This window comes from Neolamprologus multifasciatus, chromosome 10 (assembly GCF_963576455.1).
Source record: "Neolamprologus multifasciatus chromosome 10, fNeoMul1.2, whole genome shotgun sequence".
Lineage (NCBI taxonomy): Eukaryota > Metazoa > Chordata > Actinopteri > Cichliformes > Cichlidae > Neolamprologus > Neolamprologus multifasciatus.
This window is the reverse complement of record NC_140448.1, coordinates 3,550,849-3,622,937: the sequence shown is the minus strand read 5'-3', so window position 1 is coordinate 3,622,937 and position 72,089 is coordinate 3,550,849. Positions and strand designations below refer to the sequence as shown.

The 72,089-nt window shown below is 41.8% G+C and overlaps 2 long non-coding RNA genes across 4 annotated transcripts; both read left to right on the top strand.

Moving 5' to 3' along the window:
• Positions 1–6,790: 6,790 nt before the first annotated feature.
• On the top strand, positions 6,791–9,399 carry LOC146509374 (uncharacterized). Its single transcript, XR_014876630.1, has 2 exons — positions 6,791–8,790; positions 9,335–9,399. It is a non-coding gene; the product is annotated as an uncharacterized LOC146509374 (long non-coding RNA).
• Positions 9,400–16,529: 7,130 nt separating this feature from the next.
• On the top strand, positions 16,530–66,640 carry LOC146509373 (uncharacterized). Of its 3 annotated transcripts, none has more exons than XR_014876628.1 (3): positions 16,530–17,138; positions 49,927–49,999; positions 62,171–66,640. It is a non-coding gene; the product is annotated as an uncharacterized LOC146509373 (long non-coding RNA). The 3 variants fall into 3 exon arrangements; XR_014876629.1 differs by lacking the exon at positions 16,530–17,138 and adding an exon at positions 17,440–30,240; XR_014876627.1 differs by lacking the exon at positions 16,530–17,138 and adding an exon at positions 17,440–36,544.
• Positions 66,641–72,089: the final 5,449 nt, after the last annotated feature.

The following is a 72,089-nucleotide window of genomic DNA, read 5'->3' as shown; positions in this document are numbered from 1 at the left end:
TAACGGTAATCTAATTACCGTTTTTGTAATAGTAATCCCTTACTTTACTCGTTACTTGAAAAAAGTAATTGGATTACAGTAACGCGTTACTGCCCATCTCTGGTTATGAAGTTCACTTCTTCAACACCACCATCACCAATTTCTCCAGTACGGGTCAGAGCATCCCTACATCTGCACAAGCTCTGCTCTCAACTTTGTTTGCCAACTTGTTTTTGCGTGGGAAGCAGCAGGTGCGTCTCCTTTGTGTGCGCGCAGAGCGTATATCTTCATTTAGTCATTTCGTACAAGCCTCATTTGCCCATTAGAGTTTCAGCGTCGGTTTATCCTCACCTTTGATGTTACCTACTTTTGTCGTTGTTCAGCGTGTTGTTAAATGTATGCAGGTTAGACTAAACGAGCTGCAACCAACAGTTTTTGCTTCCCACGCTAAACATGCAGGAACTCACACACTCCCACCCCGTCGTGCTTCTGCAGTGACAGTGAGTGAACCCCTGGAAGCTGATAGACAGTTTAGGGTTTAAACAGCGCGTATATGTTACGCGAGCTTCCCTCACCAACTGTGAGACTCGTCTCCCAGCTGAGTCGGCATTGTCAAAGAGTTTTAACTGTAAAAATGTGCAAAAATAAATAAATAAATAAGTAAATGTGGAGCACAGGGGCTCAGCCTTCTGCTGCTGTAGGGCTGATTCAGGAAAAGCTGTTCCAAGATCACACTGCAGGCAATTTGCAGCCGTCACATGAATAGAAAGCATCAGAGAGCATTCTTCACATCGCCATTCTGAGCACATATTTAACAGCTTTGTCCACGTAGGTCTTTAATCCCCCAAACTGAATATCAATTAACAGCCGCCTTCTTTATAGTCAGGTTTGAGAATAGCTTATGGTAAAGAAAGGGAGGTTGAAAAAAAGGGAGAAGAAGAAGAAGAGGGGGGATTTTAAATTGCTCTCTGTTCACTTAGCATTTAATGGTGCTTTTCTGAGGGTTCTGCCCTCGTTGGGTCGTGCTTTATGGTCAGATAAAAGTCGTGCAGGGAGAAAAATGCCATCTGGGCTCTGTGCCAAGGGGCTGGTGTTTCACAGCAGCTCCAGCCTCTCACCAGGATGTGATGAGAAACTTGGTGGGAGGGTGAGGGATGAGGTGGGGCGGGGAGCAGCCCCTCAAGGTGCCACTTCCATGGAGACGCAGCTGGGCCAAACAAGACTTCCATCAGTCGACAAATAGGAGGTGAGGCGGCTGTCTGGCTCCCTCATTACTGAGAGCCCAGCAGCCTCTGTCAGTCTGCTGAGATGTGCTTCTTTGGGCTGTCAGTGTGGGCAACGCTTATCAACATCTCGTGGTAATGAGTGATGTTGAGCGTAAATCTTTTCTTGTGGGACTGGTTATGTTGTTGCTCTGGGCTCTGTTGCCTAGGAAATAAGCATCTCACTGTAAAGGTGGCGGTCTGCGGTCTGTTTGCCCTTTTCCTCAAATTTTTTATTCGATCGGATTGAACTTTCACCTCAAAAGTGGACACGCTCTCCATCATTTTTCACCTCTGTTTTGTTTAATATTCTACCTTGACTTTCACGTGTCCAGCCATCTCACCTCTCCTGACTCTTCACGTGTTCTCTAACTACACATTGGCACGAAGAATTGAAGGCTACTTGTGTTCATGCTGGTTTAGCGCTGAAGAAGCCACAAAAGATGTATTTAAAATCAGGGTCAGGGTTCACAGGAGAGAGGACCCAAGTGTAGGATAACAGAGGCAGGTTAAATAAACACAAAGTGAGCCTTTAATGGCTGATCCAATAACCAGTTAAACACAAAGTCCAACCTGCAACTACAAGGAAACAGGAGTCCAAGAAGAGGCTCATGAAACGCAGACAACGAAAGAGCAAACAGGCGACACATAGGTGAAAACGAACACAACGAAGCTCCACTGGAGACGCACAGCTTTTCAAAATAAGACAAGAAGTAACTGAAAAGGCAAAGGAACCAGAAAACCAACAGAAGACAGAGAGGGTAACGACACAATAGATCTCCAGAAACGACTTGACCAACAGCTGTGTCACAGACATTTGTATGGGCTGCTGCAAAGCTGCAAATCATTATGCGAATCACAACGAGTGCAAACACAACATTACAAAAACAACAAGCGTGAATATTCTGAAAAACAACAACAAAACTTATAAAAACACCCTGCAAATAAATACAAAAATTGCAATAGTTTTTTTTTATTCAGTTCAATTCAATTCAGTTTTATTTACACAGCGCCAAATCACAACAGTATATTGCACAGTAGATTGTACAATAATACATACAAAGAAAAACCCAACAATCATATGACCCCCTATGAGCAGCACTTTGGCGACAGTGGGAAGGAAAAACTCCCTTTTAACAGGAAGAAACCTCCGGCAGAACCAGGCTCAGGGAGGGGCGGCCATCTGCTGTGACTGGTTGGGGTGAGAGAAGGAAGACAGGATAAAAGACATGCTGTGGAAGAGAGACAGAGATTAATAACAGGTATGATTCAATGCAGAGAGGTCTAGTAACACATAGTGAGTGAGAAAGGTGACTGGAAAGGAAAAACTCAATGCATCATGGGAATCCCCGGCAGCCTACGTCTATTGCAGCATAACTAAGGGAGGATTCAGGGTCACCTGGTCCAGCCCTAACTATATGCTTTAGCAAAAAGGAAAGTTTGAAGCCTAATCTTAAAAGTAGAGATAGTGTCTGTCTCCTGAATCCAAACTGGAAGCTGGTTCCACAGAAGAGGGGCCTGAAAACTGAAGGCTCTGCCTCCCATTCTACTTTTAAATACTCTAGGAACAACAAGTAGGCCTGCAGAGCGAGAGTGAAGTGCTCTAATAGGGTGATATGGTACTACAAGGTCATTAAGATAAGATGGGTCCTGATTATTTAAGACCTTGTATGTGAGGAGCAGGATTTTGAATTCAATTCTGGATTTAACAGGAAGCCAATGAAGGGAAGCCAAAACAGGAGAAATATGCTCTCTCCTTCTAGTCCCTGTCAGGAATCTTGCTGCAGCATTTTGGATTAACTGAAGGCTTTTCAGCGAGTTTTTTGGACATCCTGATAATAATGAATTGCAGTAGTCCAGCCTGGAAGTAATAAATGCATGAACTAGTTTTTCAGCGTCACTCTGAGACAGGATATTTCTAACTTTAGAGATGTTGCGCAAATGGAGAAAGCAGTCTTACATATTTGTTTAATATAATGATAATGGCTTGGATTTATAAAGCGCTTTACAATGCCACTATTCATTCACTCTCACATTCACACACTGGTGGAGGCAAGCTACGTTTGTAGCCACAGCTGCCCTGGGGCAGACTGACAGAAGCGAGGCTGCCATATCGCGCCATCGGCCCCTCTGGCCATCACCAGTAGGTGGGTAGGTGAAGTGTCTTGCCCAAGGACACAACGACCAGGACAGAGAGCCCGGGATTGAACCAGCAACCTTCCGGTTACAGATGTGCTTCCCAACCCCCTGAGCCACGGTCGCGTTGAAGGACATGTCCTGGTCAAAAATGACTCCAAGGTTCCTCACAGTGTTACTGGAGGCCAAGGTAATGCCATCCAGAGTAAGAATCTGGTTAGATACCATATTTCTACGATTTTCAGGGCCGAGTACAATGACCTCAGTTTGATCTGAATTAAGAAGCGGAAAGTTAGCGGCCATCCAGGTCTTTATGTCTTTAAGACATTCCTGCAGTTTAACGGATTGGTGTGTGTTATCTGGCTTCATGGACAGATAGAGCTGGGTGTCATCTGCATAGCAGTGAAAATTTATGCTATGTCTTCTAATGATGCTGCCTAGGGGAAGCATGTATAATGTAAACAGAATTGGTCCTAGCACTGAACCCTGTGGAACTCCATAATTGACCTCAGTGTGTGAAGAGGACTCTCCATTTACATGCACAAATTGGAGTCTGTTAGCTGTTTGACAACTACTCTTTTAAGGATTTTTGATATGAAAGGAAGGTTGGAGTTTGGCCTATAATTAGCTAAGACTGCTGGGTCTAGAGATGGCTTTTTAAGTAAAGGTTTAACTACAGCCAGCTTGAAGGCCTGTGGTACATAGCTGATTATTAGAGATAGGTTGATCATATTTAAGATTGAAGAATTAATTAATGGCAGGACTTCTTTGAGCAGTTTTGTAGGAAAGGGGTGTAAAAGACACGTTGATGGTTTGGAGGAAGTAATTATTGAAGTTAACTCAGAAAGATCAACTGGAGAAAAAGAGTCTAAATGAATATCAGTGGTACTGAAAGTAGCTGTAGATAATATTACATCTGTGGGATGATTATTGGAAATTTTTTCTCTAATGATTAAAATTTTATTTGTGAAGAAGTTCATGAAGTCATTACTAGTTAACGTTAAAGGGATGGTTGGCTCAAAAGAGCTCTGACTTTTTGTCAGCCTGGCTACAGAGCTGAAGAGAAACTATTTCTCGAGGCTAAATGATGATCCTCTAAATTTGTGACATCCATTTCCTCGCCAACTTACGAGTCATCTGCTTTAGGCTACGTGTTTGAGAATTATACCACTTCTGATTTGAGGCCTTAGTTTTCACAGGAGCTACAGAGTCGTACGTAGTGAGGAGGTAAAATTATTAGCAAGATATAATATCTTGCTAATATATATCGTCTTTTTGGTAGCGTTGTTCTTTTGTTAAATGTTGCGTGTGTGTTTTATTTAATGTGGTATTTCCTGAGATGTTTTTGTGTTTTTCTTTTTGTTGTTGCTTAATTTTGAGTCGTTGTACATAAAATGACACCGTAGTTTTGACACATTGCTAACCAACAGTAAGGTAAAACAGGCCTGGTATGAATAAAATGTGCTCAAGAATAATGTGTACAAACTATGACTGTAGTTACTTAAATAAATGCACATCAGCGTTCAATAGTGGCAGCTGTTACATGTTTTTTCACGACTGTAATTTGCCACTTCTTAGTCACTGCGGTAAAGCACATTAGTTTTTCCGGTTAATCTCCTGCACTAAGTTTTTAATTGGTCTCTGTGAGGTAAGGCTAAAGTGGCAGTGAATCCTTTTCCTTTTTAGAAGCAGCCGCTAAGAAATGAAGTCACAAATGCACAGTGAAGAGGCCGCAGTGAGTACTCCAGATGTTTAACATTCAGCTTCCCATTTAGTCACAATCAGCAAAAAGAGCGTCTTGGCTTCCAGTCGATTAAAAGGGGGAAAAATGAAGATGCTATTTATACGTGACGAAACATTTGCTGGATCCCGGGACCATAAATCATTAAGCCCTTTCGGTCCACGGTGTTCTTCTTTAATTTGTCCCCCTCCCCCCACCAGCTCATGGCCCAGATCACCGAGGAGCTCACTAAGAGCATTGTCTTCCTGCCAGCTCACTTAGCATATCTAGTTTTATTTTGAGCCCTCTGGCTGTTTGGCAGGAGGAGAGAATAAGCAATGTTAAAGGTATTTATGAGGCTGTCCTTAAAGAACCTTTCTTTATATCAACAGTTTGACTAATGCATGTGACAGGGAACTTGATATTGGCAGCAGCTATGAAAAACTTGTCTGCATGACTGATGGTGGGCACGATAGCTGCCAAGCCAACATGTATTAATTATAGTAGCTTTTAAACACACTGATTTTCACTACGTTTGGAAACTACCTAAATGACCGGGCCATTAATAATTACAAGTCTGCAACAAGCTTATAATTAAGACAAAATTGATATTTTTTTATGATGGCTTATGTGTATAAGCAGAAAACAGATTGTTGGACCATTCTGAAAAGTGAAGGGAGTTTGAGTGTTTGAGTGCAGGCACTTTTTTATGGAAGCTTTTTAGGCTATTCTGGATATATACAAATACCTAATCCTGCTCTGAAGGAGTCTGGATATACTACCCGGGGCACTCTGTAGGTATGAAGGGTGGAGGCAGAAATAAAAGGTTTTTAAACAGCTCAACAGTCTGTTCTTTTTTATTCCTCTTTTTCTTCACACCGGTGAATTATCAGGCCAAGCTGAAGAAAACCTGAAGTTATGAAAAAGAATTCAGCTAGTGAAAAAGAATAACCGGGACTCTCTAACTTCACTTCGAATTTGGTGATCCAAAATCAGATCCAGTAACAGGGGAAGATGTTTTGCACCTGGCTATATTATACCCCCATTTCAGCAGGACCCATGGCTGCACAGCTACTGTGGCTTGACACAAGTGCAGTCTGAAGAACATTACTAACAGACTAACATTTGTAATCAGACTACCTTTGGCATTGTGTATCAGGACATGCAAAAACCTTATATTTATATAGTGCCAAATCATAGCAACACTTGCCTCAAGGCACTTTATATTGTAAAGTAAAGACCCTACAATAATACAGCGAAACCTCAACAATCATATGACCCTTTTTGAGCAAGCACTTAGGCAACAGTGGGAAGAAAAAACTCCCTTTTAACAGCAGAACCAGTTTCAGGGAGGGGCAGCCATCTGCTGTCAACTGTTGGGGTGAGGGGGAGGATTTTTTTGACCATCTCGGTGTGGCTGCTATGGTTTCTGATCAAAACATGTCTACAGAAAGATGATCCGAAGCCTGGGTTACAGTTAAGGAATATGACAATGAGCTCAAGGCGTTGACCTGGCCTCCAAGACACACTCACACCTCGCCAAACATGTCCAATCCTGGGAAGAGCCTGCAACTCTCAGCACGTCAAATTATCCCCACCACTAATCTGACATTACGTGCATATGTGTTGAAATGAAAAAAAGTTTCTGTTTGCTTCACTAAGGTCCGACAAAAAGGACCTTAGACAAAAAAAAAGAAAAAAAGAATGTTGCAGTTATATGCTAAATGTAAATATTAGACCATGTGATTTTAAAATCTGTGTTTTTCTCAACACATGACGAAATAGTGAACTTAGAAAATATACACAAATTGTGAAATTGCACCTCTATCAAATGCAGCTCAATTAAACTTAGCTCCAAGAATAATTCTTGAAGTCAGCTATCTCTGAGAAGGACCACCTACTGTTCTTTATGCAACTTCAACTGTCGGAGAAAGTTGGAAGTTGTTCCATCTCTGTCTGTGATTCTCTTCTTGCATGTTTTGCATATTGCATTTCGGTTTTTTGTTGACTACTTCATAGACTACTTGCAGCATTTAAAAAAAAAAAAAATCTGGTTAATTTGATTGGCTGTGCTACAGCTCACGCACACATACGTACGGAGTGTGGTTTGAATAAATGAATTGAATTAATGGTGCACACTTTCTATATAATATGCGTGTTAAATTCTATATTTGGGGTGAAATATCAAGTCTTTTCAAGTAAACCGGTTCAAGTCCAATTCAAGTCCCAGGTCATTGGTGTAAAAGTCCAAGTCAAGTCACAAGTCTTAGAACATTTTTTCAAGTCAAGTCTAAAGTCATAAAATTAATGACTCGAGTCTGACTCGAGTCCAAGTCATGTGACTCGAGTCCACACCTCTGATTAATAGTATTCCACACATTATCGGAACTGCTAACAGTTACTGTCATAACACATTTAAATGTGTACTGCGCACACTACTGTATCATAGGTTATATATGAAGACTGTAAAAATTTTATTTTTTATTGATTTGAACATTTTTATAGTGTCTAATATTATTATCCTTTTTTTAAAATCAGGTACTAGCAAGTGGTTATTTTCCAGGTTGATGTAAAACCACAGAGGTCACTAAAGTAAAAGAAATTACTGCATAGCCTGTGTAATTGTAGATAATGTAACAAAAATTGCCCTAAATTATCAAGAACCTATACACGCTCTGCCAAATTTATCCTCAGCACTTTCTCAAATTAAAACTCTACTTCTGCAAAAGCCCCAAAGCATCTTCTACCAATCTCCCTCAGTCAGACCCCACAGAACACCTCCAGAGGTCCCACGCCTCACGGGCATAAGTCCAGCCAGAGCCACTGAATGGAATTTGACTTAGTCAAGGACTCCGAGTCCGACTTAAACCCTTTGTGTTACATCTGAAGTTTGAATTTAAAAAGACTGGCAAATATTTTCACATGGACAGTGTACATGTGATTTCTTGCACTAATGGAAAATTATAGCCAAGCACAAATGTAGTGACTCACACATGTCTGAACCACAGAAAAGAACAAGAGAGAGAGAGGAAATATAGCACATTTATTTGTGAAAAAATAACTTGGTAGACAGGAGGGATGACTCAGAATGATAAAACTGCAGAATAAGAACCTCCAGGTTTACAGGATACATATTTATTTTGATTCTTAGTAGTTATCATAGATAGTGCAGTTATCCATCAAACTGTCTATCCCATTACCCGGGCTCTCTCACAGTCACATACAGCACCTTTGCACCAGGCCCTCTGCTCTGCCTGCTGTGACTGTCAGGTTGATGTATGTACCTGTTAGCCGCAGCTAACCATCTGCACTTTTCACGTCTTTTTTCAGTGTTTCCCTGCATCTCTGAAAGACTCTTAACATCTTATTATGTATCTTATTTGTTCTTTGGATGCTATTTAAAGTGTAAATTTACATCAAAATTACAATTTTAATAATTGTTGCGTTAATTAGCTTAGCTTAAAACTTAGCTAGTTTACCGGATGCATTAGCTATGGTTTGCTTAGCGATAAACTTTTATTTTATAGGTAGAATTAATTTGAAAGGTTGATATTGGTGTGTAGAGCAAAGGCCATACATTTCTACAATGAAAAGCAGCATTAAAGCTGCCAGGAAAAATGCTGCATCAGCCAAGAAAGCCTTGGATCCTTCCTCTCCCCTCATTTGGAGGAAAACAACAGAGGAAACTACAGGGTGAGTTCAGCCAGCTGCTGTTAGCAGTAAAATATAACTTTTCTTTCCTTCTATTTGCTGCTATTTTCGAGTTGAATTTGTCAAAGATACATTCTGGTCTAATCAAACAAAGGAAATTTGTCTTGACTTTCTGTTTTGTTCTAATCATCTTTGTTAATTTACTGAGAGACAGAATTGAGAAGTTCCGGAAAAAATATTTCAAAATATTTTTCATTTTTTGATATCTTTTCTTCCAGTGTTTTTACTTATTCAGGCACACATTCCCTTAAATGTTTGGGATTTCAGTGAATGATTTGAAATATGAATTCCCTGACACCATACTTTCTTTTAGACACCAAACATCATTGTGTATAACTCAGGTGTCCTCAGCCACAAAAATAGAAAGAATAATATATAAATGGTTGTAGCCCACGGCTTTCCACTGTTTGAATGTGTGAGATACTTTAAAAGCTGAATACTGAATAAAGTGAATTGAGGCACTGTACTAAGATACCACTCATGACATCCTCTAATCTGCCCTCACTAAATGTCGTTGTTTTCACAGCATGGAGAGCACAGTGATGCATCTCTGCTATATCACAGTGCTGAGCTCATCGTTCATGTAAACAAGTAAGTTTTTCATTTTTATTGGCATTTGGATATTTCCCCCTTTCAACCCTGGATTGGCTCAGTAAAAGGACGGAGAAACTTTAAGATATTGCTAATGTGTGTTTGTGAGAAACAAAGGGACAGACTGTGTAGACTGCTCCACACATTCCTTTGACTGTTTATGGATCAGGACTCGCTCTGCGTGTAGTATTTAAACACTCAGTTTTCCCATGGATGATCTGATATCCTCGTGTTGGTGTTGTTCCCAGATCATCATGAAAATGTTGTTCCAGGTTCAACATTGCAAGTGACCAATCACATTATTGTGACGTTATTCTTTTGCGCACCAACCCATTCGTGCATTTATGAAATTCCAATGTTGCAAGGACAATATCAATTCTGCTTAGCGTTTATTAAAGGGTTAGGGTCAGGGTCCGTTGATCGGCGGACAAAGGCGGTTTCTCGCAGCTTAAGTACAGTTTTTTGTTTTACGCCGGTTTTTCCCGAAGTCGCAAAAGTATGACATCACAACATTCTGATTGGTCACTTGCAATGTTGATCCTGGAACAACCTTTAGTATGATGATCTGGGAACAACACCAACACGAGGATATCAGATCGTGCGTTTTCCCATACAGCAGAGGAGCGCTGTGAGAGGTTTGAACACCTCCAAGCTGCCGTGAAATCTTAACAGTGATTGCGTCACACGTTAAGGATCAAACAAACAGATGCTGTCAGATGTTTCCTGCCCATGTTAGTGGAGGAAACTCAGCATGCTCTACATAAAATGATAATGAGAGAATAAAAATGTTAAGCACACAGTTTAGCTTCACTGTGTCCCAGTAAGGTTGGATCTGAATTATAATAGCATATCTTATATTTTTGTAAATATCTATCCAGCCCACGTGCTTTATGAGCTGTATGAATTTAAATTCCTCCAGAAGCACATGCATGTGAACAGTATTGGGACTATTTATTGCTTTTTCTCATGCAGTTGAAACACTGACTGAATTGTGTGGCTGTTCGTTACCTGTGGAGGGCAGCAGCAGGCTAGAGATATATCTGAGCTACCTCCAGAGTGAAAAGAAGAATAAGAACGGAGAAGGAGAACAAAAATCCCAATGCAGCTCAATACAACTTCAAACTTGGCCCAGCGTTTTTACTATTATTCTAAAACACTACTATATTATTATTATTTTTTTTTTTTTTGCGTCAGAGCTGAAGCTAATCCAGTTTAGGCAGACTCGCCATAGGACAATAAGGTTTAACTGTAGGCTATGTATTAATGTCCTGCTCTACATGCTGTTGAAAAGGACTAGCAGAGAGAAGAGCGACCAGCACTTAGTAAGAGGCTGAAAATTCAAAAACAGCAGAGAATTATTTTAATTTTATTTTTAACTCCAATATGAAGAAACGGACCCCAGTGACTGCTGGAATAGGCTCTGATCCCCGTGCAACTGTGAATTGGATAAGCAGAAGAAAATGGATGGATGAAGAAACTGGACATTGGTAACATCATACAAGTGCTTTCACACGTTCAGTATCTTGCATAAGGATACTTTAGCATGCAGATTGGAGCAGCTAGGGATCAAACCATCAACCTTCCAATTAGTAGATGATCTACTCTACCTCCTGCGCCATGGTCACCTATTTAAACCAACGTCCAATCATATTATTTACTGGCAAGTATATTAAATATCCTTTTATTTGGCACATATAGGAATTTTAGTACTTTCATCCTTATGTCAAACACGACTTACCTTAAGTTTGTGTTCAAATTATCCTCATTCTTTCTTTATTGTGGTTAGCATTTAGAGCTGTTTTTTCTGGAATTTCCATTAAGAAAAATTGTGGGGCAACAAATAATTTTCAAAGAAGTTTACATCTGTAGGTAACATGACACAATCCAAAGCCTTTTACTGTGTAAAGGATGGCTAGCTTTGCTCTGTTTGATATAAGGAAGTATTCATTCAGTGTTTGTGACTCATGGCTGTCAGTTTGGTTTCTAGGTGAATAATGATTCTGTCAGCAGAACAATGCTACTGATGTTGTGAATGAAATTATGCAGAGAAAGCAGTGAAAGTCAAGGCAGGATGAGGTCCAAGAGACAACCCAAAGTGGCTCCACCAAATTGGACAAAAGACCAGAATCTTCCAGACAGTCATCACTGGTCAAAAACACATGAAAAGGCGTTAAACAGAAATGATTTTATATCATTTTTCATAATAGTTCAGTAACCTGTAACAATGTATTTTAGATTTTACTCAGAAGATGGTGATAAATAACACATTTTTATTGTTCTGCCTTGTGCTCACAGTTTTAAAAATGACTGTGGTCTAACACTGATGATAGGAGTTAATTAGCTTGGTCATCATATAGTGCCAAATCACAACAACATCACCCTCAAGGTGCTTCATATTGTAGGGTAAAGATCCAGAAATAATTATCATGAATAAAGTGGTCAATATTTATTAGGATGATTAAAAATAAATTTAAAATTTACAAAGTTTCACAGGAAAATATCCTTGGTCTACTAAACCTGTATTAGGTCCTTCACTTGTCAGCCATATTGGAAGGCTTCCAGCCAGTGTGTATTTGGAATATTGCCTAAATGTACTTTGATTTCAGTGGTAACCAAGACATTAAAACTGCATGCACATAGAGACAGTTTATGAAAACGATTTTTTTCTCTAAATAAGAAAAATTTAGAATTTAAAAATGTTTTTTTAAGGGCTGCGTCTCCCTCTCACAAAGTCTCAGTTGTGAACCATTTACTAATAAGCAGCTTTCTTTGCTTTAACAGAAATCTTTTAAAATCCTTCTTCTGCTTTCATTGTTGCCCCGAAAGGGCTAAAATGGACTCAAATATACTGTTCATTTTCACAATCTCTAAATATTTATCATCACACAGGCTAACAGGATTTTTTCTGCCTCTTTGTGAAGCGACTGCACATTAGCACAACTGGCCTGCACTTAGTGAAGGCAGTGAATTTTTACAGGGTGACAGGGTGACATGTGTCTTCCCGTTCCACCTGCGGATTTAATAGACAAAAATATATTCTGTGTAAATTGATGGACGCTGTTGTTATCATAATCCTGGTGATTTTTCTGTTAGCAGCAAAGCTAAACTCTTTTTAGGGTTATATATGTCTATCTATCTATCTATCTATCTATCTATCTGTCTATCTCTATCTATCTATCTGTCTATCTATCTCTATATCTATCTATCTATCTATCTGTCTATCTGTCTATCTCTATATCTCTATATCTGTCTATCTCTATATCTCTATATCTCTATATCTCTATATCTATCTATCTATCTATCTATCTATCTATCTATCTATCTGTCTATCTCTATATCTATCTATCTATATCTATCTATCTATCTATCTATCTATCTATCTATCTATCTATCTATCTATCTGTCTGTCTGTCTGTCTGTCTGTCTGTCTGTCTGTCTGTCTGTCTGTCTGTCTGTCTGTCTGTCTGTCTGTCTGTCTGTCTATCTATCTATCTATCTATCTATCTATCTATCTGTCTATCTCTATCTATCTATCTATCTATCTGTCTATCTATCTCTATATCTATCTATCTATCTATCTGTCTATCTGTCTATCTCTATATCTCTATATCTGTCTATCTCTATATCTCTATATCTATCTATCTATCTATCTATCTATCTATCTATCTATCTATCTATCTATCTATCTGTCTATCTGTCTATCTCTATATCTATCTATCTATATCTATCTATCTATCTATCTATCTATCTATCTATCTGTCTGTCTGTCTGTCTGTCTGTCTGTCTGTCTATCTATCTATCTATCTATCTATCTATCTGTCTATCTCTATATCTCTCTATCTATCTATCTATCTATCTGTCTATCTGTCTATCTATCTGTCTATCTATCTCTATATCTCTCTATCTATCTATCTATCTATCTGTCTATCTGTCTATCTATCTGTCTATCTATCTCTATATCTGTCTATCTGTCTATCTATCTATCTATCTATCTGTCTATCTATCTCTATATCTATCTATCTATCTATCTGTCTATCTGTCTATCTCTATATCTCTATATCTGTCTATCTCTATATCTCTATATCTCTATATCTATCTATCTATCTATCTATCTATCTATCTGTCTATCTGTCTATCTCTATATCTATCTATCTATATCTATCTATCTATCTATCTATCTATCTATCTATCTATCTATCTATCTGTCTGTCTGTCTGTCTGTCTGTCTATCTATCTATCTATCTATCTATCTGTCTATCTCTATATCTCTCTGTCTATCTATCTATCTATCTGTCTATCTGTCTATCTATCTGTCTATCTATCTCTATATCTGTCTATCTATCTATCTATCTATCTATCTATCTGTCTGTCTGTCTGTCTGTCTGTCTGTCTGTCTGTCTGTCTGTCTGTCTGTCTGTCTGTCTGTCTGTCTGTCTGTCTATCTATCTCTATATCTGTCTATCTATCTCTATATCTGTCTATCTATCTATCTATCTATCTATCTATCTATCTATCTATCTCTATATCTGTCTATCTGTCTATCTCTATATCTATCTATCTATCTATCTATCTATCTGTCTATCTCTATCTATCTATCTATCTATCTATCTATCTATCTATCTATCTATCTGTCTATCTCTATCTATCTATCTGTCTATCTGTCTATCTGTCTATCTCTATATCTCTATATCTGTCTATCTCTATATCTCTATATCTATCCATCTCTATATCTATCTATCTATCTATCTATCTATCTATCTATCTATCTATCTATCTATCTATCTATCTATCTATCTATCTATCTATCTATCTGTCTATCTATCTGTCTATCTATCTCTATATCTGTCTATCTGTCTATCTCTATATCTATCTGTCTATCTATCTATCTATCTATCTATCTATCTGTCTATCTATCTCTATATCTGTCTATCTGTCTATCTAGCTATCTATCTATCTATCTATCTATCTCTCTATATCTATCTATCTATCTATCTATCTATCTATCTATCTATCTATCTGTCTATCTCTACATCTATCTGTCTATCTATCTATCTATCTATCTATCTATCTATCTCTATATCTATCTATCTATCTATCTATCTATCTATCTATCTATCTATCTCTATATCTGTCTATCTATCTATCTATCTATCTATCTATCTATCTATCTATCTATCTATCTATCTCTATATCTGTCTATCTATCTCTATATCTGTCTATCTCTATATCTATCTATCTATCTATCTATCTATCTATCTGTCTATCTCTACATCTATCTGTCTATCTATCTATCTCTATATCTGTCTATCTATCTCTATATCTGTATATATATATATATATATATATATATATATATATATATATATTTGTCAAGGTGCAGTGACTCTTTATATATATATATATATATATATATATATATATATATATATATATATATATATATATATATATATATATATATATATATATATATATAGTACCAAATCATTTTGCATCTGAAAACACGTATCATGGTTATACAAGCTTCTTCAGAAATGCAAATATATGGTTCCTGGGTTTTATGTAAGCATTCAAGTGTCCAATTGAGCAAGCCGTCTCCTTTTATGTGGGGTCCTGTAACCTCATTAAACCTTACTTTGTGATATGAGCACAGATGGGTCTTATAAGTGGATGCATAAAGTAAAGTATGCCTTTCATCACCCAGTCAGTGCTATTCTGCTGATGGAGACTGATGCACAAATATGAAATGTCGACTGGTAAGTGATACGATCCTTTTTTTTTTATAGTGTTTTGCTGTTCCGTCACTGATGTGTTTGAGTGTATGTGAGAGGCTTTTCACAACTTTTCCTTGTTAACTATCCATTATAACAGCTGTATTGCAAACAGCTCATGGAGACTTTTAGTACTTTTTATTGATAAAAGGTATCCATACGGAGATGGAAGTCTTCAAAACAAAAGTAAATCTATAATATTTGCATTAATGATTTAAACAAACAATGGTAAACTGTCTGTATGGCCCGATGCAGTGTTTTTTGTTCATAAGCTATGGGAACTGTGTTCGTTTGAGGGATTGGCAAATAGACTGGGAGGGGGCAGGATGGACCCGTATTAATAGGAACACTTGAATGAATTAGAAGAATAGGTTTTAAACATGCAGGACAGCCACAATACTGGGCACCGACTGGAGGACTGTACCAGCTTGTCTCATTCAAATGATGCAAACCTGCCTGATTGGCGGGATTTAAACGCTTGTTTCAGCACACTATCCAAGCAAAACCACGTCCACTCCAGAGTGTGTGTGTGTGTCTGTTTAACTGCCAGTAATCTGAAAGTAAAAAAACTAAAACTAACTTCAGCTCTGGCCGTGTCTCATGTCATCTTTGAAATGCTAAAAAAAAAAGAGGGATCCCATTAATGTTTTTTTTTTAAATTTTGTGTGTTGTTTGTGATATTTGCCATTTGGAGTGGACTTTAAACGATGAAATTATGACATACGCGTGTAAATAAATTCCCAAATTGACACTCCTTTGTAAACCTGTGTGATTGAATGTGCTTCACTCCAACACTGTGGGCTGTCCAGAAACAGCAGCTTCTTCAGATTAATTCAGCAGAGCACCACGAGTGGATGTTTTCATTTGAGTTATTTGGTCATTTGGAACGGTCCAGAACAATTTAATACAATTATATTGATATTATATAATCTTGTTGAGTGAAGGCAGTCATTGTTGCCGTGTAGCAGCAGTAAGTGTTACCCTGATTGCGGCAGTGGTGTAAGTGTCCACCAGTATTATCTCTGTCAAGTGGCTGTCCAGGTATGGTTATATGATCTGGTGAGGTAAAGCTGCCCCACAGACACAACTAAAAGCTCCACACCCCTATATATATATATATATATATATATATATATATATATATATATATATATATATATATATACGCCCTGCGTCTGACCTGCGGGTCAAGGTGCAGTGACTCTGAGGTTGTCTAACTGGGCCTCTTGAAACTCTTGCTTTGCATTCCTGCACCAGTGGAGGGGGGTTGCCACAGACAGGGTTATTACTGGACTGAGAGACTGAAAGAAAGACTGATAGAGAGGGAGAGAAAAGCGACGGAGGGAGGGAGAGAGGGAGGGAGGGAGGGAGAAGGGGGGGTTGAAGGAAGCTGGAAGGTATTATGCACTATTTCCTTGCCTTCCTAGAAGCTCTCACTTGTTCCCTCCCACTCGGCCGGCATTCTGTGGCAAAGTAAAAGAAAACGCTGAAAACTTGAACCTGCTTATAGTCGAGCTTCCTCGGCCTTCAAACGAGCTCACTTGTTTTCTTTGCCTACCCTTCCCCGCGTATGTTTCTCGCACTCTTTCTTGCTCCTCGCCTTCTCTCTGTCCGTCCCTCTCTCTCTCTGGGCTGTGTAAGAGGATCACTTTGTTTCCGTTGCCTTTTTCCGCGGTGCTGCAGACACACATGGAGCAGAGGACTGGATTTGAGGAGATACTGACGAAGTGCACAGCTGCAATGGTCCCCTCCATCTCCACACCAGGACTAAGCCCCCCCACGACCCACCCCAGTGTGTGTGTGTGTGTGTGTGTGTTTGACTCTCTCCCTCTCTCTGTCGCACTCTCTGCTATCCGGCTCTCCGTGGGGTGGGGGTTGCAATATAGTAACTCAGAAAAATGGAAGTGGATTGGAGATAGACAAGATAGGAAGCTTTCGTTCTCGGGCTCGGACGTCAGGATCTGTGTGGTAAGTGCTTTCCTCTTTGCACTTTTTACAAGTTCTGTCCCTGAGAAGAATCCATCTGCCTGAAATCTCAGGAGCACTCGTCACGGCTCTATTGATTCATTTGTTGCCTGCTTTAACTTCTTTAGTCGGACTTTAAACTCCGTTCCCAAGTATTAACAAAAAAAGCCCGATTTTCCTCATACTTCTTGTCAGTCTTAAATTAATTTGGTGACAGGAGAGGCTAGATCTTTGAATTTGTGTACAGATGATTTTTAATTATTTTTAAAACATTTTTTTTATTTCATTTGGTGGGAGGGGGGGGGGGGAGGTGGAGTGATGGGGTGGGGGCAGTTGACTGGGGGAAGGGATTTTGAAGAGGTCAAAGAGAACGGCTCGGACAGAACAATGGTTGTGAAAACTTTACTAGTCATTTAGTTACGCCTCTGTGAAACATGTGTCCGTTTGTAGCCAGCGACCTGTGCTCGACTCCGAGGAGGCTCGCTGTGGAGGCCATTTATTTTAGCTAATTCGATTTATCAGCTGCTCAGTAGCTTCACTTTTTTTTATCAGTTTGGAATTTTTTAATTTGTTTTTTAAATGAGGTGGAGTGCAGTTATGAGTATTTGAGACAACGTCAGCCTCACCAACCGACAAAACTGTTCATGTCTCGTGTGTTTTAAACCGTCGCTGCTTTTACAGGAATGATGTGATGAACAAGAGAAAAGAAATGAGACAATGAACAAATGTTTTGATACAAAATCACAGAGAGAGAGAAAGAGAAGTTTCCAAGTTTGCAGTGGATATGGTGGGCTAAGCTTCGATCCACATTTCATCGGCCTTTGATGAAGTGCTTGAGGAATTCAGATTTTTTGTTGTAGTGCTGTTGAAGGAATAAATAATGCAGATTACAGTGAAAGTAATACTTTACTGAATAACTCCATTGTTTGAAATGTTAGGGAGACCTCACGTTTCACATATGTGAGAAGCACTGGACCAACATTTATAATAATTAACATTATTTTTATATATTTGAGCTATATTATTGCTCAATAATTAGTTGATAATAATATATGATAGGAATTAAGATTTAGTTTGAATTAAAAATTAAAAAATTGTAATTTAGAAAGAATATTGTTACCTATTTATTTTAAAAGTAATGTTGTAGCTCATTTAAACTCACAAATGTTGGTGCAGTTACGTGAAATATATCACTGGCATCATTTAAAATTCACATTTTATTTTACTTTAATTTTTTTGATGTGCAAATATTCTTTAAGGGTCTGACAAACTGTGTAAAGTGTCAGTTTAATAAAGTAAGCCTTTTCACTCATTTGCACAGAGAAAGCTGTGGTTTGTGAGAGTCTTGTGAAATTAGCTGATTTAAGCAAGAAACTCATTTTTAGGAAGCTCCTGACCTTTAGAGCCGTGATTTATGTCTCACCTTGATGGTTCACTGGCAGTTTGGGGTTTTTGACCTCACTCTTTGAGGAAATCAGAACCCGTTTCTCTGACCGCCTCACTCTGTGCCTCCCTCGCTCCCTTTGTTCATTAGACATCTCAGTAACGTGGGAATTAAGTGTCTCGACTGGCTGTAATGGGCTTATTTCTCCTGTGAAAGGTAGTTTTTAGAGCCACATTTTAAAAGGCTCAGATGTGCCTCTTTTTAATTTATTTATGGCGTTCTCTGAACACAGTTGAATTTATAGTATGCAGGATGAAGCCTAGCTGCTACCGTAGCTCCTTTATGCATGCACACGAGCTGTGCTGCAGGGTCTGGTTCTTTAGTTTGATTATGTGGGTCACAGTGTTGTGAAGGAGCACAGAACTGCACATCTTCTTGGAAAAAACGTCTGTCAGAAAGTTGGATTTCCAGCTTCAGCAGCGTAAAATGAGAGTAAATAGAAAGTTGAAGTGACTGCTCAGCCCTGAGGATGATTCTGTGGATCGGTTTCTTCTTGGTGAATGGCTCTTTACACACTTGCAGCTTTTGCTTTTCTCTCCCAGTGTTAACTTGAACAAATATTAAAATAATGCAAAAATTCCAGGTGAGCTCAGAAATATTTTTTGACCCTTTTTAGGAGGTAATGGCAGAATTTTTGGTTTAAAATGACTTTTTTTCTTTTTTACAAATTATAAAATGCACTTATTAAATAATAAAGTAAAAATCTGATTTGTGAGAAATGACAAAAAACTTTACTTGAGTTTCTCAGCTCCCAGAATTCAATGCTAGTGAAGAAGACTGCAGTTGTCTTCTATGACTATTAATCAGTTGGTACGGTTCATCGTCTAATCTGAAACCCTCTCTACTCCTCTCTGGGATGCATTTGTGTATGTTTTCCAGTAGTACGTCTGCTGACAATCTCCGCTGCTGTTTTTTAAGCCAAGTAACGACATGTCGTCAGATAACCTCCCTGACCTCCCCGGGCCAATTTTAGCCTCTCCTGCAAGCCTGTTCTAGTTATAAATTAGCCTGGTTCTTGTGCGCAGGCAGTGAAAAGGAAAAGCTCGGTTAGGAGCAGTGATTTATTAGCTGTTAGGCTTCCACTGTCATGTGACTGACAGAGGTGTCATTCAGGATGGAAACAGAAACCCAGAACGCAGGCGGGATCCGACTGGTTCAGGAAATAGGAGGTGGTTTCCTTTTCTGCCACTCAACCAGCAGAGAAGTCGCATGATTTACATTTGAGTATTCCTGCCAAGCAGTGTTTGAGTCATTCTCGGAGCCTGTTAGTGCCACACTGTACTATTTACTATGATTTTCAAGGGTTTTAAGGTAATTGTCTGCGACGTTCCTAAGTTGTTTGTTTGTTAAAATCCATAAGATGAGAGACAAACAGGAAATAAAAATGAAATACTAAAATCTTTCTAAAACTTAAGTCTTTCCACCTTGAATTGTCAGAGGGCATTTATCTAAATGAACTTTCATTGCATTCGTTGAATCCTTAGATCAAACACTTACTTATTGGGGTTTAAAAGCTTTAAAAAAGCCCTTCCACCCACGTCTTCCACCCTGTTTGCTGTTGTGCATTTTCCCACTGACTTCATTTCAGCTATGCCACGTCTCCCTTATGTTTCAGATAAATATGTTTGTACCTCATCATAATGCAACCTGTGCAAACCTGTGTGCTGGTGTTTTGTTGCTCACTGCTGCTCACCTGGCTCCTTCTCTTTCCAAACACACCACTTTGCATGTGCTTCACTCTATGGCTCGTGTGGCAGCTGCATGCATACTGTGCTATACGCTCTATACGTGGTCAGGCTCATCTAAAAATCGATTACTTATCCTTTTCTGTAAATTGAGTTTTGCTTACTCCGATTACGGCCTTAATGCAAGTAAGATAATTTTGCTAAGATGTTTGTATGACAGTCCCAATAATGTGAGTATTGTCTTACTCGGGTTATGATCAAATTACTAGAGTGCATGTAAAACCAGTGAGTGGAAGCCCTGTTTGTCTCCGTTCTGTTTACCAAGCAGGCTGCTCCAGTTTTTACCTCTGACACATGAATTGTTGTAACAAAGCCTGGATATCACCAGGCTGAATTCAGGGAGGCTCGTGCTGCTGCAAGTGTGGACAGTAAGAAGTTTTGAGTCGTCGTTGCTTTGTTTGTTTGTTTTTGAGAAAGGCTAACTAGGAGACAGTTTCTAGTTGAATTTTGCTGACTAATGTAGGCACACAGTGTGGCGTACAGTTAATTCATGCTGTTCCAGGAAGAAATATGATCAAAATAACTCCAACAATGCAGCTGTTCATAGAGCAGGAGTTTGTATCCCCAAAGGCCGAGAAGAGAGGAGCTTTACAGCTGCTTCCTAGGCCTGAGCAATGTGACGATCATGTATTGTGAACAATCTTAACTTGGCATATCTACTTTAAAGTCATAAAGTTTAAATGACATTCCCTTCTCTGTGTGATGTAGACGAAAGCATGATTGGTTATGACTCCTTGGATGGTTAATTAGAGTTTATTTTAAACCAGAGACAGTATGGCGGATGAAGAATAGCAGCGAGTAACAAAGGAGTCCCAAAAACAGCACTTCTGATCAGAACCTTCAAAATAAAAGCATCATACAAATTGAATGCAGATCTTAGTGACACTGGCCTTGATTCGACTGCAAAAATAGGCCCAATCCAGCGTTTCTGTTATGATACTGATATCTGGGCTTGGGCAATTTCCTGATGCAAGCATTTAATAGTAGTTTTCTTCATTTTGAGACTCTGAATTATTCTAAATGATTGCTTTTATAACTTTATCATCTGATATGTCACAATTTATATCCAAGAATAAAAACTTACTGAATTTGTATTTGCTAGTAAATTAGTAAATGAAAACAGGAATAATTAAAAAGTAATTACAGCATAAAAATCATTGCATTTATCACATTTCAGCTCAAAGTGAGAGTCTCTTATAGTTATACCATACCATACCACCTTTATTTATAAAGCACTTTAACATAAAACCAGAGTTCACAAAGTGCTGTACATGCTAATAGCATAAGTAAATAAAAATTAAAATGAGATAAGATAAAATAAAATAAATAACTAAAAAACTAAAATAAATTGAAACATGTTAAAACAAATAGAGTCAACCCCTCTAATCAATGCCAAAGGCTTCAGCGAATAAATATGGTTTAAGAAGACTTTTAAATTCAGAAAGAGAAGAGGCCTGCCTAACATGCAAGGGTAGATCATTCCACAACTTTGGAGCAACTACAGCAAAAGCACGATCACCTTTAAATTTATACTTAGTTTTCGGTACCTTAAGAAGCTGCTGATTGGCGGACCTAAGGGAACGGGCAGGTGTATATGGTTGTAGTAGCTCCGAGAGGTAGGGGGGGGCCAGGCCATTAAGAGATTTAAAAGCAAATAAGAGAATTTTAAAAACAATCCTAAAATGTACAGGTAGCCAGTGGAGTGAAATTAAAATTGGGGTAATGTGCTCAGACTTTTTTGTTCCAGTTAAAAGACGTGCTGCAGCATTTTGCACAACCTGCAGGCGCCTAATGGACGCATCACTAACCCCAAAATAAAGTGCGTTACAATAATCCAGCCTAGAAGTAACAAAGGCATGGATTACTGTCTCAAACTGCTGTTTCGATAAGATAGTCTTTATTTTGGCTAATTTCCTCAAATGAAAAAAGCTCGATCTTACAACAGCTCTGACCTGGCTTTCAAATTTAAGATTTGCCTCTATTTTATACTATTTTCCTTTTTTATGTCTCTCACACTCTCTCTCTCTCTCTCTCTCTCTCTCTCTCTCTCTCTCTCTCTCTCTCTCTCTCTCTCTCTCTCTCTCTCTCTCTCTCTCTCTCTCTCTCTCTCTCTCTCTCACACACACACACACACACACACACACACACACACACACACTGGGCGTGGAGCTGACATCCATCCATTCATTTATTTTCTTAACCACTTATCCAGTTCAGGGGCACAGGAGGGTTGGGGCCTATTCCAGCTGTCATTGGCTGAGTGGCGGGGTACACCCTTGACAGGTTGCCATCCATACCATGGTGAAGCGAGCTAATATTAACTGAGTTGACGACAACACTTTCTGTTATTTTAAGTGGAATAAAATCTTCCCTTGCAAGTGTTAAAATGAACCAAAGACCTTCTAGCTTCTGTTCGTAATTGCTGTCTCTCCCTGAAAGTTAATGAGAGAGAGAGAAGCCTGCTCGGTTGTGTCAACTGTCTTGACCAAAGTTTGCAGTTAAATAAAAAACTTTTTCAAACATAGAAAAAAAGGAGCATGAAATGGCTCCAAACTACTGCAGCGCTTCAAAGAGATTTTACTAGAACTGGGCCATATCATACCGTTCACGGTAATACCGGTGTAATGTCGGGCAATGATAAGAAAATGAAATATGGCGATAGAATTTGGGTAAAACGCGCATGCGCATTGCCTTTGTTTTCATACGCATGGCGGAAAAAGCATGGCGGCGACGGAGAATAAGAAGGGCGAAAGCAGATCATCGAATGAAACAGATGAACCAGAACTGGTTTGTGAAAATGCTGCAGCTTCAGTGGTGTGGAACTGGTTTAGCTTTCGTCTGTCAGATACACAACAAAGCACTATTTTTGGTAGCGCATGCTAGCGGGCCGTCGTTATTACCGTGTTGTTTGGGAAATACGGCGCACTTAAAATCAATCCTTTGATTTTTCTGAAAGTCGACAGAGCCTCTTATAATCCCGTGTGCCTTATGTATGAACTCTGGTTGTGTTTACTGACCTCGAAATGATTTTATGTTCACGGCGCTGGAAAATCAAAAATGTTTTAGTACGACTTTGCTAAGCTACGAAGCTGCACCGCTTGATGGATTGTCGGAGCATTACGGCTATCGTAGGCGGAGCCTCGCGGAGTGATACGTACTGTGCTTCAACATAATATTACCGTATTGTGTGTGTATAACCTCTTTTTAAGTTTTGTGGATATTATACATGGTTATGCAGAGGATATGTCGACCAGTTTCCACTGGAAATGCCTTTTGGTTAAACTGTCAGCAAGGAATTTGCACTGTTACATTTTTATATAACTTTAATGCACAGAAAAAACAGCTGCTTGTTTAAGTGAAAATACATTGATGGTTTTGTTTTTTTTGTAGAGTTGTAAAGTATTTTGTCTAGTGTCAATTATATCGTCAGTTATATCGTTATTGCAAATTTTCAAATGTATATCACGATAAATATTTTTGGTCATATCGCCCTGCTCTAGATTTTACCTTTCTACTTTAGCTTTCCATCTAACTGTTACTCACGTAATAAGCAAAGAACAGGTTAGGATGCCTTTATTGATACATGATCCAGTTTTTTGGGTTGGGGATCCAAATATCCCATCTGTGAGTCCCAGCAGAGAGGACCATGTGGTCTACTGGCCAGACTGTAAAGATGGCGAAACACTACCAGCAAATCGTCTCAGTGTTTACAGATATGATTGGTGCAATTGTGACTTCCACAGAAAGACATCTGGTGGCTCGTGCCTCATCCCAATAACACTGTCCAAAAAACACGATCATTCATATGAGCACAATTGCAAACTGGGGTGGGACCAGCGTTAAAGCCAAACTCTGTCTTTCATGCACCAGCAGAAGCTTTTGAGCGTGCAACTGTTAGCACACCCGTACAATGATAAATGAAGGGATTCTATTGCATTCTGTTCTATTCTATTAGCGCCATCGTTTCTGTCCAAGGTGGGAATCTGCTTCTCTGATTGGCTAATGTTACAAACATCACATTATGTTTCTTAAAAAGGTCACCTGCTGGATGTAGTAAAACTCTCCCGTCCTTTAGCATGTGCCCAAACGCTGAGATGCAGGTTTACTTACTTATGCATGCCTGTTTGTTTTACAGAGTTGACACTCCCTCTCCTTTAGTACACATCGCACACGAGGATGATGCACCATTAAACTGTTAGTTCACATGTTAGGACGTATTCTTAGGACAGAGATTTCATTTTTAAGTGCAATAATTTGTCATTGGATATTATTTTAATATTTGAGGAAAGTCATAGGGGTTGTTTACTCTTTACTTATATGGTAAAAGAAAGTCATGACTTTATGGGCGATTAGCATGACTTACTTTGACAAATAGCACGAAGTGCAGGAGGATGCTAAGTGTCATTCAACACTACAATAATGATGACAGATGATATGCGTCATAAGTCCCTCATTATTGAATTATTAATGACCTGAGCCAAGTCTTGAGCATTGCCAATGGAAAATAACACAGATGTTTAGTGTTTGGGATTGTTCGCTGTGATAAATTAATACCCATGGCTACAGTTTTCAGTTCAACCCATTATTACCACATGAAGAAGAAAAGTAGAACAACATGTCGGTCTTTGAACTTAAAGTGATGTGAAAAAAATATTATCTAAAAAGCAAAGCAAGAGTAGATACACACATACACACGAGCACACACACAGCATTGGATTCTGGCACAAATGGCCCCCAATGGGTTGTTTATAAAGGGGGTGATGTCATGTCTGTGATGGAGGCTGTGTCTCTTTACCGGTGATCCATTTCTTACCCAGCTGTCCTTTGTGCTACTTAGCAGAAAGGAAGAACAAAAGAAAGACGGATATAAAGATGCAAGATTATTTTACAATCCTTTCACCTGCAGCTCACTTTATACCTGCCATTAAAAGGTTTTAGTTATTGATACGATGTTTTTTTCTTCATATTTTCTGTCCTTTGCTGCACAAATGTAAGGAAGGAAATAAAAGAGCACAAGTCAAACATTGTGTTTCTACTGTATACCACAAGGCGGTTGTTGGAGTGACCGTTGATTAAACAGCATCCCAGTGATTACTGCGAGGTGCTCACACCAGACTGCTTCTGCAGTTTTGCTATTTGAACACCTTATTTGAAAAAGTGATCATCTTTGTACTTTCACTAATCCAATTTACATATTTATTATCTTGTTTGGTGTTTCGGCAATTTTATTCTGGACAGTTGCCCATTTCCTGGGTCAAAGGATCATTGGCAATTTGTCTGCTTGTCTTTGAGCCAACAGGAGTTCGTTCTTCTTCGCAGACAAAGGGTCGCGGGACTTCTTTGTGGCATCGTACGTGTGTCTGCGTGTGTTTATGTGCGTGTGCGCATATGTCAGGTCTAGTGTTTCCAGCCCCTCGACTCTGCACTGTTTTAAACAGCTTGGCTTCTTTAACCACCGCGCTCTCTATGGCGGGCACGCATATAAGTGCTGTGTGTGTGTGTGTGTGGGGGGGGTGGTTGGGGGAGGGGAGTCCATATAGAGCTCAGGGGGCTCCCTGGGAAATGGTTTCCATACATTTAGCGTTTCCTCTTTGTGGTGCAGCAGGGTTGTCGCGTCAAAGCTGTGGTACAAGGAGGGGTGGAGGTGTTGGATAATGCAGACACAATGGGCGAAGGCAAACATTAGGAGTGAGACAAAGGACACTCCGCTTAGGTCACAGGGGGGGCAGCTCTTCCCATTATCTAAGGGAAGTGATCTTAACTGAGGGACTTTTTAAACCCATCAGCAAATTAGGGGCAGCGCTGAGCTGCTGGTGTGCGTTCGGGTCATGATCAAAGCCTCGAGAGTGCGTCTGTTTAGAGAGGAAGGCCGTAAAGCAAAGGACAGCAGTCACAACACAGCACAACATGAGGCTGGGTTAGCGCTGAGAGTGCTATCATGACCGTGTTATCATTGTCACAGTCGGGGTATTTACTCATGGGAAGCAGAGGATAACTTCTTTCTCATCTGCACTAAAAACAGCACAAGCACCATATGTCATAAGGTCAGCTGAGAGTTTCTGCACCATACAGAGCCAATCTATAATCATGCTGCACCTCTGATAGAAACTGGCATCAGTTATCTTTTTTATATAGAATAACAAAATTGTGTTTCAGTTTCATTGTGTCAAATTATCATCTAAGTGTTTGTAATTGTGTTTTCTTTGGATATAGTACAACATTAGGCTTTACCTATGTAGTATGACTTTTTATAGTTGTTGTCTAATCTGCTGTTTATTTTTCTACGTTCAGAGATTTGGGCTATACAGTATGTTTAGCTTGAATTAACTTTATTAAATAATTTATCATTAAAATAACCACCAAATGATTTTTTTAACATCACTAATTTACTTAGACACTCCCATATTTGCTAACCACGTTAGAGCTGAGACGTAGGTCAGCTTTTAGTATTTTTTATGAGCTAAGCAGCTTGTCACGTTCCACTCTAATTTATTGCTTGAAAACAGAGTGTCAATTACGTGGTAATTACACGCTGTTAAAGCTGCTGCTTAACTACTGGACATTATGAACATTTATGTCTTTGTTTCTCACTAAACATTTAATTTACTGTTGGGGTGTTCAACCATAAGGAAACAATTAACCTATCGTTAACAAATTTTAAAAGATTTCACTGAAAAATCGCTGAAGAAAATTGATGGAGGGAAAAGCTAGAAAAGAAAAGCAGAAATCTTTTTGCCAAAAAGCTCAACTAAATGTCTCCATATTCGCTTCTTCTCCTTTTTTGTTTTTTGAAACCTTATGCGTGTTTGTGTGGCTGAAGGACCATTATGGGACAGGCTTTTAAGGGAGATCTGGGAAGTGGAAACCTAATACTGCCTGACTGCTGCTCTTGTGTACATGAACCCCACAGCTGCTGGACAGAGAGGGAGAGAAACTGGGGAGAGAAAAATGGAGGAAGAAAGGAGGAGGGGATAGAGGAGAGCACGGTGTGCTCGGTAATTAGTTGTCTGGTTTTGTATTGACCAGTCTGGTGCTTGGGCCTTGGGGACTGTTAAATTTGCAATTGAAACTGAAAGGATTATGCATCCAAAAGACATTAAACAGGAGCAATGAATAGATTGGGGGCCACACGGTGGACTACTTTCTTTTTCTTTTTTTTTAATCTTCTTCCATCTTCTTAGACGAGCTCGAGAAGCTGATGTTTTACACGTTACAGGTAAATTTAAAAATGTACCGTAGGGTCGTGACAGTTTTACACTGTGATAATGGCAGCTCGTTTTAAGAGTCAACCATTACAAAAACAAACACTACACTGGTTCGAGTCATCATTCGGGGTCAGTTTATTAAAAGCAGACGAAGTCTGGAATCATTGCCACATGTTACCTGCTGCAGAGCGCGATGCGGCGCAAGTCTAATGAAATGTGTTTGAATGGAGACGTGGTGACCACGTGTGGGAATTGATGGCTCTAGCCTGAGCTGCCCAGGGGGGGAAGGAAGATTTGTGTCTGTGTTTATTGGTGCTGAGGTTGCTCGTGCTTGCTGCAGTGGGCCCACTGAGTAGGTAACACCTTCCAAGTACTTGCTGAATCTTATGGCCCAGAGAGATTCCCTTTAGATGCACTGCCAGCGTTGATTTGAAGCGATCAAACTGGTGTGCGGCAACAGTTTCGTGACTTTTAGCAGGGGAAAGCAGAGACGGGCACAGGAATCGCTTCAAACTAAAGTGTAACGTAGCCCCTTTCTGACTTCCATTGTGTGTTAGGATCCGCTGTACCTGCCGTTCTCACCCGTGGGAATGGTGCAGCATGCCAAAAGTGACATCACCTTTGCCGGCACAAGCCAAACTTTGGTGTCGTTTCGGCCGGTGTGAGCCTCTTAACCTGCCAACACCACCAGAACACACGAGTGTATGGTTGTGTCAGTTTTTGCTGCTGGTTTAATGAAGCTCAGACCATACAGAGGCAGATGATGATGCAACAGTTTGAAACGATGAGGCTTTGACTTCTTCTCTTCCTATAATGCAGAGCTTTGTCTGAGTGGAAACGCTTATCGTTCAGGTGAACACTGCAGTGAGTACTCGTGCCCTCAGAGCTGGTATAAATGGCACGGCGCCGTAGCAGCAATGTTACTGTTACTGGCGAGTATAATGGACCCATCAAGCAGGCCAGACCTTACAGTGGGGAGGCAGAGGGTGGCTTTTAAAAAGGCAGGCTATAATATGAAGGATCTCTTTGCTTCCATCTGCATGGAGCATTTGAACCTGCTGAACTGCGAGCCTTGAGTGTATCTTGTGGATGATAGAGGGGTGATGTCATGCTCTCTCTCACTGTTTGTGTAGTTGGCAGAGCCCGGCGTGCTGCTGGAGAGAGTCGCTCACTATGACTTAGAGCAGAACAGCCCTGTGGGACGCTGCCAGAAAGTTCCTGCCTGCTCCAAAAACTCTGCTTTCTGCTTTTTCCTCTGATTCTGCTTTGACACGATGATTCCAAATCTTGTACCAACATTTCGCGTTTTTAATCTGTTCGAGTGTCCTGTGACGCTTTGCGGCCCAGAGCGGAGGAGGCACTCTTTGTAGATAAAACACACAATCTGGTCGAGATCCCGCTTTGTGATTATCACAACGTAAATACGGGAGAGCCTGAGCACAGGTGGCTGATGGTAACCAGACCGGACTGATGTGCGCATGGAAAAGAAATCACTGCTGTAATGTCACGCATAAACAAAGCCTGTTTTCTAAACCTTGCCATGTTCGCTTGAAACATCATACGGCTGAGCGTTTTCACAATGAGCCAACTCCAAAACAGCAGCATGGGCAAACAATATTTTCCCTAAACTTACAAAGTTATGATTGCACAGAAACATCTTTAAAAATAGCACTTTTGCTGCATTAATGCTTGAAATAAAAAAATGACAACATAAAGATAAAATCAAATCTTTTCAATTGGAATTGTAGTTAAATTAAAAAATAAACCCAAATATACTGCACATGTTAGGTGTTTATTATTCTGTCATATAAATGGTTGTATTTTTGTTTTAGAAAAACAAAAAAGAAAAACCACGGCCTTCCTGCAAAGGAAAACCACAGTTAAAGTACTAGTATTTTTTTTTTGTGTGTGCGTATTTTTATTTACTTAACAAATATATTTTGTTTCATATATCCAGAAATAACAGGAAATGCATTGCCTTATAAATAAGTGAGCCAACACAGCTCATTGCCCCAGTTATATATGTTTGTTAGTATATTTGTACTCGCGCCCCAAAGGCCCATTTCTGAGCCTGGACAAACCCTGTAATATCTTCTAAATTGCTCTAAATGTTGTGAGGATTACTTTAATTTTCTGCACTATTAGGCATTTTACCTCAAGAAATGTGTCTGAAAGGCTTTGTGACATTTATTCTGATGATGTTAAATTTCTGGTTTAGTCTGTTCACTTCATCTTCATCCCCTGACTCAGCAGCCGACTCAGAGAAAGTTCAGATTTTCTATATTTTTGGATTATTTCAGCTTTTTCAGACCGACTGCTTCACGCGGCGCTCCATCGTCTGCTCGTCAGAATGAGGTGGCAGGTTTTGAGCTCCTGTGCTCATCTGCAGTTAAGAACCTTGCCACACACACACACACCCCACCCCACCTTCTATTTGGGGGTCTCTGACTCCCCTCCCCTCATCCCTCCTGGTAATAGATGGCCTCCTCGCTTTGAGCTTGAGCCCACCTTTAAACAGCGAGACAGGACTGGGGTTTGTCTCGGGCCAAGCGGTGGAGTGGAACAATAGGAGTGTGTGACATTGTCTGGTGTGTGTTAGGAGACCGACGTCTGTCTGAAACATACGTGCAAACACGTGATGGCGTTCTCTTCACACAGCTGCCTTTACCTGTGCCTGCCAGGTAGCAGAGAGGGAACACGGGACATCCAGGGTATGCACATCTGCACATTTTTCCTCTTTTTCTTTTTCTTCGCGCCGAGGCGTCCGTCTCTACATCACGTTCATTGCCGTTTCCATGCTTCCCGCTGTTTGTCTTTGACGACAAACCCTTTGTCTGGCTGAAGCCTTTAACACAGAGGGGCTGGAGCCTCCGTGGATCTGTTCTTATGCCTGTGTGCGTGTTTGTGTCCATTCATGATAGACCGTCTCTGAATATGTGTGTTTTTTTGATTCATAAGCTGCTAGGACAGACTGCAGCATTGACCTTGGCTTCGTTGAAATGTGTGTGGGGAGAGCATTTATGCATGTGTGAAAGGAGTTTTTTCTTTCTTATTGTTCTGTCTAAAAGTGCTTATGATGCCACGATTCCTGTTATCTGCAGTGAAGGAGCATGTAGACTTCTCCCTGCAAATCTGTTTTCCCTGCAGTGGCTCCATGGGACAAGGATCTTGTAGATTTCTCTTTTCTTTTCTTTTTTTTTCGCTTTAGCATATTCTGCATTCATATGGAAATGGGGGGCAGATGAGGGACAGAATCTCACATCAATTTGATTGGGCCATGAATAGCTGCCAGTGTGTTTGGACTGACCCGGCGCTGCCTTAGAGGCACTGCCCAGCCTCTGCTCTAAGACCGCAGAGCCGAGCACATTTTCAGCTGCGACGCACACGTGTTCGTCCACACGCGCGCTTCCACCGAAGATGAAAAAGCAGATGCTCATAATTGTACTCGTACAATTAGTTACACTCGAGCACTTAGGAAGACAGAGCGCTGTCTCATTCTCTGTCACTGTCTCTGTTTTGCACATATACAGGCAGCCACAGATCCCAGGGAGACGTTAGTGTCGCAATACGCTCGTCTTTTTTTTCTTCCTTTCTCCCAAATCCTTCTTTTTCTTTTTTATTAAATCTTCACTCACCCTCTTTTTCCCAGCAAAACGGATGTCATGACGATGGGCCTCCTTTAGCATTATTAAGGAAGTTTGACTTTATGCTTCCATTTAGTTTCGGGCCAATGAAAGATGCTTAAAATATTTTATTACAATATTTCCCTACATCTTAGAATTAAACAGGACAAATAGATGTCTGTTTACATAAATGCAGAGTTAAAACACAAATATATATTTTTTTATAATTTTATAAAAAAGAAAAGAAAATTTTAGCCTTAAGGTTTTTGTGGTTTTGTGTTATGTAATCCTGTAACCCTGAGAAAATGCACAGGCATCGGTTGGATTAAGGTAATATGCTTTTTCTACGCTGTCTGTGAATTAATATTGTATTTGAGGAGTCCCGTTTCTAATAAATTTTGAGTGTGCTTCCTTCACGGGCACGTCTGGTACAATGGGCCTCCCAGACCGAACTATTGCAGTTGGATCTAGCAGCAAGAATCCATCAAACAAGATTTGTCTCGGTGGATATGCTGGTTTTGTGCTCAAGAATTAGAGCCCACCACCCAAATTCAACCCTGGTCTGAGTTACTTTGTCTTTTATCAAACTAGACAGTCCCTGAAAGCGTGGCTGTAGAGTTTTAATTCATTTAGTAATGCATCGTCTCGCTCTTTTTTTAAATAATGTTTTTAAAATATAATAACTGCAATTAGGCTTATTTCAATAACATAGACATTTTAAAAAATAAAATCAATTAATAAAGTAGAAAGAATTCATTGTTCTTACTCGGTTTTATTAGGATAATAAAAGATTTTTTCACAAATATTCAGCACCGACTTTAAGATAAATTAATAACATTTATTTACATTTTTTCTGCTTAATATTTAACCTGAAATTAAACTTTTTTTGCTATTAAATTTCCTTCGTGAAAGTATTTGTTCTGCTGCTGTGCATTTCATCTGCATGATCATCTTTGCTTTCTCCCTGGTGGCTGTTCTGTTCTGTTTTCCGAGTTTATGGTTACATTTAGGCAGAGTTAAATATTTTGCCTGCTGAAGCATGGCGTGTCCGCTTTAACACCGAGGTCCGGCCTCTGTCTATTAAAAGAGCAATGTGTTGAAGGAGGGCCTCAGTGTGTGTGCGTGCTGTTTTGTCTCTCCATTAGCACCCATTCAGAGACAAAGAGTCAGAGGAGCAGACGATGGGCTTGTTAACACACAGGCATTAGTGAATTAGTGTGTGTCTTTGTGAGGGAGGGGACACTCCTCTAGTGTTATGGGGCTTTCACCACCGATACACTACACTCCAATACCACAAGTGTCCAGCCACTGAATAGGGAGGATTTGTTGCTGCACACCTAATTAAATAGTGCTTTGGGTAGTGGTTGTGGTGAGGGGCCCTTTGTTCCAGTCCACCTTCTAAAGCACCTTGGAAAGCTTAGTGTTTGACTTTGGTGACTGTGGAGGTTAGCCCGAGACCCAGCCTCTCTGTGACAACAGCAGCTGCCTTTCATATACCACGATCATAGCGTAAGACTGTTTGGGACCTGCAGACGTGCCCAGCGAATTGCTGCACATTTTTAACTTAATCGCCCAATTAATAAAGTGATCGATTCATTAAAAAACAAAAGAAATGTGAGTTTGTTTGTTTTCCCTCCCACAGTGAAAATGTAGTGAAACAATGTGAGATAGATGATGAGTGAAAATGTTGTGGATCTGCTTCGTATGAGCAGGACTCACTGCAGGGGGGTGATTATGATGCCCTCTGCTTTGTGTAGCAGCCTTGACCTGAGGGAGGGAGACTTTGTGTCCCTGAGAAGGGACGACACATCTGAAGTCGGTTCAGTCAGACAGAGTTTGCACTTGGATAGAATCTAGATTTAAGGTGGTAACTGTTCTCTAAAGTTATATTATTACAGTTTATATAGAATCCAGTGTAATCTTTTTGTTATTGTTTGTTTCTCTGTAAGTGAATTATTAAAGTTTTTGCCATCACCTGATATTTTAGTGCCTAGGAATTGGTCACGTTTCTCCCCTTGACAACCCTAAAAGAATAGCATTAGCTAGCACACAAGATGATATGATATTTCCCTCAGTCCACCTTTAATTTATGACAGCGGTGATCCTCATTGCTTCTGTTCTCCTGTGCACAGCTGACATTAAAGTGAATGGTAGTTTTTTTTAGATATGTAAGCTGCAGTCACAATCTCTTACAGGAATATCTGACAGGGTCTCTCAGCGATCGAGGGGTTTTTGGTTGTTTGGTTAGCTCTGCTGCCTCATCACGAGCTGTGAGAGCAGACGTGGTGGAGCAGCACTCTGGCATTCAGCTGCCACCGGTTCCAGGCAGAACGATGGTGATGGTGGGTTGCTGGTTTACCTGTGTGTTCCAGGAAACATCTGCCAAAGCTGCTGTTTGGTGGAGTGTGTGCTGGTAAATGTGTGGTGCAGAGAAATCAAACGCATTTATTTATTGTCTCATTTACTGCCAGTTGTTGTAGTATGAACAGTGGAAAAATGATTTGCTTTTGGATCCATTAGAGAGGAGAGGATACTTTCAGATGATAGAGAAGAAACACACACACACACACACTTGATCAAAAGGAATAAAACATCTTTTTCTGTTTTTATTTCATCATGTGGTGTTTTGACACACATTCCAGAAATAATTGATTTAAAGAATTCCAAAAATATTTTAGCTTTAAGGAAAAATATATAAAAGGCTTCCCTAATGTATTTATTTTCACATTGTTTCATAATTCTTGTCTTTTTAAAGATTGCATCGTGTTAGTGCGTAACACGGGACAGGAATGTTGAGCTCGTCTTTGTGGCAGATTTGGCCGACTTGTCCCCGTCACCGTGTCGTATAAAGGTTGAGTGAAGAATCCCCTCCCCTCCACCCCGTGGTCCCATCTCTGCCATTGTTCCTGCTAACATCAGTCAGCTCTGTTTTCTACATGCAGCCTTTTTTTTTGTTTCATATCCAGGATGAATTATGTCCTTTTTATTTTCAGGCCTCGTCTCATGTTATTTATCTCGTTTATCTTCCCTTTTAGATGATGTTTAATGTAAAAAACAATTAAATGAAAATGAATTTATGTTGCATATTTTACTCTTTTGTAATTTTTTAAAATGTTTTCTAAATAAGATTGAAAATAATTTTTTAAAGCAATTTAATAATTTTGAAATTTATTACATTGTATCTGTAGTGAGATGTTTATCACGCAGTTAGCAGCTATTATTTGTTTCCATCAACATTTTAAGAGTTATTCTTTAATTTTTTGTCACAACATAAACTGGAACTGAGTTTTAATAGAAACCCAGACTACAGAGGAGATGCACTGTTTGCAATCAGCTGGCAAACTGCTTTTTTTTTTTTGTCTGTTTAATTATAACATTTAATTTCACATGAAAGTAGATTTTTCTTCGAGCGGGGCGAGACCTCCAGCTGCTCTGGTTCTGTGCTGTTAGCATGTGGGCTCTGGCAGCAGCGGTATTTTCGGAGGAAGGCCCGGTAGTCGCTGTGGGATCAGCCTCAATTGTTGTGCGAACACAATGCCTTTGCGTCCTTACTTCACTGCTTCTTTTGCTTTCCTTCCCCTGCCTTTGAATTTGCTCATTTTCTGCCCTGTTTTGTTCCCCCCATCGCCCCCTTTGATTGGCCCCTACATAGCAACTTGTCACATGGAGCGTGTAGTCTGCTCTTCTCTGAACCTTTTGCTTTTTAAATCCAATGCTAAGTGGTACATTTGTGCACTTCATTTTTGTAACATGTTTTATCCAATTAAATGCAGTTAGAAAAATTATTTTAGCATTAATTGTTTTTAAGTATCGTTTTTAAACATTTAAAATATTTTTAAAAAAGATGTTAACACAATTAAATACAATTCAAACCACTTATTAATAATGTTAAATCAAAAATAAATGATTGTAAAATAAGTACGTGAGATAAAAAAAAATCTAACAATTACTTTTCTACTTTCAAAATAAAAAATAATCAAAAAAAAACATAAACCCATGTGTGAAATAACAAAACGAGTTTTTCTTTATGAATCACAACAATCACCTTATATGACTGTACAATGCTGATATGTTGACATTGATCGTGCCACCTTTTACTGTCATCAAGCCTCTCACTGCCTTCTCTCTTTGGCCCAGTCAAGTGCACATATGCTCATCCATAACCATTTACTGCAGCAGTTCAATATGTAAACACACACACACACACACACACACTCAACGTTAATAAAAGCACATCGTTTTAGCTGCCTTCACAGAATGATTGTATTTAATTAATTACCAGGACTTGACAGGTCGAGTGGTTTTGACTTGAAATCATATTGTCATTGGGTCTAATAATGAGCCAAGTAATGCAGTAATGTATGTGTTACTTAATTTATTCATTTTCTATGTACAGCTAATTCCTCAGAATATAACTGAGCAGTTCATATTTTTTCTATTTTCTATTTTGTATAATTGTTTTGTTCCTTTACATGTGACTGGAGTCATTCATGCAAATAGTTTACATTTGTTTTACAAATGTTGCAATTGCATTAAACAATTAATATTTAAATGCTTTATGTCTATTTATAAAATATAAATTTTAGTTGCAGATTTTTTTGATTCAACCAATTTTCCTTTTTTTTTTTTTTTTTTTTTTTTTAGACAAAGGTTTTTTTTTTTGCAGAAGTTTAATTAATTAATAACTAAAAATTCATTTGTAATCATAAGATGCTAATATAAATATAATACTATAGAAATCAAGCATGTTGGATCATCCAGTGATCAGTGAGGGGTGAAGAAAGCAACTCAGCTCTTTTCTGCATTCATCACTTTAACAAAATACCAGACCACATCAGGAATAAACTTGGCAACAATTGTTAAAGATGACATTTTCTTTGCAAAAAAATAATAAAAATATATATAATTATAAGGATAGATAGATATTCTTACAAGTATTAAGAAAAGAAATCACAGCTCTGGGCCCACAACACAAACCTGAGAAGAGAGGGGAAAAAATGCTGGCTAAGCTATCCGTTTCACACACGCAGGGACAGAAGGTTCGATATTCATTCGATCGATGAATGAAAAGGCACAATGGCAAAATCGGACAGGCTCCTTTTCAAATCCACGTCTCCAGTGTCCCCCCACCCACCCACCCACCTCTCCCTGCCGCCCCTCCACAGTCTGCAGTCGCTGGGCGGCTGGTGTGGCAAACAGAGAGAGAAAGAGAGAGAGGGGAGAGCAAGGGTTACATCAAGGCTGCTCTCTGGACCGTGCAAACAAGTCTAGACCAGTGACCTGTTCAATGGCTCCTTTTGAGGAGTGGGGCAAGTTCGGTCAGAGCGAGGAGAAAGGCAGGCGCAGCCTCTTTTCACTGCCGAAGCAGCTCACAGCTCGCGATCGACAGGAGGTAAGGAGGGCCGGGAGGGCAGGCATCTGCTTCCATGGTTACAGGCCGGGTATGGGGACCCTACAATTGAGGAAGCTCCGTTCTCATGCTCCCACAGAGGCAATGTCACGCATTTTAAAAATGCGTCAGGCCGGGGCGAGGACCACATCCACCAGCGGCAGAGTCGCTCTTTCAGTGTGGAAATAAAATGATAGCACGTCTGTTTGAGGGGTGCAAAAAGAGTGTGTGGAGGGGCGGGGGGGGGGGGGCTTTGGGATGGGGGTGGCAGCATGTACTTGGAAAAGAAAGAAATGCGTCACATGATTGTGGCAAATCCTAATTCAAAGTAAGGTGTTTGTTTTTTTCCCGCGAGCTGCAGTGATTTTCACAAATGCGCCCGGTGTGTGTTTTCAGCGGCTTTGGTGGTGAAATGATGTTTTGTACAAGTTCGTGGCACAAATGATTTATCCTCAGAGGGAGCAAAGGTCAAGGTTTATATGGTCAGATATCTTAATGAGGATTCTCCCAAAGCAGCAGAAAAATGGAAACAAAATAACCTTTTTTTAATTTCTTCTGCAGGAAAGCTGTTTTTATTTCTTTCTTCTTTTTTTTTTTGCCAGTGATTTCAAATTCAAATCAGCTCTTGTGAAAATGTGCATATTTGTTACTTTAGCACGACGTGTGTGTGACGGTTTTGGATTGCAAACCAGTCAAATGTGAGGAGTCACATCTGTCTGTTTATTTGTTGATTTGTTTGTGTTTGGGCACAAGCTGTGTGTGCGCGTCCGTGTGCACGCGTGCGTGCTCGCCGAGTTGAATGGATGCTTTGGGCTTTTCTTCACGAAGGCGGGGTGTGTTGGAACGTTGAATTTGGTCATGCAGCTGACGCTTTACCCCTTAAAACACTCCAAACAGAATGAACAGATGGCCGGCCCTCAGGAAGGGCTCGGGGCGTTGGATTTGCTCTCAGACCGTGGGAAAGTCTTTGGCTGACTTCACCTGCTCGGGGAGCTGATGTGACTGGATTAAACGGCAGTGAAAGAAATGAGAAATTAAAACGAACACGGTGCACGGAGCTTTGTGCAATCGCGAGCATTTGCCTCACATCTTGTTTGGGAGTGGAAAAAAGGGACAAACCGAGACCCGCAGAAACTGATTCAGTGTTTAAATTTAGAGCTTTTAAACACAACAAACATGTTTTGTATATTGTTATTTTTCTTCGTATGTGTGCAAAGGAGAGCAGGGTGGATGGGTTCAGTCTATTTTTTTTCATATGTCTTTGTAATCCTAATTGGAAACAGTTGATCCTCAGTTTGTGGAGACATTAGACATGATGTTTGGCCATCTCACCCTCTGCTTTTGATCGTCTCTGTCTCAGAGAGACAGCCATGTGCAGGCTTTGATTTATCGTTATTAAAAAAGAACGGGGCTGTTTGTCAGCCTTCCATCTGATTGATGCTGAGATGCATGCACACTTCAATTTAATACTCTTAAAAAGAAGAAAAAAGGCCCACGTCTGTGCACTTAATGGCTCATTAATTATGTGTTTGAATGTGCAATAAACTTCGATGGATTATCTGCACTGAAAGGTTGTGTTTTGTTCATTTCATTTAATGTGTGGATGCTGGAATTTATACAGGAGCCACTTAAGGATGTGCTGACAGGTGTGAAAGTCCATTTCAGACCTCACGAATGAATCATCGAAAACAAAAATCACTGCCACAGCGGAGATAATGATGGGTGTAGCGTGATGTCCGGACAGGTAGCTCTTTATTCACCGCTCAAGGATTCACTTCCGTGATCTGATGAGCAAAACGCCAAAACATGGTGTCCTGATTACCAGCAGGATGATTCTTTTCTTTCTCCCACAGTTTTTATTGGTAGTGGTTTTACTTCAGGGACTTCAGTAGATATAGAAAATAAATCTGACAAGTTTGCACGTGGGTAAATATTCGCCATATTGTTGTATTCATGACACCAGTTCAGTCATTTCCAAATGTCAACTGATAACCACAAGAATCCCTGGTTGGTGTTAGTCCAAGTGCTTTGCTCTCAATGAAATACTCCATTTCAGTTAAACTACAAAAAAGTAGAGTGCATAAGAATTCAATTTAGCCAAGAGTCAAGTGCTCTCCATCTGAGAAGTGGGAAGGGAGGAGTTGTTGGGTGGTGGAGGAGGCTGTGGAGGACTAATCAGATGTGTTTATGTGCTGAGCAGCGTAGTCGGTGTTAGACAAGAAATGTGAACTTGACTCCAGAGAGCCTTTGGGAGTATAGGTGCATGTGCTCTTGAGATTTAGCCAAAGTTGGGTTATTTCTGGAAAGGCGTTTGCGCCATAAAGATTAGGTCATCCGGTTGTATTTTCCATATTCATTTGTAACACATGCCCTAGCGGAGCAGCGATGATGTGACGGCGTCGACAGCAATTAAAAAGAAACGGTTGTTTCTTTCCTTTTTCTCTTTTTCGAGCTCTCGACCCGATCGGTCCAGCTAAGCACTTCACTCAACAAGAAGTGATGTTCCAGCTGTTTTTTTCTCCCTCTAATTGCATACGTGCGAGCTCATCTCCGCCTCTCAATAATGTCTCATCTAAATTCAAAAAGTTCAAGAAAATACATTTTTCTGTGTGACTGCCGTGATAGAGCCGGGCTCCGACACTGGACCAACGCTAATTGGGTTACTAGAGCTCGTTCCCTATTCGCTCATACCCTATATATAAACACACACTAAGAGACATTTTGTGCTCCGGCCTGGCTGACCTGTTCACATCATGGTTTATTTTTATAGTGGTAATTTGCCATTGGCCCGATGGTTTGGTTTCAGAGGCCCACATCATTAATCATGGAGGGCATTACTGCAGTGTAATTACACTTTCTCTCAGTGAACCCGCAACATATAACGCAAACACAGTTAGCTGCAAAGCATGCTCGCCACAACGGCAGCAGAGGGCTGCTGTGTCTGTATTGTTCAAATATTGCACTCTAGTTACGAATAGAAAAGAACGAGTTTAAAGGTGTGCTCAGAAAACGCAGTGGTCCAAATCCCCTTTAAGTGTGTTTGTGCGTTTCACCAGCAACTGTTGCTCGTGATTGACTACAGTGGAACATCCTCTTAAGGAATGTTGTTTGAAGGTGGTGTTAAGAGCTTAAGACTTGACAATAATTAAAACCACAAACACGCCAGGAAACAAATGGAAGTATGCATGTGTGCTGTGTGGGGGGGGGTTAACGGGTAAGTTGGAATCAGTGACAATGCCGTATAACCCCTTTAAGATCATTATTCCGCACAAAATGCACCCCCGGGGTGTGTGACACATTTGTGAATGGGCTCTTCCGCGGGATTTAACGGGTTAACGGCAGACAAAGGGAGCTGGGACCATGTAACCCAGCAGGGGAGACCCCAGTGGAAACACCAGGCTGCCTTATAATCCTCACGCTGTCCCATCCCGTTTGCTCTGCTCTGCAATCACAGATGACTGACGTGCACCCTGTAAGTCGACATGGCTCTGGGGTGAGAGGAGCCACGTGTTTTCAGCTGGTCTCGGCAGAATTTCCTCCACCAACACACACACACACACACACACACCTCCAGGCAGCACACCTCACGCTTTTGTCCAAGTTGTCAATGAAAAATGATAATTAAAGACAAATGCTTCGATTCCCAGTGGATGGACATGAACTTTGGACAGATGCCTGTCTTTATTGTCTCAACCAGCTGCATGTGATTTCATGCTGTAAGCCCTGATCTAGCACACATACATGGAAGCCTCATGCAGTCTGTTGTAGGGCAACGTGTGCTGTAAGGATCTGGTTGTGTGCTGGAGATCACAGAGGCCAAGCAGAATAAATCCAGCTCATAATACAGCGTTACAGATGTCAGTTCCACTGATGTTTGCAGTACATCTTTTGCGTGTTATACTTGGCCAGTTACAGTCGGACTTTTCTCTAATGTCATAGCCTTTTCTGTCTGAATGAGCAACTGCACTCTGTTAAAAAAGATAAATTGTGGCAGCTTCATTTTCTTTGATTAGAGCCTGCAGCGACATGTTTCTTCACTGGTAAAAGATCTTTTTGTTTTCAGGCTAAAATGTGCATTTAATTCTCGTCTTTCAAATGCACGGCCATGTTTCACTCGTTTAACCCTTTAAAGCCGGTCGGAGCGGCACGCTCCATTTTGCGTAACTATTTTTAAATCCCGGTAGCTCTGCAACCACGTGAGCTAGCGCAATAATTTTTTTTGCATATGAAACCGGAGGAGTTGTACTTACATCTTATGCCATCAGCTTGTCCTCGGTCACAGTTTCCTTCCACATATAGTTTTGCAAAAACTGCATAAAAAGCACTTGCAGCAACAAAAACATAATATCCCAGAAACACGCTTTGCCGATCTGATCAGCTGTTCATAACACTTCCTACGTCCATCAGCGTGAACTATCGCATGTCCGCCATGACCTGCCTGAAACCGGAAGTGACGTCATTTTGCGGAAATGTAGTTTTTTACCATCAGGGCCTCATGAGCCTATACTGGTGTTTTTAAAAGTTATGTTTGACTTTATGACTTTCTGTGTTGTTTCTGGGATGCTTAGGACTCATATTGCACTGCTGGAAATAGTTTATTTTGATGCATATGCTGCTTTTTTGCAAATTTGCATTATAATATTTATTTTCGTTTTTCCTGCAGTATATAAAAATTGGTGTATTTCAAAAATAAAACTATGAAGACACTCAAAATAAATTTCCTGTGGTGGGAAACTATTTTGTGCAACTTTTTTGTATTTACAGTTTTGAGGGATAAGCCTCTTAAATTTCTCTAACTAGAAATATATGTTAAAAAAACAAAAACGATTTTCAATTTTTTTGTAGTTTATTGCACTTTTTTGCAATTTATGTAATTTCTATGCACTTAATGCAGACATATTATTAAAATTTAGGCTATAATGGTTGTATTGATGTATATCAACTTGAAATGCTCCCAAAAATGGCACTACAGCATGTAAAAATATAATATAAGCTCTGGCGCACTTCTATGGTAGGTCTTAAAGGGTGCACTTTCTTTGTGAGATTATGAAGCAGTTTAAGTCAGTAACCCACATTTCATTGTTAGCAAACTATCTGGAGAGGTTCTGTTTGTCGGCTCAAGGTATTTTAACTAACTTTAGCTTTAACGAACTTCACGTTCTGCACTGTTTGTAGGACCAAGCATCGCTACGCTTTGGTTTAAACCAAAGGCTCAAACGTTTGCTGTTGTGGTGGATTGTCATGAGAAATATGGTGATATAATAATATTTTGGGCATTATTTTCTATTTGGCAAGAAGTAATTAACTGCTTGAGCGTTGTTAATTATGAGCGGGGAAATGACAATCCAAAACTTGTAATGTTTGCTTGTTTGAAATTATTCACCCAGAGAAACGGACGCGGCTGTTCCTCGTAGGGTTTCTGGAGCGTAACGGTTTCAAGCTACTGTTTGACCTTGCTGCTCTTAAGGTGCACCGTGGGCATCTTTAGATTCGCGACATGTTTGCGGACCCACTCAGATGTTGCTCGATTACCCCTTAATGGTCATTTTCTTTGGAAGGCAGGGCTGATTCACCTGCTGATTCACCTGCTTTATTTGCCACAATAAGAGCCGTGAAGGCTTCCCAGTCTGGTACCCGACTGTGAGCGAAAGTCATCTGAGCTCCAATAGCCATTTAAAAATCATCAGATATTAATTCATCTCCTCTTGCTTTTGAGTTCTCGGCTTATTGACTGGTACCTCCTAATTGTGTCTGATTGTTTTGCAAGGGCCTAATTAAGGTCTTGAATCAGCAATCATTTTTCCATAGTCCTATACTAATTCCCGTAATTTCCAGTGTTCTCCTTCCCATTGTCAGACGATTGCTTTGATAATGAGCGGCTGTGCGGGGGGATTATCTTGGAGAAAGCATTTGGTGAGGACACACAGAGAAAAGGTATCATTATGATAACTGCTTTCTCTGCCTCCTAAATGAGAAGTCATCCTTAAAGTAGTCGATTATGGTCTGCACCTCTAGAGAAAGCCTGCGCAAAATTATTTGTGCCATATAATGTTCTGTGAAATTTACACACCTGTCTCTATGATATTATGTGGCACAAAGAAGCATCTATGACTACAACACAGGACTGAATGGTCTCTGTGAGAGACGTACCAACCTCAAACTTAAACCAATAAACAATAGCAGCGTCGCCCTTTGTGTCTCCTTCAGGGTGAAGTGGATATTTTGAGTCCCTTCAGTTATAGCTCACCTGCACTGATGTTTTCCCTTAGTAGCAGTAATGCACCTACATATAAATGTTCCTTTGCTTTTTAATGTTGAGCACATAGATCACAGCGCACAGCGTCTTTCTAGTGAACGACAACACGAATGACGCGATGTTAAAATGTTCTGCAAAGCCTGTAATGATCAGAGGATGTATTGAAGTACAAGTTAATCATTTTAAAGCTGTTCACACTGTTTGAATCCTATTTTAAAAGGTGGCTGTATTTTAAAAAACTGATTTTTAACAGACATCAACATCTGTGACAAATCACACAAATGTTCACCAGCTCATCGGTGATTAGACCATTAGGGTTCAAACATTAGTGTATTTCTTTGAACGACAACACGTTTGTGTAGTGCTCTTTCCATCAGTATGTAAATGGTAACCTGAGCCTTTCGTGTCTCTATTGTTTTTACCATCTGAGCAGCCTGATAGGAGACAGCGGTAATTAAAGCGCAGGGGCGGGCCGCGAGGGGAGCCAAACGCACAATAAAAACCTTCCGTGAGATTCCAGGATGAAGGTGCCGCGCAGTCCGATCCATTTTAATTGTCGTTTGAATTAATTGGAGAACGCTCAGGTCGATTAAAAAGATGCATTCCTCCGGCCGCGCGTGATGTCATATTCATTGATCCGTAGAGGTTACTTTATGCAGTCGTGTAGGATACGTTTATGCTTCTGAAACTTGGCCGTTCGGAATTCATTAGCTATTGATCCCTGTTAGCGATGGTAAAAGCAGGGTCTGATAGCAGCCTCGTCTGAAGCCGGGTAATCAATTACCATTCAGAAAACAAATGCCCTTTTACTTTATTGTTGTTGTGCATCAACATTTGATACTGCAGCAAAACAAAAAAACACCCACTCATATCTCTGTCACTTTGAATTTGCTGTTGATTTGTCGAGCTTTTCTTCTGCCTTTGCGTTCTTTTCCCCTCTTGAGTTCGTACGAGGTTCGGTTGTCTCTGCACAGCCTCTTCCTCTCTCCTCTGCTCTCACTGACTGATTCTTGTCCTCCATCCATGCCTCCTCGCGCACCGATTGGCTGCCTGTTAGTCAGTTGCAGCCAATAAGCCATTTTGAAAATCTCAGTGTTTAGTCTGGTGCTAGGCAGTAGGATCAACAGACAGGTGGGTCGGGCAAAGTCATTGCCGTGGCTGGCTGCACAGAAAAGCTGCGTTCGCTTTTAAAGCAACATCACCCTAAGTTAATAGTAACACGGCAGCATTTCTGTAATCCCAAACAGGTTAGCCCATGTTTGTGAGCAACTGCTATGTTAAGCCACAACGCTCAGAAGCATGTGCTCCACTCTTTCTTTTGGTTTTAATTAAGCTGAATTTCTTATTGCTCCTTACACATGTTCGCCTGTGTCGTAGCAGCAGTAGCAGGTTTCACACGCCTGACCGTGTTGCTTTTAATTCACTTGTTCACATCAGCTAATTGGCTTTTTTAAAATCTTTTTCCTTTGTCAGTCCTTGCAGCTGAACGCTGAGAAAGAGGCGCCGGAGCAGTAAGATGAGGCCTCTCTACAGGGGAAACAGACAAAAACTAAATCCCGTGCACTGCCTCGACTCGACTCGCTTTCTTTGCCAGTAACAGTGTGCAGGGTTTTTTCCCAGTATACTAAAACACTCAGCAAACAGAGCTATCCAAAAATAATCCATGCACAATGTTAGATTTCAATATTTGGGCTTTTTATTGGGTTCTTGTCCTTGGCGAGATCAAGTCTCATACTCAGACACGATGAAGTGGCTGGATGGGTTCGTTTCATTAACGCGAACTGTACAAACTCTGTGTGGATTAACCTGTTGGCTGTTTTTCTGTCACGGCTTGAGGCAACATTAAATTAATGGAGATAAGAGCTTTGAGTCAAAAATAACCCCCTGTCTCTGGTGTGCCTGCACAGAATAAAATAGCACAAATTATCTTCCTGCTTAGTTTTGGCTGCCAGTATGCAAAGTTTTGGTAAAGATAACAAAATGTATAGTTTTTTATACACTTTGGAAATGCCAGGTTTCTAAATGAGTAGCTGCTTAACAGCTTTTACATTTTCAAGCTTATAAAGATGTAATGCTTATTTTTTCGTTTACAAAAGGATGTTCATTGGTCGTCATAACCACTGATATGGTGTTTGTGTACCTGCACAGATGTATGTTGCCTTCACAGTATAACAGGGTTCCCATCAGTGTATAACAGGACATTCGATAAAAACAAACACTAGCTTTTCTCAGCCTTTCTTTTATCCTCGCACATGTAAATCACGCCGTTTCCTCCCCCGCTGACTTTATTGCATTTTGTTGATGAGAGTGTTGATTTTTCCACCCCTGTCTGGTTCATAATGGTACGTTCCATACCCAAGGGAAGTCCTTCAAACCCCCACCCCTCTGGTTCTCATTTGAACTTTGACCCTGGCCTTCTGCCTTTCAGGACATGAACTGACCCCCTCGTTGGGGGAATGTTTTGGCTGAGCGTGGCTGACGTATCAGACGAGGCGTTCAGGTGGCCGCGTGGCCATTTTCTTCTACATCGCTGTCTCGTAGCTATGCAGACCAGTGCAAAGTGTGTATTTGCACTTATTTTTCCCTTTCCACGACATAGTACGTGTGAGAGAGTTGTGACATTTTGAAATGGATATTGTGCGGTGGTTAATAAAGATGACCTAATTATGGAGAAAGATGAAAACGGCACACAGCAGTTTCTCCAAGAAGAACATCAGGATGCCGCCTTTTCCTATCAGTAAATCGCAGCGTCAGATCTAAGTGAACGGTCTGAAGTGTCGACGTTTGCGTGCTTGTTTTGCACCAGCGAGGTGTTGACTGCACACGATTTAATAAATGTAACCACATTAGATTCTGATGATAGCGTTGCACAAGTTAGACAACAGGTGTAGCACGCTGCTGTCCTTCTTTCTGTTTCCAGGGATTTAATCAAGTGAAGGTGAGTTGTGTGCTACAGGCTGCTCTTGATGACAAATAATGGGGGGAAACACACATTAATCTTCAGCTCAGAACAGACTGCTTACTGGCATTACAATCCCATTACGCCGGCATCTTTGATGTTGATCTATCGGTTGGAGCCTGATCGAAGTGTTTGCTCAACGTTTATTCTGTACCGTCGTGTCAGCGTGGCGTTTCTGACTTGGTCTCGTTTGTCACGAGAATATAAAATGGGCAACATTATGTCATGATCCAGGCAGCCAGGAACACACAGGCACAAATGTAATCTTCAAAAAAAGGGTTTTATTAGACCCCCAAAAAGGACAAGATGATTACAAAAATTCAAAATAACAAAAATAAAGTTTTTAAGAACCAAGTGGGCCCATAAAAGAGGTTAACTTAAAGGAACGCTACTCAAAAGTCACTTAACAAAAACATAACTCAACAAACTGACCCCCCAAATGAGAAACAGCTCCAGCTCCTGTTATATAGCAAATGAACAAACCATTATATACACCAAAGGTGAAAACTGAAGAGATAACAGCTAACCATCATTCAAGAAGAACCCCCTCCCCCCTGCATGATCACAATAGATGGTCCGGTCCACTTTATTGGCTTCTGCATTTAAACCAGCTCCACCCTCAGCCTCCTCTTTCAGCCAAACCAGGAAGGACTGGAGCGGCGGTCAGGTAACTCAGAAAGAGCAGAAATCTAATCAATCTAACATATACCTATATAAAATAACAAACGATGCAAAGCAAAGTCTATGCCACCATTTGGGCTGTAGCTTAGTGCTGTCATGCATTACAGGTAAACTCATAATATCAAATTAGTTAACTTATGATCACAGAAGCTTTAGAGCGTAACGTAAACATAAGACAAAAGACCAATATTACGAAAGTATCTCAATTGTGTGGTTGCATGCAGCCATCACACATTAAAAAACAGATTGTTTCTTGTTTTGTGTTTTTATTTGCATGCATCTGCAAATGTTTTGTGCCTTTTGTGTTCTTATCACGCTGTCTTCTCTAAATTTGATTCTGTTTTTCTTCTTTATTTTAACGCCAGTTTAAAATTGTCCTTTCTTGCAGCAGCTCTACAGTTATAACATCAAACGATGTCCTAATCCACTATGAAAATGAGCATCGTATCATTTAAATAAAGGCTAAGATATGCACAGTAATATTTTATATGTTGCCGCTGCATCTTACCGTCTTATCCATCCATACTGGTGAACTTATCTTTGCTACGCTGTGGAAACGAAGGTTTTAGATTATGTGCAAAATGTGAAGTATTTCTCCTCATTTTGTGTTAAATTAAAGTAACACGGTGATTGAAAATACAGAGGTCGGGAGTCATTGCTACACTGATCGTCTCCTTGAAGTCAGAGCTGAGCAAGTAAGGCAGATGCTCAACAGTCTGGCGTTAAGCTGAGTGAGGAGGCCGGCGTGTGAGATGCTCTCAGCACAGAACTGTAGTGTGGTCTCTGGCGGATACCTTTCTCTTTAGCGAGTCACAGGTCTATGACATACGCGTGTGTTACGGTAACAAACCACCTGACTGTGCTTGGCTACTTTTCTGGCTAAACTGCGGAAGCGTGCGGCGCAGGAAAACACGCTGCTGACGATGCATGAGCGATCGATGCACTATATCCCAGCGTGTAAGACAGAGCTTGTCTCGTCTGCTTGAAAAAAACATTGCAGAAGTTTGCAGAAGATTCCTTATTAGGGATGGGTATTGTTTAGGTTTTATCCGATACCGGTGCCAAACCGGTACTTTTGAAACGGTGCTGGTGCTTAAACGGTGCTTAAAGAATGGAGAACACAAAATTGGTCCAAAAACCTCTCATGTTCAGCTGTTTTTTTGTAAAAAGATAACAATGTTAGCCTTTTCTGCAGCTATGGGGCATATATGGTATCACTCTTGGCTGGAAGCAGCTTAAACAATAGAAAAAACACAAACTTTGTCCAAAAACCTCTCATGTTTAACTGTTTTCCACTTTTTCTTTGGTCATTTTAGCCTTTTTGGCCAGGGTGAAGGGAGTATCTGCCATCAAACAAGAAGACAGCTGCATGTAGCTATGATGGTGTTTGCTAGTTCACCTTACATGCATTAATGTAATAACGTGGTTAGCCTACTCAACGTAAATTACACACGAACAACATTAAGCTACTCACGCAGAGAAGAACGGCTGCTGCTGCATCATCATCCTCATCATTTCTGCTACACTGGCAGGGCTAGGGGCCAGGACTCTCCTCTTCGGGTTTTTGGGGGATGTTGCTAACTCCGGGTCGATAACAGGCACCACACCCGCAGTAGATGTGCTCGATGTGAGGTCTCGCAGCAAGCTATCAAATACGGCGCATTTCTCGGCTTTTAAAAAAAACGCTATGCATCGCCAGGTGTTTCATCAGATTCGAGGTGTTACCTCCTTTGACAGTATCACAGTATCAGCTTAAAGCACTTGTTGCAGCTGCTGAGTTTGCATCTTTTGCTGTGAAGTACAGCCAGACTTTGACGCTTCACCTTGGACATTTTTAATCTGTAGCTCTGCTCTAAAAGAACGTACGTACCTGGACCCGCCTACTATCCTCGGAAACGTAAAATGATTGGCTAGAATCTAAAGTGTATCACAGCTCAAGAAAATAAAGCACCGAAATGTGCGCTGCTTTTCGGTCTGGTTACTACCGTTTATGTCAGAAGATACCGGTACCCATCCCTACTCCTTATACTACCGAGTGTCCTGTTTTATGTTTTTTTAATACCTTCCAGCAAAGCCACATGAAGTGTTTTATTTGATGTGTGACGAATTTGATCCAGTGTTTGTGTTTACTGAAAGAGCTCACATGATTTTGATGAATAGCCTTTTAAAACAGAAGCATGTGAACTTTATTTCAATCAGGAGGTGCAGTGCGAGCGTGTCGTCAGTTTGTCATGTATCTAGACGATTTTATTTACTTTGTCAAGAAAAAAGACAAATCTGGCATCGGCACTGAAATCTTAAGCAACCAGCACGCCCGTGGAGTTGACTTTGGAAGGCGATAAGCATTCCTGCTCCGCTCCATATTAGCCCGCAGTTCTCGTGTGTTGGGCAGCCTGCCAGGTAGAGGTTGCTATGGCTTCTAACACCGCCCTTTACACTGCCTAACCCCCCCCAACTCTCCCAGAAGGTGCCAGATTTTGGGAGGGGGCAGGCCACGCTTTGATTTAGACAAAAGATGTCTTTACAGTGTCAGCAGAATACTAACTGGGAATGCTGTGGCTTTCTGGTAGGAAATCATGTGATCTTTCCAGCCAAGGTTTTGTGATGGTGCCAGGCGAGGCAGAGGGAGAGAGAGACTCACACACGGAGGGAGAAAAGGGGAAAACTTTGAATAATCATGCCAGCAAATCATTTTTATACAATTTTTTTTCTCTTCTACTTTGTTTCGGAGAAAATGGCGGACAGCACATCGCTGAACTGAAGCCGTGTTTTCAGTGAGCTCAGTTCAGAAGTGTGCCTCGGTCTTTTCATCATTCCTCCATTTAGCAAAGTAATAAAGCAATGGTCCTAGCACCCACTGCGCATCGCTCACACCTAAGTAGAAAGTGTGGAGACAGAAAGATAGAAACATAAAGTCTGACAGAATAGTAGAGACGTAGGTAAGTGGCGTTTTCTGTTCTCTTATTCCAGGTTTTCCTTTGTCGCACTGCGGCCGTAGGAATATTCTGTTGTTTGTGGCTCTGTGGCACTGGCACAGTTAATGGTAGCTGACCGTGGCATGCTTGATTACACTGGCATCCCTCTCAGGCTCTGCTCTCTGCGGTCTTGACTAAGTTGAGCTGAGCTCTCACCGCAGCCACATTGCTGTTGGCCAGGAGGAGGACCGCTCTGGCAATTCTGTGGGCTAGTTTGGGATACAAGTCCACAGCAGATTGTTATTATTATGGATTTAATTTTGTAGCTGGGAACTGCAGAGACATATGACACTCCCAAACTGAGGCACAGAAACTTACCGATACACACATTTGTTTGTGTTTTTCTTCTTTCCCGTGTGGATGTGATGTTGTCAGAACAGTTACCGACATCTAGCTGTGAACCTTTTTCTTTTCTCACAATGATAACAGTCATTGTTAAAAGTGAAGCTGCAGGTCCCGGCAGATGCAAAGCATTGTGTGGTATTTAAAAGCAATTCTCTTTTCCTGTTTTTAGAAAAATAAATGGCCACCGTAGCGAACCCACCGGCCCAGCGACGCATCCTCAGAGCAAGACGCAGCCACGATGGGTAAGTTACCACAATGCTGTCGCCGTCCGTTTGATGAACTTTGATCGTGTGGGGCGAATGTCTTGCTGCTAGCTGCGGTGCATTCACTGGCACTGCCGTGATCTGCGTGAACGCCAGTGTTCGGCACTCGCGTCCTGCTTTTTTACACCTGTGTTGCTATAGCGAGACAGTTTTAGCCCTTTATTGAATTATTTTGCTACTTTGGCCATAACCATTTGGCACAAACCCGTAGATCCGATCTTGTGGCAAATCTGACAGCACAAGCTCGCCTCTGTGGGTCTTTGTCATCGTGGTGTGATCGTCGTGCTCGAACCTTTTTTTTCTTTAATAATTTAGGTTTTAAACTGCTTCATATATTAATATCAATCTTCAAGCGTAAACCTGAAATGTGGTGATAGTGATGAGACAGTTTGGCTTGAGGATGACTTTATTCACCCTAGTTGAAAATGTGTGCATCCGGGTTGAGGTAGTAGGTTGTATGGTTTAGAATTACACCCTGGGAGTTAACTGTACAACCTTCTAGCTTTCCTTGGAGTACACGTATGACATCAGTTTGCTGAACATGCAGCACCTCTGAAGTGATGCTTATCTTTAGAATAATGTAACTCAGGCTCACATGTGGTTTTTGTTTCATGGTGGGCCTGCCAGCTCACTACGGCCCTGCTACAGCTCTAGTTAGAACACATTGTACTCAGGCTTACTGCTTTTCTTCATCTGCCTTTTAAGTTCTAACATATTCAATCCTGATAAAAGATGTTAGCAGTTGCTCCAGTTATAAACAGTTGTGAAATTCAGTACGAGTTAAACAGGGTGCTAAAAAATAAAAAATGTGCCATATTGTCTTATTTTGAAGTGCTTTCTAGGTGTAATTGTGTGGTGGAACCTATTTCACACGGTGATCGCCTCGTGTTTCATCTTCGCTTCATTTTTGCAGCCTAGTGTTACACGTCGGCCTTTTTCTTCAACGCGGCCGCGGCGTCTTTCTAATGCGTGCTGCGTGCCAAATATTATGATACACAGAAGGTTCGCTGTAAACACAAAGTATAAAATATAATAATCAGACTTGTTATATTTAGCAGATCCTCTGCGATTGTCATTTGCACACATATTTTGCACAGCTGACTCAGGTTAGGTCTAATTGACACACCTAACACTTCCTAAAACTGTCTACCCAACGCAGCCCGACTGTATTATTGCAGTTGGATGTTTATAGGTTGTTGCCAAGTCTTGTGATACATTGTCCACAGTTCCATACTATGTGCATTTGTGATATGAGGTCCAGTTTCAGGTTGAAGCTTGCCTCAGCGACACTAGAGTCTCTGTTTACTGTGGACTTGTCCACTGACTGACTGCGTCAGACTACATCTGTGTCTGGCTTTCAGCCACAGCTTGTAAAATGACTCCAAAGCACCACACAGGAGAAAAACGGCCTGGCGAATCAGCTTGAGATTGTTACTCTTCAGGGCGGTTTGATGTAAGCAAGCTGCCTGCTCGAGCTGCAGCTTTGTTGTAAATTCTGCTGTAGTTCTTCATCGTTGTCATAGTGAGTTTTTTTTATTGATGACACAGATTTTACAATGTTTGGGGCTGAAGCTGAGCAGGCTGCCCTTCTGCAACCTTTGTCATTTATCCAACGAGCTTGTATCTTTTTATTGTTTGATGCTCAGAGTTTCCATTGGATTGCGCTCATGCTTAGCCAGATATGCTGTTCCACTCTGAATTTCTTTGGCTGAAGGATTGTCTGCAAAGTTAGCCTGTGAACAGTTGTGGGAAAACCCCTTACCTGTTTCCTATCAGTGCAGCTATTGAATGGAATTAATTGGCTATTTTTAGATCATCAGTAATTAAATCTGGAGTGAAACTAACGCCGTCGAAATCCAGCGATCCTTGTCAGCATCGCATGGCCGGTAGAGTCACTGTCATCAAACAGGTTTCTGTGTGGGAATATGATCCTGGTAAATCCCTGGAAACCAAAGAAGGCCTTTTATCTTCCATTTTGTAATCCCACTGTCAGGAAGATCATGCCTCCTTATTCAGCTACACACCACCGGGTTTCACATTGCTGCTGTTCTGACCCACTCACAGGAAGAAGAGTCAGAAGAAGTGTTGAAAAGTGGACAGTGTGCTGAGGGCATCTCATGCCAGTCAGCTTGGAACGAAGAGTTCGTTCAGGCAGCACCGAATGTAGCTTCTTTACTTTGTTTCCTTCGTCTTTAGCTCTTACAACTTTAACAGAGGATGCAGGATCAAGATGTGCCCCACTAGTGTTTATTTCAAGAGCTTTCCTCACCTCTGAACCTCAGTCGTTCCTCCAGATGTGTCGAGGAAAGCGTTGCTGCTGAGAATCATGCTGCCTCAGCACTCTTCTGTCCAGCTGGTCATTGGTTCCAGCTGGGCCTTCATTTATGGGATGGTTAAACAAATAAATTATGGGATTAGATAGGTCGCTGATTTATTTATTTTTTCTGTCCCCACTGCTGTAACAGCCCCTTTGAGAAGTACGCTGGCGAGCAACTTCAAGGTTCTTCGGATGACTTTAAGAATTAATAAAATAGAGATCGCCTTGATTGAATTTGGTGTGCTGCAGTCCAAATAATGTACAGCAGGAAGAGCTGGCAGCACTGCGCAGACAGCCAATCACGGAGCATCACATTTGCTCTACATTTCATCAGTGAAGGCAGCCAGAAACCTAAAGAGTGCATGTATTAGACCAGCAATAAGGAAAGTTGCTGAAACCTAGAATAATTCATTTTGGATGATTTTTCTTCTTCTTTGGCCAGTTTATAGCTGTTTCCTGTTGCATGTGTTCAGCTAAACGCTGCTGCTCTTTAAAGCTCCATGTGAAGATAAATCTCACTGAGCTCGAAACAAAAATAAACAGTCCCTAAAGTGAATTTATGTTACCGCCTGTGGAGTGGATGCGGTGTTTACATTGCGATCAGATTGCAGATTGTCCTGCATTTTTGTTTCGACGTCAGAGAAACTGTATATTCAAAGCGAGTGACCCATCGCACGAGGCTAATACACTTTGTGATACTCAAAGTTCTGCGAGGCGTTTAGTTGTGTTGTAGACGGTGACACTCGGGCGCAAAACACTGGAAAATCAGCCAACTGCTGCTTACATCTGTAATCTCTCCGAGAGCAGAGATTGGCTTCTTGCTTTTGACGTCACCAATGGGTGGAAACCTTGGTAACAAATCGTCTGAGACCAGAACGCTGTCGGTTCTGGCCACAACGCTACCCTAGCTCCCCGACTCATAAAATCTCACTTCCCTATAAAAATGAGCAGCCTCGAGCACCATTTCTTCCCAAGGAAACATATTCCCTTAATGCATTCGGGTTAATGGCAAATGAATAATCATAACTACTTTCACCCGCCCCCCAAACACACACAGACACACACACAGACACATGGGGGTGGGGTGTCATCGATCTGTCTGGAGTGCGCCCCTCTCCGCCTGCTGCATCAGCCACTCTCCCCCTATTGATACGCTCTTGCCCCTTGACCCCTGGGACAGATCGATGCAATTGATTGGAGAAGGGCAGGGACAAGGGCAAGATCTGCTGACGGGCCGACAGCAGTGTGACAAGACATGATCGTCATTAATGTCCCGCTGGCTGGCTGGCTGGCTGGCGAGGTGCTGTGCATCACATATTCCCCGCCGCCCGCTCTCCTCCCCTTCCAGCCTCCATCTTTCTCCTTCACTCCTCTTTCCCTCCTCCTACTCGTGCTGCTCCATGGTCCCAGTCTGTGCTGCTTCAGCTGACTGAGATAACTCCATCAGTGGGATACCTGTCTAATGCTCGCCTGGCATCTGCCAGCGCAGATATGCATCTCCAGGCTGCGTGGAGATATTCTGAGCCGAGTGTAGAAACATGAACGGTGTCATTGCGAGTGTCTGCTGCATAATGTTTGGGCTCATTGTGCGAGCTACTTCCCAATCACAATGGAGCCGATCCTGTTTTCGGTCGCTTTGAAAAGCTGCGTCTTGATGCAATTCAAAGCAAGTGCATCAGAATCTGCTTCATCTCTGTCAAAACAACTTTATGCGTCCTCTGATTGGAGGTGAATCCCATCCTAGTGTTATACACGCACGCCCTGATTCTGAATCGGAGAATATGTCACTGATACACAACAGAAACTCAAACGCATCTGTTTTTTTCACCGTGTTTACTCTCACGGACCAGTTTCATCGCGCTGCGGGATTCTATTTTCCAGTCTAGACTAGAACAGGCGATGTTTGCGTGTATTGTGGAGGGGTGATGGGCAGGATGACTCCAGACTCGGCAGTGACACTGCTGTAATGGAGCTGATTGATCACCTATATGGCCGCCTGCTGGCCCCACTGGCTGTAGCATACAACAAAATCACCCCCACCCCCCGTCTCTGTGTCACCGCCACCATCGCCGAGCCGATCCACAAGGACCAACCATCCCCCATAGACTTCATCCTGGCCACGATTTTGACATTGGCAGCAGGATTTACTTGTGCACCTCTTCGGCGCTTAGCTCGCCACGTTTCTGTGTTTCTGCAGGACGGAGAGGTGCAGACGAATTCGACATCTTTGATGAAGTGACATTTGCCGTGAGAGCCTTTTTCCTGCACTGCAGCAGAGTTGGGAAGCTGATGCTTTCCATTTGAATTAAAGGGCATAATCAATCAATGATAACATTTGCAGACCTCTCTCTCTTTCTCTGGCCCCTCTTTGTGACACAGGGTCGTAACCCTAATCTATCCACGGCGTTGAAGGTGATTAAGGTTTGAGATTAGCGCAAGCTGTCAAGGGCAGATCTGGTTCGGGCTGAATGAGAATGAGTAAAATGTCATATTTTAAAAATGTACTCTCTATGTTTGTCCCTCGGTATCTCAAACAAAGACAAATATGTCACATTTCTTTCTATTGTTGAGGTTTTTAAACATTAAAATGACCAAATGATGCTTTGGCTGCGAACAGTGAAGAATTCTGGCAAACGGTGAAACGGTTTGATGTTTTTGTGACCCTTCGAGTTAATCAGTCTGTATTATGTATATTTCCACACAGACACAGATGTAGTACCGGGCGGCACAGTGACACGTTTCTGTGTTTTGCGTGTGATCATGCAGGATCCAAAGAACATGATCTGAAAACGTAACACTTGACAAGAACGACGAGGAAATTCTTGGACCAGATATTTGCTTTTGTGTCTGACTCAAACAGCCGTGTGCCTTATGCTGCCGCTCGCTGCTGTCGAGCCTCGGTCACAATATTGTGACAGTGACAGTTTGTGTTCGTGCTTGTGCTGACCACATTGCTGTGTGTGTGTCTGTGTGTGTGTGAGAGAGAGAGAGAGCTAAGCAAAGCAGCTGGAGTGTCACTCTGTCTCACTGTTCTGTCTGGTTTTTGGGGTGTGGGGGTCTTGTTAGTTTGTTGCTGCCTGCGTTGTGTGTGTGCAATGCCATTTGTGTGCTCTGTGTCTGAGATGGTAATTTTGTGTCAGTGGCTACCTCTGCTGTGCATGTGTTTGGATGTGACTGTACCAGCTGCACCGATGCTACGAGACAGTGGGGTAGCTACAGTGCATCCTCCACCACGGCCAACCAGTCCACTGCAGTGTGTGTGTGTGTGTGTGTGCTGCTGAAAAAGAGAAGAAATTGATCAGCACAGGGAGGAACGTGTTCACCAGCAAAGGCTGGATGGAGGGTGTGTGTGTGTGTGTGTGTGTGTGAGAGAGAGAGAGAGGGGGGAGAGAAAGAGCGAGGGCTGTCGCTGCAGACTCCTGCTGCAGTATCTCACTTTGGGCAAGCAGCTGCAGACAGGGAGAAACAGACAAGCAGACAGGTACAGACCTGGAGTGATGGGAGGGGATGGGTGGTGGGAGGGGGTGGGGTGGAGATAGTAATAGAAGGTAGGGCTTGGGGTGCAAGGGTCAGATGGGGGAGGGGGGTGAGCGAAAGCAAAGTAGCGGGTTCCGGCGGCGGCGGCAGCTAGAGGGAGCAAATGTTTTGGGGGTTCTCGTTTTAATTTTTTTATATCCCGTTGTTTGTTGGCAACGGCAGCGCGTCGCGTCGGACCTGCGACGGGTGCGAGAGAAGAAGAAAAATAAAAGTAGAGGGTGTAGATAACAGTGTCACGACATGGCTGATGTCCCATCGTCATGAGCAGGTAGGAGGAGAATGAATAGTTGTGGTGGTGGTGTTGGTGCTGTGGAGGGGTGGGGGTTGAGATGCTGAGATGGAGCTGACAATGCAATTGGAAAGGAGGGATGCTCTGCGCTGGGGAGTAGTGGGTGGGGGTGAGGGGTGGGGGAGACGTCCCACCTCACTGACCTGCGTCTGGCTGCAGCTTCCCGCGGACACCTCAGCCTTTACCGGCACCCGCGCCGCCCCCCACCATCTCCCCCTCCTTTCTTCTGCCACTGCCCTTTTTTTTTTTTTTTTTTCCCCCCCCTCTTTCTGTTCTTCATCATCCTCAGCTCAGAGGCGGATAACAAAAGGCGTAGTCGGTGGCAGACAGAAGAGTGAGCACGCGAGGCAACGCGTCGGGTGGCGCGGCGCATTCATTTCCGGAAGCCTCCACTTTGCCTGGCGTTCCCCAGAGAGAAGGAGACAGTCAGAGACATCTATCCGGCTGCTTTTTTTTCCTTCTCCTGGTCTGAGGAGGAGGAGTTGTGGGATGATTGGGAGGAGGGGGGGCGGGGGGAGTCGGGGGGGGGGGGGGGGGCATTCACTGGTGTGTTTGGGTACACGACCGGTGAAAACGATATGGGAATGTTTTCAGTATTGCTTTAGCATTTACTGCAGTTTGGCATTTTTTAAGTGCAGCTAAGGTCTGGATTGTGACTGTTTGGCTCCGGAGCTGCTTTCCAGTTAATTGTCTCGCCGAAGCGCCGTGCCTTTTGACACTGATAACTTATCGCTGTGGCAGCAGAGTTGGGCTGGTAGGTGGTAGAGTCTGGTGTCGAGGGTATTGCAGTGGGAAGTGAAATATGGCAAGGGAGGCAAGTTTTGGTACCTGTGCTGAAGACGAACCCGCCCTTCTCTCGTTCGTACTGCTTTTGTGAAAAGATGTTTTTTCTGGAAATTTCCCCGCATTCTGTGTAATGCTGAGCAGCTCAAAGTGCCGTGCGCTTTTTTTATTTTTTTGGCTTCAGTGTCTAACCGTACCTATCCGTAGGGGCTGCTGTGATGGAAAGCCAGAGGGTGAGGCTGCTGCTGGTGGCTCTCTGCATCCATCAGTCGAGCAGAGTCTGCCAGCCAGGTCCTGGTCCCGCCACCCTGGAAGCGAGAAATTTAGACTGATGATCAGCTGATGCTCTTTAGGACAAAGGCGAGCCCAGCTGCTTGGCTAGGGGGCTTTTCCTTCCTCAGCACAAAGGCTAGTTAGCACAGAGCAGGCAGTGCAGGCTCGTCTGTTTGTCTGAGCCTCTGCTTCTGCTTCTGTCTGGGCACTGCCACGAAGATCATTTAGGTCTGGCCGTCTCCGGCGAAATCCCTGCTTTGTCTTTCTTTGTCATCTCTGCTGCTGCTGTCTGGTGCTTTGTTGTTTTTTTAGTGTATTTAAACATATGCCTGAAAATCTGTCTACCTTTGCAGGTCTTTGTGTGCACAGGAATCAAACCAAGCCGTCGAGAAAAAAAAGTTGTCCGCAGTGGAAGAACGGAGGAACGCTGGAGCATATCTGTGCAGAGCTACTTTGTTTTTTAATTGCAGCCTGTGCCTATAGTTTCAACTATATTTAAACTATAGACACTTTGTAGCTTTCGGTGCCTTTTGATAGAAATTTGGTACGTTTAAGTGGCACTGGTTGACGAAGAGACAGTGTGTGTGTGTGTGTGTGTGCATTTGTGTGTGAGTGAGTAAGAGAGAAAGAAAGGTGTCAGTGCCCTGCAGCTGACTGCGGCTCCTCTGTAGACTCTGTCGTACTTCACCTGCTCCCTGAGACCCTAACTTGTGAGCTCTCTTGATGAAAAATCACGGGTTAGGCTCTTGGGACGCGGGCGGACGGCACAATCGACTTTCTGCCGAATGTTCCACGTGGAATCGGAAAGAATCAGCGGCTGATTTTCTTTTAAAAATGCATGTATGGATGGGACGGTGCAGAGAATGGCTAACACATGGAAAGGAAATAGCTGAGCGCAGTAAAAAAACAGCACATATGTGAAGGGTTTGTTTTGTTGGCTCCTCCGTGACATCGTGTACGAACCCGTTAAGGAAAACTGCAGCACTGATGCGACTGCATCTGCAGGGCTGCGCTTGTTTGGAATTTTTTTTGTTTTTGCCCCCAAAATCATGAAGGACGCCTTTCGTAATGGCGCCAGTACCGCCGCCATTAAAGTGAAAAATACCCATCGATTCTGCACTGGGCTGTCAACCGGCACCGTAATCTCTCTTTGTGTCAACATCTGTGTTTGAATACAATTCTAGTAACACATGATCTGATTAGAGATGACAGGACACCAACCAGTCCAAACCACCACACCCCAGGCTCATGTTGATTAACCCCTGTCACCACCTCCACACAGCCAATAGATCTGATCCTCCATTACCAGAGCAGTCACTCTGAAATTGATAAGTCTAGACGCTGTAGGAGCAAAAGGACTAATGCCACATCTGCTGCTGCTGTTTGGAGCACTGGAGAGCTAAAACACACAAGTTCAAAAACATTTACATTTTTCATAGTTGATAATTTCACGTATCTGCTTCATAAATTGATACATTTCTCAGCCAAATGTCAGAAAATCTTCAAATATTTTACGGTTAGAATATAAATTTTCTACATTAGCCTCAAAATAATTCTAATTATAATTCACTTCTACCTTTTTTTATTTTTAGTTGCACATATGCACATAAGCCAGATACATAAACAAAAAATACTCTAATGACTTTATCTTTCTATATTTAAATGATTTTAAAAGCTCCCGATTGTTCAAATCAGGGGAATTAAAGAAAGATACAATGCAGTATGTGAAATAAAAACCGATGGCCACGCTTTGAAAATGTAGAATCGGGTCAACAGAAATCAAGTTGCTCTCTTCATCTGAATATTTCTGTTGAAATCTGCGATTGTGGTGAGATGAAACGACCAAATTGGTTAATGATCTCAATCAATATTTAAACGGGAGGCGTAGCTCAGCGCAGACAGACATCGTAATTCATTAAGACAGGCTCTTAAAGAGAAAAGGACAAGATTGAATGCTGAATAGAAAATGAAAACACTGGACCCGTCTCTTATAAACACGACTGTAGAAGTGCAATTACAATAAATTAGGTCTGCATAAAAAATTTTTTAAAAAATCGGTTCTTTTCCTTTTGTGCCAGAGAAAGGTGTGAATTCATTTACAATTACAGCTTGACCTGGTTTTTAAACTTTCGGTTTTTCCCAAGACGGCATGCTTTTCTGAAAACCTAATTTCTGCTAAATTACTCGTATTAGGAATACAGTTCAAAACAATTGATTTTCTCTCTAATGCCCTCCTCTCCATCTCTCTCCCAGTCTCCAGTCTTTCTCTCTCCCTAATTATGTTTTTTTTTTTTTTCTCGTCTCCCTATTTGGTTTCATTGCGAACAATGCCGATGCCAACTAATAGTCTGTGCCTGTGCCACAGAGCCCCCAGCAACAGCTGAAGGAGCGCCATGCCCCATGAATACCAAACAGCCAGGCACAGTGCGACAAGTGCTGAGCAGTCAGACGCAGCACAGGCAGAGCGGAGCTGGTGCCCACAAAACAGCCAGACAGTTTTATTAGGGTCTGTCTGACACGCAGCAAAGTCTGGCAGCACACGAGCCCACTGATGAAACAACCCCTCCACCCCTCACCCCCCCCTCCAACAGTAACAAAGCAGCACGCTCAGAGCAATCCGCCAAGGATCCAATAAATATCACCCCGTAAAAATCAGCTCCCAGCTGGTTTGTAACTGCGCTCAATGGGGAATACAAACTTTGTTCAAAGTCAAACTAGTTCTCAATGAGCTACCGCTGAATTGATCTCGATTCTGCCATCACACATCACACACTGCATCGGACGCAGCGGCGAAGACAGGAAGTGTCGTTCAGGAAAATGCTGCTAAAGCTTTAACGCTGTAAAAGTCGTGATTTTATTGAAAGTGAACAGATCCAAGCTGTAGGCATTTTGAGCAGTGCTGAGGGAAAACATTAATATGTTCGTCATTAAAAGTCTTTTATTTTGTCAGTGTCAGTTTTGTTATTACTTATTATTGACGTGTATAAAATGTGACTTTAAAAAATGGGTTAATTTAAAATAAGAGCTCCTGATTCAAATTGTTAAAAACTTTTTTTTAATGAACTCTTAATCAGGTTGCAGTTATAGTAGATCTGAAATTGCCTGTCAAGGTTGCACTATCTAACAGCGAGGGGCAATATTAGCTTTTCTGTTTTAAAAAAACAAAACATTTGTGCACCGTGTTTATGCCGAGCCAATCAAAAGACTTTTCCTGACACAGGATGTTAAATATTACGTTTGGACTGATTAAAGCGAAATAATTGAAATTGCTGCACGGATCAGCAGATCTCGTATATTAATATGTTGCGATGCGCTTTTATCTGCGCTCGTGTTAAACAAACAGCTGTCGGTGTGAGGTTTGTTCTTCTTCAAGGTCCTGCAGGAAACATTGATCCAGACCTTGAATAGGTGGAGATAAACTAAAGACTCCAGCTGATGGCCCGAGTGTGTGTGAGAGATTACGCTCCATTGTTCAGAGGTGGTCATGTAACACACGCCGCCGCCGCAGCTTTAAAAGCAATAAGGCCAGATTAACATTTATTCGGCACGTTAGGATTTGGGCTGGAGCCGACGTGGAAATCAGGTGGATTTTTGTGAATTAGATGCTTGTTTTTGATTTTTGGTTGTTTTCGATTGTCAGGATTTCCTGTTGGAGGATCTCTTATCGCAGCGGGGTGGGGAGGAGGCGCAGGTGGTGGTCGGTGTGTGTGTTTGGGGGTATCAGGTATGCCTGATAGTGGGGCAGTACAGAATGGAGGGGGGGGGGGAGTGTCTGAGTTTCCAGACACTGCGGCAGGAGGCCAGACAGTCACCTAAACGCACACACGTAGAAGTGCGTTAGCGACAAAGCGACACACAAATAATGGAGGAATACGCACGTTTTTGCACGCAGCCTATTCAATTTTGTTTTAATTCAATCAAGGGGTATAAATCACAGCGCCACTTGTAATGTAATTATCCTCACGCACGGAAAGCACAAAAGTTTCTTTATTATTCTCAGGGCGACGGCAGATAAACTCCATTAACTGTTACAGATTACAGTAAGTGCTGCGGGAGGCGCGGCTGTCTGTTGGAAGGACAAGCGATCTGTGCTGAGACTCGAGGATTTTCGCGGCGGGCCTGTGGGCACGGAGCAGGATTGTGGAAAAGTGGGGCCGATGATTAAAAAGCAAACAACAAAGCTCCGAGGGAGCAGACTGACGGCCTGGCGGAGCAGAGGTCTCGGCTTAGCCAATTGGAATGCTCGCAGAGCTGGTTTGTTGCGAGCGTTTGTGCTGTGCGCAGGTCCATTCGAGGGTGTCTCCTGGCCCTGCTCCCTGCTCGGGTCCCGTGTTTTCTCGCCATTCTCTCTCTCTCTCTCTGATCTGCGATTCACTTCGGAGGCGTTGCCAGGGAAACCTGGTATCTGGCTAGCGGCTTGATGGAGTTATTGAACTGTAACTGGCTGGGATAATTACGCTCTGTCTTGCCGGCTGGCTGTCCAGTGGCTGGGACTTGAATGTGACCTATAGCTAGCCGGCGTTGTCACCGCAGGCTAAATGTTTTTAACCCCTCGGCTGCCAGACGTTTGGGCTGTGGTAACTTTGGCACCGATGTCCAGTTTGAGTTTACACTTCCTGGAACTCCTGCTTCTGTAGCCACGTCGTTGCTTTTGCAGCTAAAGATTCAGTTAAGCCTGCGACTGTAACTCCAGCAGACACACGTTCAGCGTGCTTTCTGTTCGTGCTGAAACAGGCCACGACTCGGAATTCCTCATGTGTCCTCAAGTGTATCCACTGATCCCCTGAGCAGGTGGATCCTTAGATAATAAAACAGTTTCTTCAGCATTTGCATGGATGGATTTGTATCTTTCACTACAAAGGGCTTTCACAGACTCTTGTGTAAAAGGTTGGTGGAGTTTCTGTGTCCCCACATTTATGCTAAATTGCTATCATTATCTCTCCTCGTCTAGGAGCCCCGGCAATTGTCTGCCATTCTCCATGCTTTAAGGTAAGACAGATACCACTTGCATCTGCAACACCATCAACAAAATCCTTACTTTTCTAGTCTTATTCAGTCTGATCCGTTATGCCAGCAGACAGCAGCAGATGAGTTTCGTTGTGTGACTGCCTTGTTTTGCTTGCAGTAGACGAGTGAGTCAGTAAAAGTGTCAGACCGCCGTAACAGACGGCCTGCGCGAGATAATTAGCCCGGAGTCATTTGGAAGGCGCTCAGCTCTGCCCAGGTGCCCACTCTGCTCAGAAAGAGACCAGACGACCTTTTACTCAGCTCCGTCCCACTGCAGTCACTTAAAACAGTGATGGATGTTTCCCTTTACTCCCTGCTCCCTACCGGCTCTCGTTCTCCTTTTCCTCTCCCGTGTCACCATTTCCCTCACTTCTGTCCTCTGCTTGCAGCACCTTGTTTGTCCCTTCTCCTCTCCTTGTTTTTCTACCCTCGTCTGCCTCTTACAGCTCCCATTCTCTCTGTTATTCCAAAGCGATGAGAGGGAAGAGGAGGAAGAAAGGTGGGGAAAAGGGGGAAGGGGGGGTTTAAAGTGAAGTGGTGAAGGAGACTTTTTTTTTCCCCTGTCTTTTTTTTTTAATCCTGCCAGTTTGAGAAGAGCAGACTCGAGCCCCCTCGGCTCCTCATTAGTATGCACCGGCTGTCGCTCAGGTGACATGGCCACTGGATTCCATCCCAACTGCAGGAACATCAGCAGCACGGTGGAGAGTGGGATAGCAGGTAAGGACAATGAGAACGGAACGGCGTGGAGGAAAGGAGACGACGAAGGTGGCGGGATGGTGCACGGACTTGTATACGCTGCTGTAATCCAAACCCAGCTTCTTTAATTAAAGCGTCTACCGCTGTGAGCCGAGCCGTGCGAGTCGAGTCATCGTTTGTAAAGCGCATCCACGCAATTCTCCTCGTTAATGAGATATCCCGCACTTCTCTGTACACAGTTTGAACAATTCACGAATTCACGAGCATTAAATGTAGATGTTGGAGCGTCTGCTCTCTCTGCTGATTTTAATAAACACCTCTGTTGATTATGCTGCGTGTGTTTGGTTATTTCGAAATATATTTTTACTCCATGTAAGCAAACAGCGGAGGAATCCTGCAGTTTCCCTCAAAACAGTTTCATTGTTTTCACTTGTGCGATTTTGATTCCCCGTGATATGTAGGATATTGGTTTTGTTGCCAAAGGCAGCAAATAGAGGGGCGTACTACACAAACAGTCGCACTCTGTACGTGTGTGTCAGAGAAGCCAACAATATGAGAGTAAGGAAGGAAAAAAGTGCAAGAAAGAGAGCGTGTGTGTGCATGCATAGGTGTTTGTGTGTGTGTGAAACAGAGACAAACTGTGTGTGTGTTTGGGGAGCAGTGCGGCCAGGCTGCAGATATCATCCATCTCCCTGTCACAGGCCCAAGGGCTGCTGGGAAAGTGGCAGACAGCTCCCTGGCTATGACAACAGAGGCTGCATCCTAATTTTCCGACAGAGAATGCCTGAAAAAAGCTGCGCCTCTCCTCCCTCACCGCCCAGTACGGAAAGCCATTAACCCCTCGATCTGGGAACAAAGCACGGAGCTCGGCCCGGGCCACCGTCGGCTGCGAGTCACATCGGCTCCCATCATCCTGCAGCCGTAACTCCGAGCAGCAACGTTCCGCTTGAACTCGTCTTTCCGAAGCGTTCCGGGCCTGCACAGGTACGGCCGAGCGCGGCGAGGAGCGCGGACCAGCTCTAAAGGTGGATCCGATGAGGAGCTCGCGTTACTGACAGATACTTGATGACAGTGCAGTGATTTAATTTGCGAAGTGCATTTTCAAAATAAAAGAGCTCGTGGCAAAAGCTGTTCTAACTGGATTACATGCTTTCTGCTTAGCCATGACTAATTTTGTTATAAAGCTGTTGTCAGATATTCTATGGCTTTTGTTACACACGCCAGCGCTCTCTAAGTGTTTCTGCAGCTCCTCCCTGGTCCTGGGAGTCAAACACTGGCACCAAGATTAAATCAGGACTCATTAACATGAAGGAAGTGCGTGAACGTTAGTCTTTTTTCCACTCGTGCCGACTTTGGTTTTAAAGTTTCAGCACTTTAAGGAAAACCAAGCATTCAGAGCCGAGTTAAGACGCGCAAATGTTTAATAGATTCCAGGTCTGATGAACATGTGATGACTGAACAAACGTGCTTTGAGTTAAACACACAATAGAAACGTGAAAGAATGTTAGTAAAGCCTTTTTTGTTACATAAGTGCATCGTTTAGTATCCAGTGTGTCTAATGTCTAATTCGATTTTTTTAAGAGTTAAGGTTCATGTATTAATTTACGAGTTTCACTAGAACTTAATGCTAAAATTACACACAGAGCTTATTTAGTTATTTTTCTGCAGACATAATCACATTTGATTCCAGCTCCTAGAATTTCCAATGAACTTGTTTTCTTTGTAAGCAATACAGCACAAAATGAAGTGATTTTTTCTCTCTGAAATTGCACTGCAGGATTTTGCAGTAGGAATTCAGAATTTCAGTAGGAACTAAAAAGTCATATTTAATTTTTCATTAAAAGAAATAAAGCTGAGTGAAGAGTCGATGGTGCCAAATAAATGTAATATTTTCCATGAAGACAGAAGATGGTAGTAAGCAGTGCAACAGAGAGTTTAATCTTGTCCGAGATCAGGGCTGATAGGGGAACGTGCTGTAAAGAGCTCGAATTGATGAATTGATGATCAAAGACGCGAGGACGAGGCCTGCTTTAGATCTTTGATCGCTGCTAACAAATCAGCGGAACGCAGCGTCGGGATCAAACGTGTTCGGTACCGAACAAAGACTGCACGTGTTGGGTGGGAGGCAGAGCGTGTTAGCCAGGTACTGCAGGGCACACAGAGGAGTCGCCCTCTCCTGCATTCTTATGTGTCACAACTTGCTCAGTGCGTTTGCAGGCAGATGTAACTCATACAGATAGTGAGTGATGTTAAAGAAAAACACTAATATATGTGTTCGGTGACATTTACCAGTTTGTACTTCGTGTAGTAATGAAGTGCTCATTTATACTCTGGACAAACTCTACTGGCTGATGAAAGCCAGCAGCTGCAGCTGGAAGCTCAGGAAGAAATCTGGCACGGTAAGTGGCCCTGCAAGGTCTGAAACACATTTATTGATCATTTTAGATTTATTTCCTGATAATTTTTTTTATCATTTTAACATCTTCTGAGTGTGTGAAACAGCACACACATAAATGCACTTAAAAAAGCCATAACATCATCTTGGAAACACATTATTATTTTGTTAATGATTCACTTATTAAGTAAATTTTAGGGTAAAATAAATCTCTGGTTCTTTATTAATAAACGATAAAAACCAGCACAGGTAAAAAGATTTCCTTCTCGGCAGAGATGCTGCATTCAGGTCTTAAGGGTTAAGTAGTAAATCAGAGCTTCGTGCTTTTGGGTCATAAATGCTTCATGGGAAATGAGTTTCAGTCATACATGTCGATTGCGCCTCCCGAGTGTCAGCAACTATGAAATATGGTAAGTGGGGGGAGCGAAGTGATACATCCACCTAAAATAAACCCAAAGAACTGCGTGACCTCTGTTTCTCTCTCTGCTTTTTTTCCTGACATGAAAAAAGACAAAAACACGAGCGCATTGAGCTTTCTGGATTTGTCATTTGTGGTTTACATTTCTATGTTTGGCTCGCTGTAAAACATGAACTCCCTAATCAAGCGCACATGTGAAGGAGCTTACTTTACACACAGCTGCAATCGCCGCGTCACTGCAGCCTCACAGCAGCTTTTATTCCGACCGGCCATCTCCTCAGTCACGGGTGAAGTGGATGTCGCTTCGTGCGCAGCGCTCCTCTGCATGTGCGCGATGCTGATCGGGTCACAGGTCGGAAAAGCTGAGCCTGGGAATCCGAGGCCCGCTCAGCGCGAACGCAACTTTGATTTGTGATGATGAGTCACACAAACATGCTTGTACATGCGATCGCTATCTGCTGACTGTGTGTGGAAGTGGCCTCGGGGATTCTCACAGTCAGACTGAGGGGTTAAAAAATTCTCAGATGTTGCTGATGAGGTCGGAAACACACAAACTATATTTGCAAAACTATATTCATGAGCGTCTCTGCTCAGATGACGAATCCACCCACTTTATGGTGGTAGGAGGACTGAGTAATAGTAAGCGATGATGCAGCAATTCAGGCGACTTATTTCCACAGAAGATACACAGCGCACAAACAAACAAACAATAATTTACGATATTTTATTTTTTTTTTAAATCTAATATTATGATTGAAAGGACATCCAATGATCACAACTGAAAAGGTGGAATTTCCTTTGCATGAAAACGAACCTAAATCTTTTAGCTTTACTCGTGTAAAACACACTGACGGATAAATTAAAATGACGCACAGTTTCTAACAAGCAAAAATTATGATTTTTTTTTTTTTTAAGTCAGGCGATCAAATAAATGCAGCAGAGTAAACAACAACATCTTATTCTGAAAAAGTTTGTTTGCAGTTTTCTGATGGTTTTCAGTTTTTGTGTATTGTTTCCAAAGTGACTGCTCAGACTCTTTTTATTTATTTTTATTATTATTTTTATTTACACAGTTATTTCCCCCCTTAAGGACCAGAATTACAAAACTCCTGTAAACAATATAATTATTGCCACAATCACTGGAAAACACCGTTTCAAATCTTTCTTTGCACCACTTTTGTAGCAGTGCTTTCAGCGTGCCTCCCCACAGCTTCCCCAGAGTGTAACTCCTACTAACTGTAGTGATCCCTGAGTTTTCCTGTGGTGCAAGCAAATGCTTGACATTTATTATAGTCAGTGAATTAGCTTAACAAACACACAGCTGCGTAAGATTTTATCCATGTTCATGAACTTTCAGCAGAGCACCAGCATCATGAAAACCTGAGACTTTCACATGAGACACATAGCAGACTGTTAGTACTGATGTGTCAGCGTGCGAGGGGCACATCGCCGCTGCAGCCATGTTTACAGGGAGTTTAGTGCCATTTCCGGATCACGGGGTAAATCAGAGGGGTTGTGTGGTGATTAGGATGATTAATGAGGCAGGGAAAAAAACAAAGTTCTACTTCTCAGATTTCTATTTATCTTTTCAAACATGGAGCTTCCTGCTTTCATATGAAATATCAGCTACGCTGACCTCTCTGGGCCTCAAACAGTTTTATTTAAAATAAAGGCACTGAGTGATATTGTATCTCTGGCGGAGCAGCTAACAGCTCTTAAACAGCACTGCTTTTGTTTTCTAGTGTCGTTTATTCCACAGGCTAAACAACACTGAACATAAATACAGTAGATTTATCTTTCCGTATCAAATAGATATTAAAGAGTAAGAAATATTGTCTCACCTAAAATACAGTGCATTAGAAGAATAAAGCAAAAATGGAGAAAAGAAGTCTAATGACATCAGATGCAAACAAATGTCTGCCAACATTATTATACCTGCTGAACACTGTCAGCACACAGCCTCACAAAGCTGCTAGCAGCTATAATACAAATACATAAATAAAAATAAATGACTTTTATTTTATTTATTTTTTAATTTGGTTCTGAACAGGCCTTTTTTCACACTGTGATATAAAGAACACTATAAAACAACATTACAGCATCTCATTTTGTATTTCATTTCCTTCCTAAAGCCTTAGGCAGTTTCTGCTTGAGTGGCACTCCTGAAAAACTGAAATGAGCCACCCTGGGCTCTGTGGAGCAGACACGTGTGGAAATGAAGGCTTTCTGCGTCCCATCACCAGGTCAGAGCCAGACCTGAAAAAGTGAGATTTTCACTTCTGCATATTGAAATCAGAGCATATAACATTCAGAATAAACAGCATCCTTCAAACAGTAAACTCTACAAAATGTCACGAAGCGCAACAACTGCTCCACTTTGATGTTCGTAACACTGGCCTGCCTCTCCTGTGCTGCAGTAAGCAATCTTTTATTCATGTATGTATACAGTCTGGTACTGAGGCACCTCCAGGGAGGAACGGGACACCTCATAGAGGCCATTTTTGTTTTTTTTAAATAAATCGACAAAATTGATTTTAATCCATTTGATCCGTTCATTTTTCCATTCTTTTCTTTCCTGCTTCGCTCTCTAAAAGGCAGATTTACTAAGATGGGAAATGACCTGTGATTGAAAATGATGTGAAAACCACGACCGCAACAACCAAGAAGAAAATAAAATCACAACATTTGTTTTAGGCCAGCAAACTCCTGCACTAAAGACACACATACACATGTATATGTCCACATGTGTCACATCCCTATGTGTGCATGTTCTATAGACAGCGTATCTCTGCAGTGTATTGATTCATCTTTATTTCACAGTCTCACACAACAATGATGGTGGCCACGGCTCGCCACGCAGCCAGGCGAGCATGTACCTCCTCCTGTCCTGCCACGCACACCGAGCAGCACGCCGCAGGAGTAGAAAGCTCCAATATACAGATGTTTCTGTCCCTCACAGGCTCACTGGTGCCTGCACGCAGCGCTGCTGCTGCTACAGCCTGTCAGACGCCCATCCATCAGCGCAGAGACGGAGGGTACGGCACTGCGGCTGATGTGAACGACTGAATGAGAGGACAGACTTGTGTCAGAATTAGCTGCTGGAACAGAGCTGCTGTGTTCTCGGTGTGTTAAGGAGGCGCTTTATCATCGAGATTCAGTGTGAAGATGATCACGTCTTCTCTGGCAGAGAACGTGACTGACAGCTCCTCACACTGCAGACCTCTGTACTCACTGAACACATGTATAGTCTGTAAACCTCGCAGAAGGCATTTCAGTTGTCAGGCATGCTAAATTTCCATATCGGATGTTCCTCAGCTTCAAATAGCGGTCATCGGTATCATAACACAGAGTCAGCGGTGTTATCTCTCAGGCCTGAGTGTTGTGAACATTGCACTGCCAGCTGATTGAGTGATAGACCTGCATCGCTGTCTGCAGAGAGCTCTGGCACCATCTTGTGGCACACTTATAACAATAACAGTATTACAGTTGTAGTAGTATTTAACATGACCAACATGACTAGAGATGCTCTAATTTAAAGGAAGAAGATTCATTTATGTAATAAGGAGTTATAATGACAGGCTCAATATAATGACACACTGGTGCGGAGGTCTTGCTGGGACGTCCCCTGGAGTCTGTGGAGGTGGTTGGCGAGAGCAGGATGTTAGTAAAGCTGACATCCATCATGAACAACCCACATCACCCAAAGCATGAGTCTGTGGGTGGGCTGAGCAGCTCCTTTAGTCAGAGACTGAAACACCCTCGTTGCAGGAAGGAGCGCTTTCGCAGATCATTCATCCCAACAGCAGTTAGACTCTATAACTCCTCAATCACGATGTCATAAGTCACTGGACACTGTGAACATCCACGGTCACCACTTTATGCATAATGGACCTTCCATGTGTACGGACATGTGCAGGTATATGTGTATGTATATGTATACATATGTATATTTAGTGTGTACGTGTGTGTGTGTACATGTCTATAAATAGGAATAGTAGTGGTACAATAGTTATGTCAAGCTATATAGTTTATGTCTTCCATATTTCCAACCATATCCATAATCACATACTGTGTATGCTACCATTGTATATAGTGTATTATCTTACTTTTTTTCACTGATTGTACTTATTTCTATTTTTGTATTTCCTTCTGATATCTGTACCTGAGCTGAGGTGACACAAAAATTTCCCCATTGTGGGATCAATAAAGTCTTATCTTATCTTATCTTATCTTATCGTATCGTATTGTATCGTATCGTATCGTATCGTATCGTATCGTATCGTATCGTATCGTATCTTATCTTATCTTATCTTATCTCATCTTATCTTATCTCATCTCATCTTATCTTATCTCATCTTAACTTATCTTATCTCATCTCATCTTATCTTATCTCATCTTATCTTATCTTATCTCATCTCATCTTAACTTATCTTATCTTATCTCATCTTATCTCATCTCATCTTAACTTATCTTATCTCATCTCATCTTATCTCATCTTAACTTATCTTATCTTATCTCATCTTATCTTATCTTATCTCATCTTAACTTATCTCATCTTATCTTATCTCATCTTATCTTATCTTATCTTATCTTATCTTATCTTATCTTATCTCATCTTATCTTATCTCATCTCATCTTATCTTATCTTATCTTATCTTATCTTATCTTATCTTATCTTATCTTATCCTATCTTATCAAACCCAGCAACACTACTGTAACCTTAAAAACGCCACATTCACTCACAAAGACAGGACAAGAACTGATGATATAATCCCTCTAATATCTCAGTTTTCTGTCTTAGTTATTGTTTTATTTATTTTTTCCTTTTTCTCTCTGTTTACGTCCTCAGTCCAGTTTATTTCTGCATTTTGTTCGTGCTATGCAAATGAGACGTCTGCCATGAGTTAAACCTGTCTACATCCCACACCAGCAGCCAGAGTATGTTCTGAAAAAACGGCCGATAGAGGACATGCCAGACATTGGAGACTGGCCTCATATGACAACTGACAAATGGGAGCACAGAATGCTCTTCCAAGCTCCTAAAATGACAGGTCCTCAGTCATGCTTTCATTCAATTTGGAGGTTTTTCCAAAATAAGACAGACCATATCGTACATCAGTCCAGGTGCCATTGTTTCCTGAACTAACCTCATCCATGGGGAAGACAGCAAGCTATGACTATGCATGTACTCTTGCATTGATCAAGGGTTACGAACCATTTCTAAGACGTTGAGACTCCAGTAAACCACACTGGGAGCCACAAGGAAACTTAGAGCTGTGGCGAACCTTCCCTGGATCACCTCATATGACAACTGACACTCACTTCCCAGCAGTGACCGGGATTCAAAAATTACTCCAAATATAACAATGATGTTGATGCACAACAACCGCTCTTACAGGAGGTCACAAAAGAACAACATCTGAAAAACTGCAGGCCCCACTTTTCTCAGTTAAGGTCAAAGTTCACAATTCAACATTAAGAAAGAGACTGAACATGGGCAGCTCCAGTGTACCCAGCTCTCGCCCTATAATAGCTGGGATAGGCTCCAGCCTCCATGAAATCCTGATAAGGATAAGCAAATGAGGATAGATGGATGAAACATAAAGGTAAGCTAACCCAGATAAATATGAGGATATCTTGAATAGCACAGGCCCCCGCTGTGTTTTGGTTGGACTTTTGTTTTATTGGATGTTCGGAAGGAATTTTTGGTTCTCTTTGGTTCTTTGAAGAAGATAAGGTATGGGGGAAAGTCATCACTGGGCTTCAGCTTGTCATTGTAGCTTGTCAGCCCAGGCAGACTCGGCTCTTTTAGACCGGTCTCTTCTAACTTAGAAGTTGACAAAAGACATTTTGTCAACCCGCTGTGCTCCTCCTTGATTCAACTTGCGGTGCTGTTGCAGCTCCTTTTATGATGTTCATACAAAAGACATGCAACACATTTTAGCTTTAAATGTGTCAGAGAGTAAACAAGCATGCTGGGATTGTTGCCAGCTGTGGGAAGAATTGAGCGACCACAAAAAGCTTAAAGATGTAAATTAAGTTAATGTGCAGAACCGCTGTGTTTACAAGTTCAGAAGAAGAACAAGCTCTTCTTGCTGCCATGCTGTTAGCCCGTCATTGCTCTTCCTCACAGTGATCTACCAGCAGGTGACGGTAATGCACCTTTTTAAATCGTGACCGACCGCAATGGGTTTGTTTGTCACTGCAGCTGGGTTCAGTACGCCTCTTTATGCAAACACCCTCCCAACGAGCTCGCCCTCTTCTTCAGTCTGATGTTGTGTGTGTACTCTTGTAAAGATGTATATCATTAACTTTGCGTCTCATCACTGATGTGTTTGTGAGAGCAGGGAGTGC